Source organism: Eleutherodactylus coqui, chromosome 2, assembly GCF_035609145.1.
Source record: "Eleutherodactylus coqui strain aEleCoq1 chromosome 2, aEleCoq1.hap1, whole genome shotgun sequence".
Taxonomy (NCBI): domain Eukaryota; kingdom Metazoa; phylum Chordata; class Amphibia; order Anura; family Eleutherodactylidae; genus Eleutherodactylus; species Eleutherodactylus coqui.
Window position 1 is genome coordinate 333,489,635 of NC_089838.1, and position 72,089 is coordinate 333,561,723.

The 72,089-nt window shown below is 46.0% G+C and overlaps 1 protein-coding gene across 1 annotated transcript; it reads left to right on the forward strand.

Annotated features, from left to right (window-relative positions):
• Positions 1 to 1,315: 1,315 nt before the first annotated feature.
• Positions 1,316 to 36,722, forward strand: LOC136610363 (olfactory receptor 5G3-like). Its single transcript, XM_066589594.1, has 4 exons — positions 1,316 to 1,693; positions 1,838 to 2,030; positions 32,618 to 32,727; positions 35,781 to 36,722. The coding sequence occupies exons 1-4, from the start codon at positions 1,316 to 1,318 to the stop codon at positions 36,720 to 36,722; spliced, it is 1,623 nt and encodes a 540-aa protein (XP_066445691.1).
• The last annotated feature ends 35,367 nt before the right edge of the window (positions 36,723 to 72,089 follow it).

Sequence of the window (72,089 nt, forward strand, 5' to 3'; positions counted from 1 at the left end):
AAAAAATTATAAAAGAAGAATTCCCATTCTCATGGGAAACAAAGGAAATCCCGTACCTGGGACTCGAAATAACACTCCCCCTGAGTAATATGCCAACAGTAAACCTAAACTCTTTATTAAACTCCCTCCAAAAAGACCTAGACAGATTCGAAAAAACAGAACCCTCATGGCTGGGGAGAATGGTACTATATAAAATGATGGTACTGCCAAAAATTTTGTATATATTTAGAACCATGATACTACCTATCCCTCAAAAATTCCTCAAACTTCTACAAAACCAAATGTTAGCTTTCATTTGGAGGAAAAAGAAACCAAGAATAGCAGCCTCTATATTATTCTCCTCTAGAGGAAGGGGGGGCATGGCAGTTCCCAACATAACAGCATATTATAGAGCCACTATAACCCAACAACTAAACGCATGGTGTGCTCCACAAAATAATGTTAGCTAGCCAGCAATCGAAAAGCACCTAGGAGGAGGAGGAAACCTCTGTACAATATTACTGGCAACCTCAATCGACCCAAACATTAAAACCCCTAACTATCCAACCATCAAGGCCACAATAGAAACATGGTTGACTATACTCGCAATATCCGGCACCCACCTCCCGAGGAAAAATTTACCATTACCTATAGATATACTTGAATTGCTAATCCCTAACCTAACACTAAAAAGCTGGAAACAAAAAGGAATCAACCTATTATCAGACATTCAAAGTAACTCCAAAATTAAACCGTTTAACACACTTTGTGAAGAAAGAAAGCTTTCTAATTCAGACCTACTAAAATATATGCAAATAAAAAGCTACATGTCACAAGGAAAAAACCTAACAATAACACTACCCATGTACCAGTACAACCTACTCTACACAAAGAATACAATTAAGAGTAAACTAAAACATTGGTACGAGATATTCAATGGAGAAGCCTCAGAAGACCCCAACAAACAGAAAAAAGCCCACATACTTAATTGGGAAAAGGACCTGAGAATTTCATATGAAATAAATTACTGGGCCAAAACCTGTAAATAGGCCCATAAATGTACCCTAAGCGCTAACGTATTAGAGGTACATCAAAAAACTCTCACGAGGAGGGGCGGAGCCTGCCGCGGAGCAAGATGGCCGCTTAAGCCGGGAGCTCCCTCCACATGGCGCCCTAGAGGGTCTATTTAACCTGCTAATAGACGCAAATAATGAGGAGAGCAACGAAGGAGAGGACCGGAGACCTAACCTGCACACCCCGATCGGCGAAAAACCAAACAGGCATGCAGCGCTTCCTGAAGGAGCGCGGCTCCCGCTCCCCACACCCGTCTGTCAAGATGGCGCCGGCGGCAGAAGCTGCTGCATCTAACAGTAAGGCGGGAGGAGGAGAGATCTCCTCAGATGAAGAGGATGATAGTGGGGTCTCGAGGGGATTCATGAGGGAGCTGCTGGCTAATGCTTTGAACCCCATAGTCGCTGACCTTGCCGAAATCAAGGAAGATCTTAAGCTGATGGGGCGCAGAGTGGAGGAGCTGGAGTCTGTGACGGCCACCGTTTCCACACATGCGATCGCATTAGAGAAAGTTTTAAGGGAACATCACGATAGCATAAACCGAGCTCTCATATCACAAGAGGACCTTGAGAACCGGAACAGGAGGTGCAACCTAAGGTTCAAGGGCCTGCCTGAGTCCTGGGCTACCGATTCACTTACAAAGGTAGTCTCTGAAATCTTTTAACAGCTATTAGGCTCTGAGAGAGCCGCATCAATAAAAATAGAGAGAATACATAGGTCTCTAAGACCGGCACCCGCGCCCACTGAGCCCCCCCGTGACGTCATATGCAAATTGCTTGCTTTCCAGGACACTGCTCTGATTCTTAAAACAGCAAGAGCTTGCAAGGAACTTAAATACGGGGGAACGCACTTTCAAATCTTCCAAGATCTCTTGCCTACTACTCTGGCGAAGCGCCGGGTACTTCGCCCGCTCCTTGAAGCATTAAGAGCAAAGAACATTCGCTATTCTTGGTTGTTCCCTTTCGGCATCAATATAGCGGGTAAGGGGAGGAGGTTGCTAGTTCGCTCCCCAGAGGATTTACAGAGCTGCTGGGAACATCTGGAACTCGAGCCGATAGATTTGCCCTCCTGGATGCCTCTCCCTGAATTTCCTACATTACCGCGATTAACACTACCTGAGCCGTGGCAGGTGGCAAGCAACCCTAAATCGCCGAAAACAAAAAAGAAAAGGGCGAAAGAACCCACTGCTACTCTGGACACCTGATAACTAGAGATGAGCGAACGCGTTCGTCCGAGCTTGATATTCGTGCGAATATTAGGGTGTTCGGGATGTTCGTTATTCGTGACGAACACCATGCGGTGTTCTGGTTACTTTCACTTCCTTCCCTGAGACGTTAGCGCGCTTTTCTGGCCAATTGAAAGACAGGGAAGGCATTACAACTTCCCCCTGCAACGTTTAAGCCCTATACCACCCCCCTGCTGTGAGTGGCTGGCGAGATCAGGTGTTCGCCTAATATAAAAGTCGGCCCCTCCCGCGGCTCGCCTCAGATGCGGTGTGAGTTAGATGAGGGACAGTGCTGTTTATACCGGAGCTGCTGTAGGGAAAGAATTGGTAGTTAGTGTAGGCTTCAAGACCCCCCAAAGGTCCTTATTAGGGCCACTGATAGCTGTGTGTTGGCTGCTGTTAGCAGTGGGATTTTTTTTTTTTCTCAAAATCGCCTCTGCAGACCGTTGCACCTGGCATTAGGGACAGAAGTGCTGCATAGGCAGGGAGAGTGTTAGGAGTGAGTGTAGCCTTCAAGAACCTCAACGGTCCTTTCTAGGGCCATATTTATCCGTGTGCAGTACTGTCCAGGCTGCTGTTGGCTGTGCTGCATTTTTTTTGGGCTTCTCAAAATCGCCTCTGCAGAGCATTGCACCCTCCATTGATACTGCAGGGAAAGAATTGTATAGGCAGGGCCACAACACAGTTATTATTCATAGAATATACGCAGTGCTGCCTGTTGGTGGGAAAAAACTGAAAACAAATCTATTTGTCCAGCCTGTGTCCGTCCTTACGCCTGTGTAGACGTGTGAGCTGCGTGAAAAACATTGCTAAATCATACGCAGCCAGCTACGCTTTACTGCTGGGTTCGCCATTTGCTTTCCTTAATTGGGAAAAAAAAATACCTGCTCTCCAAGAGTTATAATAACTCTGCTACCCTCACGTTCTGTGACACATAAGCAGGGACACAGCGCAGTTATTAAACTTCGCAGGTTCATTGAATATACGCAGTGCTGCCTGTTGGTGGGAAAAAACTGAAAACAAATCTATTTGTCCAGCCTGTGTCCGTCCTTACGCCTGTGTAGACGTGTGAGCTGCGTGAAAAACATTGCTAAATCATACGCACCCAGCTACGCTTTACTGCTGGGTTCGCCATTTGCTTTCCTTAATTGGGAAAAAAAAATACCTGCTCTCCAAGAGTTATAATAACTCTGCTACCCTCACGTTCTGTGACACATAAGCAGGGACACAGCGCAGTTATTAAACTTCGCAGGTTCATTGAATATACGCAGTGCTGCCTGTTGGTGGGAAAAAACTGAAAACAAATCTATTTGTCCAGCCTGTGTCCGTCCTTACGCCTGTGTAGACGTGTGAGCTGCGTGAAAAACATTGCTAAATCATACGCACCCAGCTACGCTTTACTGCTGGGTTCGCCATTTGCTTTCCTTAATTGGGAAAAAAAATACCTGCTCTCCAAGAGTTATAATAACTCTGCTACCCTCACGTTCTGTGACACATAAGCAGGGACACAGCGCAGTTATTAAACTTCGCAGGTTCATTGAATATACGCAGTGCTGCCTGTTGGTGGGAAAAAACTGAAAACAAATCTATTTGTCCAGCCTGTGTCCGTCCTTACGCCTGTGTAGACGTGTGAGCTGCGTGAAAAACATTGCTAAATCATACGCAGCCAGCTACGCTTTACTGCTGGGTTCGCCATTTGCTTTCCTTAATTGGGAAAAAAAAATACCTGCTCTCCAAGAGTTATAATAACTCTGCTACCCTCACGTTCTGTGACACATAAGCAGGGACACAGCGCAGTTATTAAACTTCGCAGGTTCATTGAATATACGCAGTGCTGCCTGTTGGTGGGAAAAAACTGAAAACAAATCTATTTGTCCAGCCTGTGTCCGTCCTTACGCCTGTGTAGACGTGTGAGCTGCGTGAAAAACATTGCTAAATCATACGCAGCCAGCTACGCTTTACTGCTGGGTTCGCCATTTGCTTTCCTTAATTGGGAAAAAAAAATACCTGCTCTCCAAGAGTTATAATAACTCTGCTACCCTCACGTTCTGTGACACATAAGCAGGGACACAGCGCAGTTATTAAACTTCGCAGGTTCATTGAATATACGCAGTGCTGCCTGTTGGTGGGAAAAAACTGAAAACAAATCTATTTGTCCAGCCTGTGTCCGTCCTTACGCCTGTGTAGACGTGTGAGCTGCGTGAAAAACATTGCTAAATCATACGCACCCAGCTACGCTTTACTGCTGGGTTCGCCATTTGCTTTCCTTAATTGGGAAAAAAAATACCTGCTCTCCAAGAGTTATAATAACTCTGCTACCCTCACGTTCTGTGACACATAAGCAGGGACACAGCACAGTTATTAAACTTAGATAATTCATTCACTAGAGGCAGTGGGGCCTTTCGTTTTCCAAAAAGGGCAAAAATTATATTTGGCCTGCAGTCTTGCGCCAATTTATTTCCTGCCTGGGAAATCTAATCACTGGTAATACAGCATGCTGAGGGGTAGGGGTAAGCCTAGAGGACGTGGACGTGGACGTGGCCGAGGACGCGGAGGGCCAAGTGAGGGTGTGGGCACAGGCCAAGCTCCTGATCCAGGTGTGTCGCAGCTGTCTGCTGCGCGATTAGGAGAGAGGCACGTTTCTGGCGTCCCCACATTCATCGCCCAATTAATGGGTCCACGCGGGAGACGGTTATTAGAAAATGAGCAGTGTGAGCAGGTCCTGTCCTGGATGGCAGAAAGTGCTTCGAGCAACCTATCGTCTACCCGCAGTTCTGCGCCGTCCACTGCTGCCAATCCGAATCCTCTGTCTGCTGCTCCTCCTTCCTCCCAGCCTCCTCAGTCCACTACAATGACACCTGCTCAGGAGCGGGAACACTCCCAGGAACTGTTCTCGGGCCCCTGCTTAGATTGGGCAGCAGCGGTTCCTCTCCCACCAGAGGAGTTTATCGTCACTGATGCCCAACCATTCGAAAGTTCCCGGGGTCCGGGGGAAGAGGCTGGGGACTTCCGCCAACTGTCTCAACAACTTTCTGTGGGTGAGGAGGACGATGACGATCAGACACAGTTGTCTTGCAGTGAGGTAGTAGTAAGGGCAGTAAGTCCCAGGGAGCAGCGCACAGAGGATTCGGAGGAAGAGCAGCAGGACGATGAGGTGACTGACCCCACCTGGTGTGCAACGCTTACTCAGGAGGACAGGTCTTCAGAGGGGGAGTCAAGGGCATCAGCAGGGCAGGTTGCAAGAGGCAGTGCGGTGGCCAGGGGTAGAGGCAGGGCCAGACCGAATAATCCACCAAGTGTTTCCCAAAGCGCCCCCTCGCGCCATGCCACCCTGCGTAGGCCGAGGTGCTCTAAGGTCTGGCAGTTTTTCACAGAGACGCCTGACGACCGACGAACAGTGGTGTGCAACCTTTGTCGCGCAAAGCTCAGCCGGGGAGCCAACACCAACAGCCTCACCACCACCACCATGCGCAGACATATGATGGCCAAGCACCCCGCAAGGTGGGACAAAGGCCGTTCACCGTCTCCGGTTTGCACCCCTGCCTCTCCCCCTGTGCCCCAACCTGCCACTGAGATGCAACCCCCCTCTCAGGACACAGGCACTACCGCCTCATGGCCTGCACCCACACCCTCATCTCCGCTGTCCTCGGCCCCATCCAGCAGTGTAGTTCAGCGCACCGTTCAGCCGTCGCTTGCGCAAGTGTTCGAGCGCAAGCGCAAGTACGCCGCCACGCACCCGCACGCTCAAACGTTAACCGTCCGCATCGCAAAATTCATCAGCCTTGAGATGCTGCCGTATAGGGTTGTGGAAACGGAGTCCTTCAAAAGTATCATGGAGGCGGCGGCCCCGCGCTACTCAGTTCCCAGTCGCCACTACTTTTCCCGATGTGCCGTCCCAGCCCTGCACGACCACGTCTCCCGCAACATTGTGCGCGCCCTCACCAACGCGGTTACTGCCACGGTCCACTTAACTACGGACACGTGGACAAGCACAGGCGGGCAGGGCCACTACATCTCCCTGACGGCACATTGGGTGAATTTAGTGGAGGCTGGGACAGAGTCAGAGCCTGGGACCGCTCACGTCCTACCCACCCCCAGAATTGCGGGCCCCAGCTCGGTGCTGGTATCTGCGGAGGTGTATGCTTCCTCCACTAAAGCACCCTCCTCCTCCTCCTCCTCCTCTGTCTCACAATCAAGATGTGTTAGCAGCAGCATGTCGCCAGCAGTCGGTGTCGCGCGGTGTGGCATCACAGCGGTGGGCAAGCGTCAGCAGGCCGTGCTGAAACTACTCAGCTTAGGCGATAAGAGGCACACGGCCCACGAACTGCTGCAGGGTCTGACACAGCAGACCGACCGCTGGCTTGCGCCGCTGAGCCTCCAACCGGGCATGGTCGTGTGTGACAACGGCCGTAACCTGGTGGCGGCTCTGCAGCTTGGCAGCCTCACGCACGTGCCATGCCTGGCCCACGTCTTTAATTTGGTGGTTCAGCGGTTTCTGAAAAGCTACCCACGCTTGTCAGACCTGCTCGTAAAGGCGCGCCGGCTCTGCGCACATTTCCGCAAGTCCCACACGGACGCTGCCACCCTGCGCACCCTGCAACATCACTTTAAGCTGCCAGTGCACCGACTGCTGTGCGACGTGCCCACACGGTGGAACTCTACGCTCCACATGTTGGCCAGGCTCTATGAACAACGGAGAGCTATAGTCGAATACCAACTCCAACATGGGCGGCGCAGTGGGAGTCAGCCTCCTCAATTCCTTTCAGAAGAGTGGGCCTGGTTGGCAGACATCTGCCATGTCCTTGGTAATTTTGAGGAGTCTACCCAGGTGGTGAGCGGCGATGCTACAATCATTAGCGTCACCATTCCTCTGCTATGCATCTTGAGAAATTCCCTGCAAACCATAAAGGCAGCTGCTTTGCGCTCGGAAACGGGGGCGGGGGAAGACAGTATGCCGCTGGATAGTCAGGGCACCCTCCTGTCTATTTCTCAGCGCGTACAGGAGGAGGAGGAGGAGCATGAGGAGGATGAGGAGGAGGGGGAAGAGACAGCTTGGCCCGCTGCTGACGGTACACCGGCTGATTGCCTGTCATCCTTTCAGCGTGTATGGCCTGAGGAGGAGGAGGAGGAGGAGGAGGATCCTGAAAGTGATCTTCCTAGTGAAGACAGCCATGTGTTGCGTACAGGTACCCTGGCACACATGGCTGACTTCATGTTAGGATGCCTTTCTCGTGACCCTCGCGTTGCACGCATTCTGGCCACGACGGATTACTGGGTGTACACACTGCTCGATCCACGGTATAAGGAGAACCTGCCCACTCTGATTCCCGAAGAGGAAAGGGGTTCGAGAGTGTTGCTATACCACAGGACCCTTGCGGACAAGCTGATGGTAAAATTCCCAGCCGACAGCGCTAGTGGCAGAAGGCGCAGTTCCGAGGGCCATGTTGCAGGGGATGTGCGTAGATCGAGCAGCATGTACATCCCAGGCAGTGCAACAGTCTTTAAGGGCCTGGCCAGCTTTATGGCTCCCCACCAAGACTGTGTCACCGCTCCCCAGTCACGGCTGAGTCGGCGGGAGCACTGCAAAAGGATGGTGAGGGAGTACGTAGCGGATCGCACGACCATCCTTGGTGACGCCTCTGCCCCCTACAACTACTGGGTGTCGAAGCTGGACACGTGGCCTGAACTAGCCCTGTATGCCCTTGAGGTGCTTGCTTGTCCTGCGGCTAGCGTGTTGTCGGAGAGGGTGTTTAGTGCGGCTGGGGGAATCATCACAGATAAGCGTAGCCGCTTGTCAACCGACAGTGCCGACAGGCTAACACTCATCAAGATGAACAAAGGCTGGATTTCCCCAGACTTCTGTTCTCCACCAGCGGACAGCAGCGATACGTAAGCAATACGTAGGCTGCACCCGCGGATGGAAGCTACGTTCTCTCTCACCATCCAAAACGGGGACATTTCTGCTTCATCAATCTGTGTCTAATATTCCTCCTCCTCCTCCTCCTGCTCCACCTCCTGAAACCTCACGTAATCACGCTGAACGGGCAATTTTTCTTAGGGCCACAAGGCTCACTCAAATAATTTTTCAGAACAATTTTTATAAGTTTCAATGCGCTTAAAAGCATTGGAACTTTAACTTGAACCAATTTTTCGTTACACTGGGCTGCCTCCAGGCCTAGTTACCACTTAAGCCACATTAACCAAAGCGATTAATGGGTTTCACCTGCCCTCTTGGCTGGCCATGGCCAATTTTTGGGATGTACATTAGTACTGTTGATATAGCAATTTTTGTGGGCCCTCGCCTACAGTGTAATCAAATTAATTTTTAGCCCACCTGCATTACAGCTGACGTTACCTCAGCTGTGTTGGGCAATGCAATGGGATATTTTTGTGTACCGCCGGTGGGTTCCAGGGAGCCACCCATGCTGTAGGTGCACACTGAGTTTTTAATACTTCTGTACACTTCTAAAGAACCCGTCTGACTGGGGCATGCAGTGTGGGCCGAAGCCCACCTGTATTACGCACGACATTACTACCTCAGCTGTGTTGGGCAATGCAATGGGATATTTCTATGTACCGCCGGTGGCTTCCTGGCACCCACCCAGGCAGTGGGTCCACAGGGAGTTAAACCTACATGTGTCCACTTGTAAAGAACCCCAGTCTGACTGGGGCATGCAGTGTGGGCCGAAGCCCACCTGCATTACGCACGACATTACTACCTCAGCTGTGTTGGGCAATGCAATGGGATATTTTTGTGTACCGCCGGTGGGTTCCAGGGAGCCACCCATGCTGTAGGTGCACACTGAGTTTTTAATACTTCTGTACACTTCTAAAGAACCCGTCTGACTGGGGCATGCAGTGTGGGCCGAAGCCCACCTGTATTACGCACGACATTACTACCTCAGCTGTGTTGGGCAATGCAATGGGATATTTCTATGTACCGCCGGTGGCTTCCTGGCACCCACCCAGGCAGTGGGTCCACAGGGAGTTAAACCTACATGTGTCCACTTGTAAAGAACCCCAGTCTGACTGGGGCATGCAGTGTGGGCCGAAGCCCACCTGCATTAACCCTTTCCAGTCCACTGTGTGACCTGTGAAGACATTAGGGTTTAAGGCTGTACAGCTCCGTTGTTGGTAGACGTCCGTCGGGGTTCTCTTACTGTATATTGCCAGCCTCTCTGCTGTCGGAGCCTATCCTACGTGTCAGCTCATGCAGTACTGGCTTTAGCCAGCATATAGCGCCGTTGTATAACAGCAGAAAAAGAGTAAGCCCCCTAGGAAAACCATATACAAATTGGATTGGAAAGGGTTAAGCACAACATTACTACCTCAGCTGTGTTGGGCAATGCAATGGGATATTTCTATGTACCGCCGGTGGCTTCCTGGCACCCACCCATGCTGTAGGTGCACACGGAGTTTTTACTACATCTGTACACTTATAAAGAACCCCAGTCAGACTGGGGCATGCAGTGTGGGCCGAAGCCCACCTGCATTAAGCACGACATTACTACCTCAGCTGTGTTGGGCAATGCAATGGGATATTTCTGTGTACCGCCAGTGGGTTCCAGGGAGCCACCCATGCTGTGGGTCGACAGGGACTTCACAATAGGGAGTTGTACCTGCCTGTGTCTATGAATTAAAAAGCCCGGTCTGACTGGGGCATGCAGACACCTTGACAGAATGAATAGTGTGTGGCACATAGGTTCCCCATTGCTATGCCCACGTGTGCAGCTCCTGATGGCGGTGGCACAGGATTCTATTTCTCATTGCTTCTGTACAGCATTGTGGGCTATCGCTCCGCCACTTTTAAAGAGGGTCGCTGCCTAGCCGTGCCAACCTCTGCAGTGTGTGCCTGCGGTCCCTCGTCATGGCAGACGCAATTCTAAATAGACATGAGCGTGGTGTGGCATGAGGGCAGCTGAAGGCTGCGCAGGGACACTTTGGTGTGCGCTGTGGGGGGGAGGGGGGGCGGTTGGGCAGCATGTAACCCAGGAGAAGTGTCAGTGGAGTGTCATGCAGGCAGTGATTGTGCTTTGTTGGAGGTAGTGTGGTGCTTAGCAAAGGTATGCCATGCTAATGAGGGCTTTTCAGAAGTAAAAGTTGTTGGGAGGGGGGGGGCCCACTCTTGCCGGTATTGTGGCTTAATAGTGGGACCTGGGAACTTGAGATGCAGCCCAACATGTAGCCCCTCGCCTGCCCTATCCGTCACTGTGTCATTCCCATCACTTTCCTGAATTGCCCAGATTTTCACACATGAAAACCTTAGCGAGCATCGGCGAAATACAAAAATGTTCTGGTCGCCCATTGACTTCAATGGGGTTCGTTGTTCGAAACGAACCCTCGAGCATCACGGGAAGTTCGTTACGAATAACGAACACCCGAACATTTTGGTGTTCGCTCATCTCTACTGATAACATAAGACGGTGCAGTATTTTTTTTTTTTTTTTTCTCTTTATGGTGGTCCAGCGGACCTAGTTTTAGAACGATCCCGAGAGGATGCTGGAGGACTTTCCCACTGGATGCTTCCTCCTTGGCGACGTTAGTTGTTTCCACAGTCGGGACTCTTCTTTTTCCTTTTTCACCTTCTCTGTGGTTTTTGCAGACGGGTGATGCAATTCTGTGTTATGTTTGATATGTATTACCTTAGAGTGATTTGAGTAATCATATGCTATGCTGTACTCCGGCCTATAAACTGATTCTCCTCTAAAAGTTAAAGACGTGTACTGATCTAAGTTATAAGTTTTGATTTTTAGACCCAAGGGGCGCCTGACGGATCAGGCTGATTTCATTGTTGCCTACGCCTCAGTGTTGGAGGCCTAAACAACTCGCCCCCCCCTCCTATCTTGCCCCCAGTCTCCCGGGGTTGGTTTGATCCGGGGTCTGAGGCCAGGACCGCCGACCCGGGCGATAGTTTTACAACACATCTACGTATCTCCCTGATACGTATTTATTGTTATTATTGTTGTCTGTCTTATCCCTCTTGTCTTTCCCTCCGTCTCTTTCCCTACCCCCCCCCCCATTTCACTATCCATCACCTGATACTGCTACGCCGACAATCTAATAAACTTAAGGATTCGTATAGGATATTAGAGATTAACGTTTCTCTCGCTGTCTTTCCCCTTTCACGCTGGAACAGAGAAAGAGAAATAATCGACTCTCCGGCGGGGGTCCGGTGGATGAGGTAACCCGAATCACCACACTAAATGTGAACGGCCTTAATTCCCCGGCTAAAAGACACCACATTGCGGTACTTCTGAAAAGTTATGGATCGGGGGTTGTTTTCTTGCAGGAGACCCACTTCAGGAGAGATAGGTGCCTGTCCTTACCGGGCAAACAGTTCCCACTTGTATATCACAATACGCACCCATCGTCTGCTTCAAAGAGTGTTACCATCTTGCTACACAAATCTCTTACCTTCACCTGTGAGGGACGCTACGCGGACGAGGAAGGCAGGGTTCTGTTTCTGAGGGGTGTCCTTAATAATAATAAAGTCACTCTAGCAAATATTTACGCCCCAAACACTAACCAGGTACCATGGCTGGTGAAACAGATGGAGGCTTTAAGACAGTTTGCCAGCGGCCAGGTAATACTGGGAGGAGATCTTAACCTCACGATGTGCCCCCTATTAGACTCTTCGGAGGGCAAATCTCGAATTTCTCAAAGAAAGCTGAACAAATTGAAACGCGCTATGGTAGAGGCCGATGTAGTGGACGGATGGAGAAGCTTTAATCCAGATATTAAAGACTACACATTTTTCTCGTGGGTTCACTCCTCCTTCCAGCGCCTGGATTATATCTTGATATCTTCCTCCCTGTTACAGCATGTAGCAAGCGCGACTATTGACCCTATCTTGATTACGGATCATGCGCCGGTCCATTTAAACCTACGCCTACCTCCCCTATCCCCCAGAGAGTGGCAGTGGAGGCTCAACCCCTCCCTCTTAGATAATGAGGAGGAGAGGAGACAGTTGAAGATTGCATTAGAGGAATATTTCCAGATAAACAAATCAGAGGAACTGTCAGCTCCTCTGGTATGGGAGGCCCATAAGGCATTCGTTAGAGGTCTTCTAATCGCTGCGGGATCCAGAGCAAAAAAGAGACAGCAAAAGGAAATAGACGATAAACTCCGGCAAATCGCTAAATTAGAGCGAGTTTCTAAGCTCTCGATCAGCAAGACCTCTCTGGAGGAATTAACTGTGCTCCGAAAGGAACTTAAGCTCATATTGGAGTCTAAATTTAATAAAAAAACATCTATATTTAAAACACATCACGTACGCTCAGGGCAACAGAGGGAGTAGATACACGTCTAATCTCATCAAAAAGGCTAAGTCCAGGAATCACATAAAGTGCATCAAAACCTCTTGCGGCCAACTGGTATCTTCCACAACCGAAATAGCGAACGAATTCCGCAGCTTTTACTCCTCCCTCTACAATCTCAGAGAACCCCTAACTCCAGACGGTTCTATAAATGTTAAGGAGCAGATTAATAACTTCCTTAGAGACTTAGATCTCCCAAAAATAGAAGAGGAGGACTTAGAGGCATTCATGGCTCCGGTTACGGACCAAGAAATAGAGGACCTTATAAACACTTCCCCACCCGGAAAAAGCCCAGGTCCTGATGGTCTGTCACTCACTTATTTTAAAACATTCAAAAGTACTCTCCTCCCCCATTTAACGGGACTCTTTAATGCACTACTGCAAGGTACCCCTCTCCCGAGACAGGCGCAGGAAGCGCACATTACTTTAGTATACAAAGAAAATAAGGACCCCGAATCCTGCGGCAGCTACCGCCCAATCTCTCTGATAAACCTCGATATGAAATTATGGGCGAAAACCCTAACGAAAAGAATAGAAAAAGTTATCGCTAAACTGATTAACTTTGAACAGTCGCGGTTCGTCAGGGGTAGAGAGGGAAGGGACGGCTGCCTCCGCCTGCTCCACGCTGCTAGATATGCCCAAAGAAATAACATCCCCTTAGCTTTTGTGGGTACAGATGCGGAAAAAGCGTTTGACCGCATAAACTGGGTCTACATGGAACAGGTCCTACTGCACTTCAACTTTCCTCCTAAGTTCGTCACAGCGATCTTCTCCCTCTACGCCTCGCCGCATGCCAGGCTTAAAATTAATGAATCCCTCTCCTCCCCATTCAACATAAATAATGGTACGAGACAGGGATGTCCCCTGTCCCCCTCGCTTTTCATACTTGCCCTCGAACCCTTCCTCCAAAAAATTAGAATGGACCCCCTGATACAGGGCCTGAGAGTAGGAGGAAGAACCCTCTCTGCGTCCGCATACGCAGACGATATAACATTTCTAATAACGAACCCCGAGACAGGCCTTCCTCACCTAGTACGGATACTGGAGGATTTGGGGGAGATATCTAATTTCAAGATCAACCTGTCCAAATCGACGGCACTAAATATTTCCATCCCACCCAATAGATTTAAAGCGATTAAGATTAACTCTCCCTTTACCTGGGCCGACTCGTCTATTGATTACTTGGGTATCAAAATAACTAAAAAAGCAGAAGATTTATATGCAACAAATTTCGCTCCCTTGTTAGGAAATATTAAGAACCTAGTGAGATCCTATGACGTCCCCTTCATATCCTGGTTAGGCAGAAAAAATGTATTAAAAGCCTACATCATTCCCATTATACTTTATAAAATCAGATTACTCCCAGTGTTTATTCATTCGAGCTTTTTCAAATCTCTGCGTACCAATTTCACAAGATATCTGTGGAGAGGAGGACGGCCGAGGCTGGTGCATTGTCTATTAGTTAAGAGGCGCTCGGAGGGGGGAGTGGACCTTCCATGCCCCAAACAGTTTTATATGGCCGCACAACTGAACCATTGGCTGGAACTGACAAGCCCAATTAGGGACCCCCTGCTCCAGTCCTTAGCTATAGGAGCTCATGGCCCCCACCTGTTGGAGGAACTATGGGCCCCATGCGGGAAACACAAGAGGAAACAAAAAGTTAATCCCCTTACAAAGGGATTACTGGAGACATGGGCTACCTTGGGGGCAAAGTTAGCCCCAGACCCTTCCCCATGTGCACCCCTATCTGCATTACACAGGTATATGGGTCTTTCTTTGGACCCATATACAGCAAGAATATGGAAGCCGTTGGCAGGCAAAAGAATCCAAGACGTAGTAGACCTAGCACACAAATTCCCTCTTTCATCACTGGAGGACCTACTACCTGGTCATCCTCTATCCTTCCTTACCTCGACACACTTATTGAAAGTTATTAATAACTTTCTAAAAGACCACAAAACCACCAGACCTCTAACAGAGCTGGAGAAAACTTTAGCGGGAAGCAATGCCCAAACCAGAAAGGTTTCTTACATTCGGAACCACTTCGTCTCCCCCCCAGTGGAGACAAGACCTGCCTTCCTTGTTTCATGGGAAAGGGAACTTCACATCTCCTTAACCCCAAGTGAGACCAGACTCATTCTGAAGACCGCTTTTGGTCTGTCACCATGCGTTACCTCACAGGAATCTCACTACAAGCTGTTAGCAAGATGGTATAGAATCCTGCAGTGGCTGCACGATCATAAACTAACCACACATGATTTATGCTGGAGGTGCGAGAATGCTACTGGGTCCTTCCTCCATATTTGGTGGGAGTGCTCGGTTTTGACTAAATTTTGGAGAGAGGTGGAGGAGGTGTTGAGGCAGATCTCTCCGGGACTTATTCTCTCCCCTGAGGTGGTTCTCCTGTGGAGACCGACTCCCGCATTCCACCCACTGCAGGATTAAATTGACCACCTTGCTGTTAGACTCTGCAAAAGCCCTGATACCGTTAAAATGGAAACAGAGATACCCACCTACACTAACTCAATGGCGTGATAGAGTCGATACCCTAGCGAATTTAGAGGAGCTCTCGGCTTGGTCTAGAGGGACACATGACAAATTTATAGATACGTGGATTCCCTGGAAAGCGATTGTCTGGCAGCGGAACCTTCAGGTGATCGGGTAATCTCATCTACAGAGCTATGATCCATAAACTAAGTACAATGCGCAAACATCATCATAGCCGACGCTGTATAGGAATCTTTTCCGCGCAGTTCCCTTAGGGGAGAGCCTTATATTTATATATATATATACATCGGGCTCCATCGCCTCCCATATACTTATGCCCTGGACCAGTTTGATCGAAGAGACGTGAAGGATGCTTAAGATATCCCCCTCCCGGCCTCCCCCCCCCCCAAGACCTCTTACCTATGTCCCCCCCCCCCGTTCCCCATCGTTGTCACTCCCCCATCCCTCATGTTTAGTTGTAGAGATGTTTTAAAAGCCCTGTTGGTGGCGAGATGGGAAAAGTACATTACTCTATACGTATATAGAACTCCCTTGCATGTTGCCAGGGAAGTTTGGAGTGGTCCCAGTGACTGGGAGGATTATCACCACAGCTTACCTTAAGCGAATTTTCGTAAGTCATTGGTGGGGTCTCCTAAGCCGCGAGGGCTATATTAAAGTTATTTAGTATGGATTCAAGACAAAGATTGTAACCCATCTCAATGACTGATGTGTTATTGTTATTGTTGTTATATATTTAAAATGTAATAAAATCTGATTTACAAAAAAAAAAAAAAACTCTCACAAGATGGTACTACTCCCCCCTAAGACTAGCCCTGGAGGTGTGGGATCTTTCCTTCACATTTGGCGGGACTGCCCGATTTTGACACCCTTTTGGCAGGAGGTGGAGGAGATACTGAGGAGGCTCTCCCTTGATTTGTCTATCTCCCCAGAGATGGTGTTTTTGTGGAGACCTTCAGCAGTGTTTCATCCTGGGAAGAACAAACTCGTAGCCTTCCTACTAGATGCTGCAAAGGCCTTGATTCCCTTACTGCGGCTTCAACTCCCCCCCCCCCCTCACAGGCACAGTGGATAGAAAAAGTTGATTCCATCGCCAATCTGGAGGAGCTATCCAGCCGGTCCAGAGGCTCCCATGACAAATTCTTGCAGACGTGGGGCCCTTGGAGGAACCTGAGGCTATTGCCAAGTTGAGTTGGAAGAGTTGGGGCTCCTTATGGGCGGCATCCCTCCCGTAGCTCTCTCACGAGCAGATATTCACCGAACCCTAACCTCTACTCAGTGCCCATGGATGCTACCTGATTGCAGCAGCTAATCAGAGGCTTCAGTGCTGAGGTACCACTCTCCTGGCATCACCACTCAGATGCTGGGAGCCATGATGCCAGGAGAACAGCTTATGCCTCTGATTGGCTGCATTGGTCTGGTGGTGTCCATACCACAATAAGAATGGGGCGAACCACTAAGCAGCAGTGCTGGATCATCGGGGCACAGGATAAGTAAATACCTCTGCTTTTGTTATGTTAACACATTTGAGGCTATACTGAAAAAAAGTCTGGCAATCGGGCAACTGTTTATAGTCAGGGCTTATGATCCTGACTTTATGAATCCTTGAGGATCGAACCTGTAATCCAGCTTGCAGAGATTTATATGGAAACTTGCTGTATCTCTGTGTGCATCTGATGCTATATGAGAAAGAAAGAGATACGTGTCATGTTAAGGCGAATGCTTTTATGTTCAGCATTTTGCATCCGTTTTTGTAAGCCAAAACCAAAAGTTGAACCAAAACATGGCAGTGGTTCAAATGTAACCTTTATACTTTATCAGTATTCAGATTTGACTCCTGGTTTTGATTTACAAATGCTGACCAAGTGTAAAAGTGTACAGTGGCTGATCTAGAAGCATCTAGAACCTCATGAAACAATATGGTGCTTATGTGGCTGGACAAAGAGCCCTAAAGCAACTTTTATTATTTATCAATAGGTCACCGTGCTTTGTTTGCTTATTTATTATGTCTTTCAAACTGTTAGATTTACAACGATGTAATGAGAGTCAAAATGCCTTTTGGCACCTTGGGGGACAATTAGCTAACTACCTACAACGTAGCTTTGTTTTCCCAGTGGAGTGAGGGACATGCAGAAGATACTGTCTAAAAATACCTATAATTGGTGGTAACATCTCGGTGTATATATAAAGGTGATGATGTGACATAAAATGTAATTGTGTCTGGTAATCTCATGTTATCTTTGACACTTTGATTCTACTGGAGAGATTTGGTTCCACATCAGATTTTTCTTTGAGAGTAACTCGGAGGATGCACCTTTATTCTCACCAATAGGAAAGCATGGAAGTACCTGCTGTAAGTTCTTTCACATTCTAGAGCTATGAGTACATTGATTGCACAAACACTACTAGTCAAATGTTTTACAACACCCCAATGTTTCTACTTTTTATTTATATTTACAAAGTTTATTGTGTGAAATGCACTTAGAAATAAAAGCATATAACAAATTAACAATTTTAAGATGAATATAAATAATAGATTGACTTTGTTTCACCAAATTACATTTAGATTTTTGACTCTTCGAAGTTTCCACCTATAGCTGATATAACAGCTTTTTACCATTGAGGCATTCTTTCGACAATTGCATTCAGTTAATGTTTATAGCTTTCTTCCCAACATTTTCAGAAGTTTTCACAAATGTGCTACACTTGTAGGTTGCTTTGCTTACAACCTTCTGCTAAGTCATCCCAAACAAGCTCAATGGGGCTTAGGTTTGGAGACTGTGTTTTCTTAAGTATTTGTGACACAACCTAAAAAAGTATCTTTTGGATCATTGTCTTGTAGTATTAACCCCGGACCAACTAGTATGTCAGTCAGTCACCCTGTGCAAATTGCCAACTCTGGACCCAGCAAAAAAACCTTAGACCGTCACACTCTTTCCTCCATGTTTGACAATTGTTGTCACACGCGCAGGAACCATCCTTTGACCTACTGAACTATGTACAAAAACCCTGTGTGTTGTACCCAAGATGTCAAATTCTTCAATCCAAAATACCTTTTTCTACTTCAGAAGTTCACTATAGGCGCTGGTCCATGCTATTTTTATTTATTTTTTTTAATTTTGCAGTCTTAGCAGTGGCGTTTTTACTGATACTCTACCGTAAGGTGCTAATCATGCAAACTGTTGACTCTCAAAAAAGTGTCATCTGATTTAGCAGTGGCCTTTGGTCTGCCAGACCTCTTCAGTTCAGAGTTTCCAAGTGCCTTTTGATGGCATAGGGAACTGTACTGATTGCCACCACGGCAATTTCTCTGTAGCACAGACCAACACTTCTAATGGTTGTGATCATCTATCTGTTTTCTCTGGTCAATTGCCTTGTCATTATGACAGCAATGTGTTCTGTCCTGAGGAGCAAAACTGTCCAGATCCTGCCCTAGAGGGTGTTGAAATGCAGTCTGCTCCAACATTGGCTATATAGAATCAGAAGGTTTGAAAGTAATCTACAAAAGTTGAGACACCCATAGAAATAGTTTGCATCCAATTTGAAACCAAAATTTGCTTACTGTGCTGGCAGGTGTACTTGAATTGTTCCTAGAAAAAAAACCTTTGGTTAAAATCCTAAATTCAAATTATTATTGAGTTTCAGGTAAAACTTTCATAATATTTTTTTATATCTTTAACTTACCTTTAAACTACTCTTAATGTTATTTCCTGGACTTGTACTGTGTTAATGCAAAAAATAACTGTGAAAGTTGAGGTACTCTAAAACTTTTGACCAGTAGTGTACTACATGATTTATAATTTACATAACATTAGGAAATATGGCTATCAGAAAAAAACCAAAACTTTATTGGTAGTTATATTGGTAGGTATTATCTCTAAGTTAAACTTGTTAAACTTTATATGTCAATTAGTCAGGAGATACAAGGGGACTTTAATAGTGCAGGAATGATGAAAAGTTGATTTCTCTCTTATCAGTAGGGAAACTTGAAGCTTTTGGGCCACAACAGAAAATCTGTAATTGATTCCCCCACCTACTGTGTGCCATTTACTGTTTTCTTACGGGGGAATTTTGAGCCCTCACTAGTCCTAAGTGTGTTTTGCCCCTATAACCCCAGTGCCCCCGACTGTAATTCATGAGCAAATACAGAATTTTTTAATATAGTCAAATTTTAATATTTGTATTACCATTGAAACATGTGGAACAGTAAAACTGTGGAAGTTTGAGTGCTATTCTCACACTATGAATCTTAAAGTGAGGTCAGATTATCCCATGAAAACAACCATTTTCCATATTGCCTATTAGGGAATGTCTTCAGGAGACAATTTTAGATAATAGTAATAGGTAAACTGACCATTCAAATCTCGTTCTCAGCTCTAGCCAGGGGTCCCATCAGGGTATACGTTTAAATTCTCAAAAATAGCACCACTGTATTGGACCTCTCAGACATTAGAGAGAACTTCTGAAATGGAGACAAATAGATATCCTGTTTGGCAGGTTTCTGTTCATTTATGGCATTCTGCACAGGAAAGCAAACCACAGTGCACAATGCTTTTTTCAGCACAGATGATGCCAGAAAAGAACAGAAACCTGCCGAAATGGAGATCTCTTGTTTTCTGTTTTAAAAATTTTCTATAATGGCCAAGATAGATTCTGTCTAGGTCCCAACCAGTAGTGTTGCTTTTGAGATTTTAAATGAACATCCTGATGGGACCCTTTGATGGAGCCAAAAACAGGATGTGAATGGAGTCTAGCAGGGCAATACATGTTCACATTTGAATGGTTGGTGTGTAATGCTACATGTATTGCCGAGTTCAGTTTCTTTTGGCAATCTGCTAGTATTAGTGAATCTGGCTTTAGAAACCTCCAGTGATAAAATGATTACCAAGTCAGCTTTAATGCAAATTGTTGAAGGCTAGACAAATTTTTTTCTCCTAGAAATGAAGAATGCTTTGATTCTTCCTCTTTTTGTATTCCAGTGGTTAAAACTTATTTCATAGTTAAAAACTTGTATGAGGTTTTGCTTTTTTGCAGGATGAGTTATATTTTATTTAAGTGTCATTTTTGAATTTTAATTTATAATAAATTTAACTTTTGGAAAAATTCTGGAAAAAGCACAAACAGTGTCAGATTTCACCGTTTCAAGCCAAAGAGGTCTCGGGTGATCTTTCCCCCTTATATGTGCATGAAATGGCTGAAGTACGAAAATTTCTGCTTGGTGATCTTGGCTTCTAGCAAGGTCTTTGACTTGATGCAATACAGGACTTCTTTGTTGATGATTCTCACTGTCCACATGTGTAACAGTCTCCTCCAACACCACAACAGAAAGGCATTAATAACTTCTTTCATGATTATATAAATCTCATAGCTGTAGGTAGCTATGGGCAAGACACTTACACTGACTATACTGGCTTGGCCAACTAGATGTCACCAGGAACTGATGACATGCCAGTAGAGCTCCTAAAAACAGTACCAACTGCAGCACTGATGGCACTATATCAATGCATTTAAACAAAGCGTAAGGCCAAAGGAGTTGAGGAGGTCCATGTTTATGCCAATACTGAAAAAAAGCTGACACAAAGGACTGCTCCTACTATCGTGTCATTGCCTTGAATGCCACAAGCTAGCGAGGTCTTTATGAAAATTATCCAATAATGCCTGAATGCAACAATTGATAGCGAAATGCTATATGTACAGAATCATTCATTTAAGGGAAGAGGCACTGGAAGTCTAGGAATATGTCTTGGTAAATATTACAAAAATATATGAAGTAAACTCAGATTTTAATCCCTTTTACACCTATTTTATTGCACAGTAGGATGTTTTATGTAATGTAATAAAGTAAACAAACATTGTATAAGGGATGTTAGGAGTTCTGATGATCAGTTTGGGTATCAGCCTACACATGTAGCAGAATTTAACTTGACTCTTAACTCATTATGATAACCTTTTGTCCACAGTTTTTTGTCCTTTCAATTCCTTTACAGTTGTTTGTAGTGTAATATGTTTTATGCTTGAAAAAGGCCTATTTGTGGACCGAAACGCGTTGCAATAAATCCATAATTTTTTATCATCAAGAGGAATATTCTTCCCCAGTGAGCGCTGGGGTCACTTTTTCTTTTATTTTGGTGCTGCTCAATTCCTTTACAAAGCATTTGTTATAACAATGATTTTTTAACATTTATTTTTATTTGATAATTTTTCAATAAAATAGAACAATCTACAGTTCTGTACTGGCAACAGGATACAAAAATTGAAAGTACAGAATACCATAAAGGTATATTATACAATGAAAATAAATGGCATCTGTCATTCATAGCTCACAAAAATACAATTGTCTCATTATGTAAGAAATATGGAATGCAGTAGAACAAACGGTATGATCTGGGTACAAGCCCAAATGCCTTAATGGAAAAATACAAATCCCAACCAGGCCCAAGGTCTGGAACTGGTAAACTAAAATTAAAGAGGAATAAGAGAGAATTATAGATAGGAATAAGAGAAATAGAAACTTGTCACCCTAGTATAAACAGAAATAAAAGGTTGATGTGAGATGTTATTATAAAGATGGGAACTGTTGTATCCAGGGAGTCCATGCACAAGTACATTTACCTATTCAAACATTTGATGAGCGATCATCTTTTTATGTAGACAAGTAAAAACATCTATTAAGTTCATTTCAGTTAAATATGGTATAATGGGAGACTTCCACTCTCTAGCAATTGTATGCCTAGTGCATGGAGTTTTGGGGAGGCGAGTATCTATTAATTGCAATTATTTTGTCTATTGTGACCAATAGTAAAGCAAGTTCTGGACTTTTAGGCTAAGGAACTTGTGCAACTTAGCAATTAGCACTTGAATACTTGCCCTCAAGTGTCTTAAGAGATAGCAGGTCCAAAATATATGAAATAACAATATATTTTGAATGACTTATTGCAAAAAGTTTTACACTCAAGTTAAACTTTGCTAAATCTGCAGAGTAACCACATTCTCATTTTTATTGAGCTTTGACTAGTAGGAACATCTTTCCTAATGCGTTGTTGCTTACAAATAAAGTTACTACTTATTCATTTTCAGATGAAGAACCTGTCTGTCACAACAGAATTCCATTTATTAGGATTCCAAGGCAACTCAAATCACAGATATTCCCTGTTCTGTCTCCTCCTGATGGTTTACTGTGGGACAATATGTGGGAACCTCCTGATTATCACCCTGGTGTCCACTAGCAATACCCTCCACACTCCAATGTACTTCTTTATATCACAGCTGTCCATCAGTGACATCTTGTTAACAACTAATATTCTCCCCAACTTGCTCCTCTTACTACTAAATAATGGGGGGACCATTACTTTTATCAGTTGCATTAGTCAGTTATATTTCTTCTGTGCCTTTGAAGCCGTTCAATGTTTCCTCCTCACAGTGATGTCCTATGACAGATATGCGGCCATCTGTAATCCCCTTCATTATGCTTCTATAATGACAAGGGTCTGTTGTGCGAAATTAACCACTTTCTGTTGGTTGGTCGGCTTTTCTATTACTTTGACTGACACCTTAACAACATCAATGCTGACTTTTTGTGGACCAAATATAATTGATCATTTTTTCTGTGATCTTATCCCTTTGCTAGAAATATCCTGCTCTGACACCTTCATAGTTAAATTGATTGTCTATCTAATAAGCATACCAGTAGTTATAATTCCATGTGTAATAATAGTAACATCTTATATCAATATTATCGCCACCATCTTAAAGATTCCTTCCAGAATTAGCAGACACAAAACTTTCTCCACCTGTGGCTCCCACCTCACTGTGGTTTCCATATTCTACTGGACTCTATTTTGTGTATATGTCTTCCCAATGAAAGGGAAAACATTGAATATCGGTAAATTCATGTCACTCCTATATACTGTATTCACCCCTTTGGTCAACCCCATCATATATAGTTTAAGAAATAAAGACATTAGGAAAGCTTTAGAGCTAAAATTAAAAAATACATAAATATAGTAAGTGTTCTCTGAAGAGAATTTGGTGCTGCAACTTTTATACCGAGTTGAGAAAGATTCTTATGACCACTAGCTAATATCTAGAGTAAGTGCAGCCAAACAGGTTGTCTAAGGTATCTGGAGCCATGCTAACTGCAGTGTCACAGTTGCTGGAAGGTGGGTGTGGGAGGATCCATAGAGTGAGAATGACAGTTGAGGTAGTCAAACAGATGTTTAATTGGGTTCAAGTTTGGGGAATTAGAGGACCAGGGAAGTATTTGGAAGTCTTGGCCACGCTTTTCAAACTCGGACATTTCTAGCCATTGTCTGGCAGGAAGACCCCATCTCTCCCAGAGAAGAAAAACAGTATGTATAGGTGTACATAATCTTTGGATAAATAATGTGTTATTTATATATATATATATATATATATATATATATATATATATATCTCGGAACTCTATAAATGTGGCGATACCAAATATGCTTTTATTTTTATGGGACTTTTTTTTTTACTTTCGCCTCGTTGATTTTTTCTAAGAATGAAAAAAAGCTAATTATTAGAGATGAGTGAGCACCAAAATGCTCGGGTACTCGTTACTCGAGATGAATTTTTCGTGATGCTCGAGGGTTCGTTTCGAGTAACGAACCCCATTGAAGTCAATGGGCGACTCGAGCATTTTTGTATATCACTGATGCTCGCTAAGGTTTTCATTTGTGAAAATCTGGGCAATTCAAGAAAGTGATGGGAACGACACAGAAACGGATAGGGCAGGCGAGGGGCTACATGTTGGGCTGCATGTCAAGTTCTCAGGTCCCACTATTAAGCCACAATAGCGGCAAGAGTGCCCCCCCCCCAACAACTTTAACATCTGAAAAGCCCTCATTAGCAATGCATACCTTAGCTAAGCACCACACTACCTCCAACAAAGCACAATCACTGCCTGCATGACACTCCGCTGCCACTTCTCCTGGGTTACATGCTGCCCAACCCCCCCTGCACGACCCAGTGTCCACAGCACACACCAAACTCTCCCTGCCCAGCCTTTAGCTGCCCTCATGCCATGCCACCCTCATGTCTATTTATAAGTGCGTCTGCCACAGGAAAAGCAGGCACACACTGCAGAGGGTTGGCACGGCTAGGCAGCGACCCTCTTTAAAAGGGGCGGGGCGATAGTCCACAATGCTGTACAGAAGCAATGAGAAATCCAATCCTGTGCCACCTCCATCTGGAGCTGCACACGTGGGCATAGCAATGGGGAACCTATGTGCCACACACTATTCATTCTGTCAAGGTGTCTGCATGCCCCAGTCAGACCGCGTTTTTTTATATATAGTCACAGGCAGGTACAACTCCGCAATGGGAATTCCGTGTGCACCCACAGCATGGGTGGCTCCCTGGAACCACCGGCGGTACATAAAAATATCCCATTGCAGTGCCCAACACAGCTGAGGTAGTAATGTCATGTTTAATGCAGGTGGGCTTCGGCCCACACTGCATGCCCCAGTCAGACTGGGGTTCTTTAGAAGAGGACACATGTAGTTACAACTCCCTGTGGACCCACAGCATGGGTGGGTGCCAGGAAGCCACTGGCGGTACATAAATATATCCCATTGCAGTGCCCAACACAGCTGAGGTAGTAATGTCGTGTTTTATGCAGGTGGGCTTCGGCCCACACTGCATGCCCCAGTCAGACTGGGGTTCTTTTGAAGTGGAAACAGTTGCATTTACAACTCCCTGTGGACCCACAGCATCGGTGGGTGCCAGGAAACCACCGGCGGTACATAAAAATATCCCATTGCATTGCCCAACACAGCCGATGTAACGTCAGCTGTAATGCAGGTGGGCTAAAAATTCATTTGATTACAGTGTAGGCGAGGGCCCACAAAAATTGCTGTATCAACAGTACTAATGTACATCAGAAAAATTGGCCATGGCCAACCAAGAGGGCAGGTGAAACCCATTAATCGCTTTAGTTAATGTGGCTTAATTGGTAACTAGGCCAGGAGGCAACCCAGTTAAAATAAAAATTGGTGGAGGTGAAAGTTTCAACGCTTTAATGAGCATTCAAAACTTTTAAAAATTGTTTAGAAAAATTATATGACTGAGCCTTGTGGGCCTAAGAAAAATTGCCCGTTCGGCATCATTATGTGAGGTTTCAGGAGGAGGAGCAGAAGGAGGAGGAGGAATATTATACACAGATTGATGAAGCGAAAAGGTCCCCGTTTTTGATGGGGAAACAGAACGATGCTTCCATCCGCGGGTGCAGCCTACGTATTGCTTAGGTATCGCTGCTGTCCGCTGGTGGAGAAGAGAAGTCTGGGGAAATCCAGGCTTTGTTAATCTTGATGAGTGTTAGCCTGTCGGCACTGTCGGTTGACAAGCGGGTACGCTTATCTGTGATGATTCCCCCAGGCGCACTAATCACCCTCTCTGACAAGACGCTAGCCGCAGGAAAAGCAAGCACCTCCAGGGCATACAGCGCGAGTTCAGGCCACGTGTCCAGCTTCGACACCCAGTAGTTGTAGGGGGCAGAGGCGTCACGGAGGACGGTCGTGTGATGGGCTACGTACTCCCTCACCATCCTTTTACAGTGCTCCCGCCGACTCAGCCGTGACTGGGGAGCGGTGACACAGTCTTGCTGGGGAGCCATAAAGCTGTCAAGGTCCTTAAAGAGTGTTGGCCTGCCTGTGCTGTACATGCTGCCTGATCTCCGCGCCTCCCCTGCTACCTGGCCCTCGGAACTGCGCCTTCGGCCACTAGCGCTGTCGGATGGGAATTTTACCATCAGTTTGTCCGCCAGGTTCCTGTGGTATAGCAACACTCTCGAACCCCTTTCCTCTTCGGGTATGAGAGTGGAAAGGTTCTCCTTATACCGTGGGTCGAGCAGTGTGTACACCCAGTAATCCGTAGTGGCCAGAATGCGTGTAACGCGAGGGTCACGAGAAAGGCATCCTAACATGAAGTCAGCCATGTGTGCCAGGGTACCTGTACGCAACACATGGCTGTCCTCACTAGGAAGATCACTTTCAGGATCCTCCTCCTCCTCCTCCTCCTCAGGCCATACACGCTGAAAGGATGACAGGCAAGCAGCATGTGTACCCTCAGCAGTGGGCCAAGCTGTCTCTTCCCCCTCCTCCTCATCCTCCTCATGCTCCTCATGCTCCTCCTCCTCCTCCTCAACGCGCTGAGATATAGACAGGAGGGTGCTCTGACTATCCAGCGACATACTGTCTTCCCCCGCCTCTGTTTCCGAGCGCAAAGCGTCTGCCTTTATGCTTTGCAGGAAACTTCTCAAGAGGCATAGCAGAGGAATGGTGACGCTAATGATTGCAGCATCGCCGCTCACCATCTGGGTAGACTCCTCAAAGTTTCCAAGGACCTGGCAGATGTCTGCCAACCAGGCCCACTCTTCTGTAAAGAATTGAGGAGGCTGACTCCCACTGCGCCGCCCATGTTGGAGTTGGCATTCCACTATAGCTCTACGCTGCTCATAGAGCCTGGCCAACATGTGGAGCGTAGAGTTCCACCGTGTGGGCACGTCACACAGCAGTCGGTGCACTGGCAGATGAAACCGATGTTGCAGGGTGCGCAGGGTGGCAGCGTTCGTGTGGGACTTGCGGAAATGTGCGCAGAGCCGGCGCACCTTTACGAGCAGGTCTGACAAGCGTGGGTAGCTTTTCAGAAAGCGCTGAACCACCAAATTAAAGACGTGGGCCAGGCATGGCACGTGCGTGAGGCTGCCGAGCTGCAGATCCGCCACCAGGTTACGGCCGTTGTCACACACGACCATGCCCGGTTGGAGGCTCAGCGGCGCAAGCCAGCGGTCGGTCTGCTCTGTCAGACCCTGCAGCAGTTCGTGGGCCGTGTGCCTCTTATCTCCTAAGCTGAGTAGTTTCAGCACGGCCTGCTGACGCTTGCCCACCGCTGTGCTGCCGTGCCGCGCGACACCGACTGCTGGCGACGTGCTGCTGCTGCTGACACATCTTGATTGTGAGACAGAGGTTGCGTAGGAGGAGAAGGAGGAGGGTGGTTTAGTAGAGGAAGCATACACCGCCGCAGATACCACCACCAAGCTGGGGCCCGCAATTCTGGGGGTGGGTAGAACGTGAGCGGTCCCAGGCTCTGACTCTATTCCAGCCTCCACTAAATTCACCCAATGTGCCGTCAGGGAGATGTAGTGGCCCTGCCCGCCTGTGCTTGTCCACGTGTCCGTTGTTAAGTGGACCTTGCCAGTAACCGCGTTGGTGAGGGCGCGTACAATGTTTCGGGAGACGTGGTCGTGCAGGGCTGGGACAGCACATCGGGAAAAGTAGTGGCGACTGGGAACCGAGTAGCGCGGGGCCGCCGCCGCCATCATGCTTTTGAAAGCCTCCGTTTCCACAAGCCTATACGGCAGCATCTCCAGGCTGATCAATTTGGCAATGTGTACGTTTAGCGCTTGAGCGTGCGGGTGCGTGGCGGCGTACTTGCGCTTGCGCTCCAACACTTGCGCTAGCGACGGCTGGACGGTGCGCTGACAGACATTGGTGGATGGGGCCAAGGACAGCGGAGGTGAGGGTGTGGGTGCAGGCCAGAAGACGGTAGTGCCTGTGTCCTGAGAGGGGGGTTGGATCTCAGTGGCAGGTTGGGGCACAGGGGGAGAGGCACCGCCGCAGATACCACCACCGAGCTGGCGCCCGCAATTCTGGGGGTGGGTAGGACGTGAGCGGTCCCAGGCTCTGACTCTGTCCCAGCCTCCACTAAATTCACCCAATGTGCCGTCAGGGAGATATAGTGGCCCTGCCCGCCTGTGCTTGTCCACGTGTCTGTTGTTAAGTGGACCTTGCCACTAACCGCATTGGTGAGGGCGCGTACAATGTTGCGGGAGACGTGGTCGTGCAGGGCTGGGACGGCACATCGGAAAAGTAGTGGCGACTGGGAACCGAGTAGCGCGGGGCCGCCGCCGCCATCATGCTTTTGAAAGCCTCCGTTTCCACAAGCCTATACGGCAGCATCTCCAGGCTGATCAATTTGGCAATGTGTACGTTTAGCGCTTGAGCGTGCGGGTGCGTGGCGGTGTACTTGCGCTTGCGCTCCAACACTTGCGCTAGCGACGGCTGGACTGTGCGGTGCGAGACATTGCTGGATGGGGCCGAGGACAGCGGAGGTGAGGGTGTGGGTGCAGGCCATGAGACGGTAGTGCCTGTGTCCTGAGAGGGGGGTTGTATCTCAGTGGCAGGTTGGGGCACAGGGGGAGAGGCAGCGGTGCAAACCGGAGGCGGTGAACGGCCTTCGTCCCACCTTGTGGGGTGCTTGGCCATCATATGTCTGCGCATGCTGGTGGTGGTGAGGCTGTTGGTGGTGGCTCCCCGGCGGATCTTGGCGCGAAAAAGGTTGCACACCACTGTTCGTCGGTCGTCAGGCGTCTCTGTGAAAAACTGCCAGACCTTAGAGCACCTCGGCCTCTGCAGGGTGGCATGGCGAGAGGGTGCGCTTTGGGAAACAGTTGGTGGATTATTCGGTCTGGCCCTGCCTCATCCCCTGGACACCGCACTGCCTCTTGCAACCTGCCCTGTTGCTGCCCGTGCCTCCCCCTCTGAAGGCCTGTCCTCAGTAGGCGTAGCAAACCAGGTGGGGCCAGTCACCTCATCGTCCTGCTGCTGTTCCTCCAAATCCTCTGTGCGCTCCTCCCTCGGACTTACTGCCCTTACTACTACCTCACTGCAAGACAACTGTGTCTCATCGTCATCGTCCTCCTCACCCACAGAAAGTTCTTGAGACAGTTGGCGGAAGTCCCCAGCCTCATCCCCCGGACCCCGGGAACTTTCCAATGGTTGTGCATCAGTGACGATAAACTCCTCTGGTGGGAGAGGAACCACTGCTGCCCAATCTGAGCAGGGGCCCGAGAATAGTTCCTGGGAGTCTTCCCGCTCCTGAGCATGTGTCATTGTAGTGGAGTGAGGAGGCTGGGAGGAAGGAGGAGCAGCAGACAGAGGATTCGGATTTGCAGCAGTGGACAGCGCAGAACTGTGGCTGGACGATAGGTTGCTCGAAGCACTTTCTGCCATCCAGGACAGGACCTGCTCACACTGCTCATTTTCTAATAAAGGTCTCCCGCGTGGACCCATTAATTGGGCGATGAATGTGGGGACGCCAGAAACGTGCCTCTCTCCTAATCGCGCAGCAGTCGGCTGCGACACACCTGGATCAGGAGCTCGGCCTGTGCCCACACCCTCACTTGGGCCTACGCGTCCTCGGCCGCGTCCACGTCCTCTAGGCCTACCCCTACCCCTCAGCATGCTGTATTACCAGTGATTTGATTTCCCAGGCAGGAAAGAAATTGGCGCAAGGCTGCACTCAACAGTAGCTGGTTGCATCTGATTTTTTTACGTTCTCCACGCAGCACACACGTACCCAGAGCCCTTAGGACTGACAGAGGCAGGGCAAATATACTTTTTTCCCTTTTGTTTAAAAGGAAAGGCACACTGCGTCTATTCACTGAATAATAAGTTTAATAACTGACACTGTGTTGCGTCCCTGCAAAAGTGTCACAGAACTTTACTGTTGCAGAGTTATTAACTGTGGCAGAGCAGGTATTTCCCAGGCAGGAAAGAAATTGGCGCAAGGCTGCACTCAACCGTAGCTGGTTGCGTCTGATTTTTTAACGTTCTCCACGCAGCACACATGTACACAGAGCCCTTAGGACTGACAGAGGCAGGGCAAATATACTTTTTTCCCTTTTGTTTAAAAGGATAGGCCCACTGTGCCTATTCAATGACTAATAACTGTGTTGTGGCCCTGCCTACACAATTCTGTGCCTGTAGTATCAATGCAGGGTGCAATGCTCTGCACCGCCGATTTTGAGAAAAAAAAAAAGCAACACAGCTAACAGCAGCCTACACAGTACTCCACACAGTTAAATGTGGCCCTAGAAAGGACCGTTGAGGTTCTTGAAGGCTACACTCACTCCTAACACTCTCCCTGCCTAAGCACCACTTCTGTCCCTAATGCCGGCTGCAATGCTCTGCACTGCCGATTTTGAGAAAAGAAAAAAAAATTCTCCACTGCTAACAGCAGCCTGCACACACGTAGATGTGGCCCTAAGAAGGACCGTTGGGGTTCTTGAAGCCTACACTCACTACAAATACTCTCCCTACAGCAACTCCAATAGAACAGCACTTTCCCTCAGCTAACTCACACGGCATCTGAGGCGAGCCGCGGGAGGGGCCGACTTTTATACTCGGGTGACATCTGATCTCCCCAGCCACTCACAGCAGGGGGGTGGTATAGGGCTTGAACGTCACAGGGGGAAGTTGTAATGCCTTCCCTGTCTTTCAATTGGCCAGAAAAGCGCGCTAACGTCTCAGAGAGGAAAGTGAAAGTAACCCGAACACCGCGTGGTGCTCGTTACGAGTAACGAGCATCCCGAACACGCTAATATTCGCCCGAGCATCAAGCTCGGACGAGTACGTTCGCTCATCTCTACCAACAACCTTTTGTCCAAGCTCTGCCATTGTACGTCAGAGACACTACTGATGTCATGAAATGCCTTGAAAACGTATCTGTATCTACCAATGTCTTTCTGCAAGTCTTGAAGTTGAGTCTCTTTTTACCTCCATCTCTCATTCTGGAGGAGTTGAAGTGGTTAGGTATTTTCTGCGTCAGAGAGGTTTCAATACCCATAATGACCTTCTCATCCAACTACTTCTATATGTCCTAGAGCACAATTGTTTTCTTATTTGAAGGTAAGTACTTGCACCAGCTCAGGGGTATGACCATGGAGAGCCCATGTGCCCCCATATATGCCAGCTTATACCTTTGTTGGTGGGAAGAAAAATCTGTGTTCAAAAACTCCAATGACCCCATGACATCCAAAATAGAACTTGGGATCAAATATATTGATGATATCTTCATACTATGGTCTGGCATTTATAGAATCATAGAATGGTAGAGTTGGAGGGGGCCTCCAGGGTCATCTGGTCCAACCCCCTGTTCAGTGCAGTGTTCACTAAATCATCCCAGACAGATATTTGTCCAGACTTTGTTTTTTTTTTTTAAACAATCTCTTTTATTTATTTTACAAATGAGAAGATCCGCAATGCAATATAATGCAAGCATGAATAATTATGCAGTTGCAAGGTAATTCAGATAGGCCACGCAGGGCTTCTGAAACATGTCAAATAAGCGGTTACATATACGGGTCAAAACAATATAAAAAGACAATGCACTGTTACAGAACATCTATGTAGCTGTGTGTCTGATGCCAACCAGGCATACAGAGCACCTAACTGTGGGTATTGTAGATGTTGCGCAGCAGTTGTATAATTCGGTTTACAAGTAACAGTTGGATGAAAGATTGTAAACTTAAACATTAAGAAATAATGAAAAGTCGAATAGAAAAGCGACGAGATGTTAGGTTTTGTATTAAGAGAGGTAGCGGTGAACTCAGATGAGGTTTAGTGGTGGATTAGTTTTGGAGAGTGCAACCGGATCTTTATTGGATTGTTGCGAAATAGTGAATCCAGGGGATGCAGACTGTCAGGAAGCTTTCTCTATTTGCTGTCTCCCACGCTATTAGTTCCTCAAATCTGAAGATCTGGGAAATGCCATGATAATAATCCAATTGTTGTTAGGTTCCATAGGCTGCAACAAAAGGAAAGCGGTTGGATTTACCACATGGAATCGTGCACTCCCAAAAGAATGAATAAATGCCTTTCCTTCTTTGCTTTTAGTTAAGCAGGTTGGGTGATTCCTCCTGAGTGGGAGAACACGTACCCAGTATCCATTGGCTAGATTATTGAAATATCTTTTAAAACATACATAACATCAACTACATGAGTATTGTATCTCTCTAATAACATCTATAAAATATATCTAAGATCTATAAGAATATAACATTTATAATACACCTAAATATGAGCATTCCCATGGATACTATAATTTGAGCAAGCAAGTAGTATGGGATGTCATTAGAGATAGATATAGATGCTTCTTTTCTATTATTAAAGTTTTTCTATTTGGGACGTGCATTCCAATATCTTTTTTCCACCACATTCCCTTAATCAGCCCTGGATATTTTCCCCTTCCCCTTGAACAAGGTAATCTGACCCTTGGATGACGCAACTCTCTAAAGAAATAATGATAGTCTCCTTTATATCTGTCGAATCATTGTGAGATATTAACTGTTTTTGGTCTTAGTATATCACCCTCAATGGAGATTATCTATCAGAGTTTTCTTGGGGACGGTCCCCTGTTAGTGGGATCCCCGTGCCAGTACTGCACATCACTAATTGCCGATTCGCGCTTCCTGATGGTTGCACTGAATGGCACTGGCTGCTTGCTTGTCATTGGCTCCCTGGTTCGGGCCTGTTGCCATGGTTAGGCATCGTTATTGATGTCACTACGCAGGTCAAACTGACATGTTCCAAGCTGTTCACATGTGTTCACAAACATTCTATGTAAAAAAAAAATATTGTTTTTAATTATTGTATTTCCGTATTCTGAGAAGTTATGTTTGACTCTTCTACGCTTGAGTGGTTTTTGCCTTTACTTTTAGATGTTAAATGTTTTATCTGCAAGAACAACTGCAATCAATATACATCCTGCTCTTGCCCAAATGTTGATCAAAGTGGCGAGGGCTTATGTGAACAGGTACGGAATCAGCAAGTAAGTTTGATGGGATTGTGTTAAGGTTCTGGAACAGGGGCCTACCTTGTGTGCCCAGCCTTTCTTACGGGCATGTCTGGACATCTTCTAGCTAGCATAGAACCCAAAACACTTGAAAGGTTAGAGGAAATTAAAGAGAGAACCCACTGATTTCAGGTTTGAGCACATTGCCACCCCTGTGGAACTCTACAATCAGCTCCCAATTCTCCATAGTATTCCTCAGTATTTACTCAAGCAGTCATGCAGCTTACAAAGCATTTTGGCGCGCTGCAAAATTAGAAGACTGAAAGGTCTGGAGATATTTCCCTTGTCTCAATCCTCATTGAGGAGACAATCTTAGCTCAGTAGCTTCCAGGCAGAGCTGAATTACAGCAGTCGTTGCTTCTTGAGACTGGAAACCACCCTCAATTTATATACGCTTGTCGCTAGGCAATGAGGGACACTCAGCAACACCTTGCACCAGGACAGAGTTTCATCCCAAAGCCTTGAAGTCATAATCCATGTTAATTAATGCACACTACTCATTGCCTATTGGGTTTAATTATTTGCATGAATCTAATAATGTTTGACTTTCATCAGACACAATAAACATCTATTTTCACTGCAAATCTCATTGTTACAAGTTTTGGTTTGCTTTTTCTTAGAATACTCTGCGGATTATCACCTCCTGCTCCTTAGTGGATGACCACAGGAGACCATGGCACCAATCCCTATAGATGTATCTGGCACCTTCAGTCTATATATATCAGCAGACCCTTTATACTTCTTGATTATATAGATCAGTGACGACTAATTTTCACAGATTTTTTTACCAGTAACAAGCAAAACATTGTTTTGCAAATCCATGCAAACAATATATCATCAATAGGATAGCCGTAATCCAGGACCATGGGGACATTTTATGTAAGTACGGAGGGAAACATTGAGTATTTATTGTGTTTAGAATTTTTTTTTCAAGACAGTTGCTACTCTTAGGAATCAGGTCAAAACATCCAGTAAAGGTGCAAAACACAAAACAAACATACAATTGTGCTCATATCTGTTAATGAATCTGGGCAAAATAGTGATTTTTTTTCTGACTCTAGGCGGATACTCTAGGATATCTGATATTCATGCTTTAAGTAAAACAAATGTGGAGCTTATTCCAGTAACTAGGCTTTAAATGAACAATCCTGCATTGGTCCTGTGTAATGTGTGGGGTGTTATAGACAACTTTGTGCCTTCTAAGGTTGATCTTCTCCCAAAGCAGATGGACAATGCTTATATTTCCTGTTTCCAGTTTATCCCATAGATGTTCAGACATCAGTAGAAAGTATGCCATGGAGAGTATCTGAAAGTATCCAATGTCATTAGGGCCAAAGAAGCCCTACTAAGTATTACATATTTAAATAAATACTACTTTTGATTCTTGCTAAGGTTTCCAATTACTTTTGGAAGAATAGTATACATATTGAAAAATGTCCGGCACAGTGCAAATGGATTTAAAAGGTTCTTCTTTTATTTGGCAAGCTTAAAACATTGTAACTGGTAAGAGGACCGGAGTATTAACTCTTACATTTTTCGACTATAAACAAACTGTTGTTAGTCACAGAATAATGTACACAATTGTTTAGGAAAGAAAATAAATTCAAGCCTTGTATCGTCCATGTGAAAAGATATCTGCCCCCTAAGAATGGGTGCACACAGGGCTACATGATCCTCATGCCAGCAGATTAACGCTTTCATTTCAGTGCAGGAAGCCAACATAGATACTTTTCTTCTGGTATGTGGATTGAATGCTTGGATGGGAGTGTGTTTCCTAGCAGTCAATGAGCTCTAGTTTGTACCCACTTATCCTCGCTCCTCTTCTCAAAGGTTGCTGGTTATTCTTTTATCTGAATGTGTTACTGATCCAGTGAGTGTGTTTTGTCATGACCTATGTCTCACTTAAAGGTAAGTCAACTAGGTACTCATTTACTAATTTGAGGTGATTTCTATCTTGTCCTCTGTACCTGTAGTGGTTCATTATTTCCTGTCTGTTATATTTCCTGGCCAAAATTTCCTGTCACCATCTAGAGAGAGTGAGGTATGCCCCAAATTCCTGACATGGAGCCACTCTCATAAGGCCAAACACTCTGCTTGTAGGTAAGGTCTTCACTTATTAGTGGGTTTAGGGCCAGATTCTTAATTTCCCTGCTTTGTTTTTCTTATGCAATTTCTCTTCATTCACATTTATATTAAGTCTGAATATTCATACTATGAGGACACAACTGTTAAGAAAACTTATTTAGGGTCCACATTGCATGACTGCAAAGTATAGTGGCTCAGTGGTTAGTCGCCACCACCGCTGATCACAGGGGCTGACCAAGGAGAATTGCTGCCTGGAGTTTATATGTTTTTTCCCATGTCTGCTTTTCTTTCCTCTAAAACTCAAAAAAATCACATTGATTAGTTTATTTAGAATTTAGATTGTGAGCCCCAATAGGGAGAGGGGCCTTCTTGGTCATTATTGCCTCAGGTTTAATGTATAGTATATAAGTTCATTATTATCATGATGGTGTCAGTTTCAATGTACAGTGAAATATTAACTTATAGGAAGTGTTACTGTAGGTTCAAGTTTCCACTGACAGAGATACTATCAGTTATTCAGTGCCACAGATTATTCTGACTGCCATAATGGAGTCGGGAAGGAATTTTTCTCCCAGGGTGGGGTAAATAGGCTTCTGCATCGTTGGTTTATTTGTGACTTCCTCTGGATCACCATGGGGTTGGGGAGGTTGGCGGAGACAGGCTGAACTGGATGGATATTTGGCTTTTTACAACCTAGCATACCATATTGCTATGTTACTATTTTGTACGGGGCAATGAGTTACTGAATGAATTCCTCACACTTAAGTTCCAGGATCAGTAGAGAACCCAGACCCAACTCAAATTCATGGGAAATATGTGGTTCAGTCCATTATTTCTCTAAGAATCATATAATCATTTGGCTCTGTGGCTCTTTACATTATTATTATATTTTTCTAATAAATGGACTATTGGACATAATATATTTTATTTTTTTTAATTTTAAGCAGGAGAACAATCTGACTGCTGTCACAGAATTTTTTCTTCTTGGATTCCAATGCAGCAAAAATGTAAGAGTTTTATTGTTCTTTTTTTTCCTGGTGGTTTACTGTGGGACAATATGTGGGAACCTCCTGATCATCACCCTGGTGACCACCAGCAAGACTCTCCACACTCCAATGTACTTCTTCATCTCACAACTGTCCATCAGTGACATCTTACTAACAACTGATATTGTCCCCAATATGCTCTACATCCTACTGAATAATGGGGGGACCATTACTTTTATTGGTTGTATCACTCAGCATTATTTTTTTGCTGCTGTAGAAACTTCAGGATGTCTGCTTCTAGCTCTGATGTCGTATGACAGATATGTGGCCATCTGTAATCCCTTACGTTACACTTCTATCATGACAAGTGAATTTTGTTTGAAATTATCCATCATCTGCTGGATAGTCGGTTTTTTCGCTACATTGATTGACACCATAGCAACTTCTATGATGACGTTCTGTGGGCCAAATGTCATTGACCATTTCTTCTGTGACATTTTTTACTTACTCGATATTGCCTGCTCTGGTACATCAATTGTTCAACTAGAGGTGAATGTACTTAGCACCCCCATAGTAATGATCCCAACCATAATTATCATAGTGTCTTATACTTACATTATTGGCACCATCTTAAGGATTTCATCTAATACCGGTAGACAGAAAGCCTTCTCCACTTGTAGCTCTCATCTCATTGTGGTCTCCATATTTTATGGCACATTGTTCAGTGTTTTTGTTGTTCCAACAAAAAGTGAAACATCGACCATCAGTAAGATCCTATCACTGCTATATACTGTGTTTACTCCTTTGGTCAATCCCATAATATACAGTCTGAGAAATAAAGACATTTGGAAAGCTGTAAGGGAAAATCTTAGATATATTCTTGCTCATAACCATCCATAAAAATGATTCTTGGATCTGGACTTAGATTCAGATGGATGCCAATAATGTCTAATATATGGTAGCATATAAAACCAATGTGTTATACACTCAAACCTTACAACAACAAAAAAAAAACACCTATGTGAGAGGACCTACCCCCTCAACTAGACTAGATTTTTTAATGAAGAATTTGCAATTCTCCGATATTTCATAGGTATCACCCTCTTCTTTAACCCCTTAGTGACCAAGCCTGTTTGCACCAGGTTAAATTTTGCAAATCTGACATGTCACTTTAACAGAATAACTCCATAAAAGTTTTGCATATCCAAGTAATTCTGACATTGTTTTTTCACCACATATTGTACTTTATTTAGGTGGTAAAGAAACACTGATATAATTTCTCTATATTTATTAAAAGTGCAAGCATTGGGAAATTTTTGAAAACATTGTTATTTTTTCACATTTTCAACTGCAATATGTCAAATATGTGGAAATGTACTGTACAATTGTTTGATGAGATATATATTTCCATCTGTTTACTTTATTCTGGACACACATTTGAAAAACATTTGTTTTTTAAGCATTTAAATGACAAGAGATGCAGGGGAACAAAAAGATGAACCCCCGGCTGAGTATTGAATGCCTAACAAAGGAGGAAGTGCAGAGCCAGATAGAAAGGATTAAAATCTATAAATCACGCGGCCCAGATGGAATGCACCCAAGGGTTCTAAGTGAACTAGGTAACGTGATAGATATACCACTATTTCTTATATTTAGGAACACCATTGAGACTGGGGTTTTACCACTATGGTGCATTGCCACTGTGGTCCCAATATACAAAAAGGAGTCTAAAAGAGAACCAGGTAACTACAGACCGGTAAGTCTCACTTTAACAATTGAAAAAAATATTTGGGGGGTTTCTGAGAGATGCCTTCCTAGAATACCTCAAGGATAACACTGGTATAACTCCTAATAAGCATGGGCTCATGAGGGGTCGACCAATCTAATCATCTTCTAAAATGAAGTAAGTTTTAGGCTGGACCTGGGAGAGTCTATTGATCTTGTATAATTGGATTTCTCTCATTTGACACCGTGCCGCATAATAGGCTGATATATAAAATAAGACAGCTTGGTCTGGGCGAAAACGTGTGTATCTGGGAAAATAACTGGCTCGGTGATAGAAAGCTGATGGTGGTAATAAATGGTTTATACTCAGATTGGACCACCATTGCTAGTTGGGTGCCACAGGGCTCAGTATTAGGGCCCATTCTGTTCAATACATTTGTCAATGTCCTGAAAGAGGGACTACATAGTAAAATATCAATATTTGCAGACAATATGAAATTTAACAAGGTAATTAATATAGGGAGGACAATATGCAGCTAGAAACAGACCTAGATAAGTTGGGGGCTTGGGTTGAAAAATGGTAAATGAAGTTCAATATTGATAAATGTAAGATTATGCACATGAACAGAAGAAACAGATGCCACCAATATACACTAAATGGGGTACTGCTAGGGAAAAGTGAGCTGGAAAAGGACAGGGGGGTACTAGTTGACTGTAGACTAAACTGGAGAAATCAATGCCAGTCAGCTGCTGCAAAAGCAAATAAAGTCTTGAGGTGCATTAAAAGAGGTATAGGGATTAGAACATTATCCTCCCACTATATAAGGCACTTGTCAGGCCTCACATGGAATACTGAGTACAGTTCTGGTCACCGGTGCTCAGGAATGATGTTACAGTGCTTGAGGGGGTTCAAAGAAGGACAACAAAATTTATAAATGGAATGAGAGGACTGGATTTTTGAGAGGATGGTGTTTTGAAGGCAAAGGGCGGTCGCACCAAATATTGGTGTGATTTAGATTCCTCTTTTGTTCAGTTGCTTTTCATTTTGTTATTTGACAAAAATAAACTATTAACACTTCTATTTTTGAAAACATTCTTACAGATGTAGCAATCATTAATATGACTGGTGCACTGTGATGCACTATTGTAGTTAAATTATCCTAATGTGTTAAATCAAGGTAACCTTTGCTAGATCTGTACCATGCAGCATTGTTTCAACACCTAAAACTTTTGCACTGTACATTAAATGTCTTTGCGTAATATAATTTATGTCTTTGATGTCTCTTATGGGTTACATAAACCGATATTGATGTTTCACCTGTGTTGTATTTTACTGTCTCCTTTTAATTATTATATACAGTCCCTTTAACTTTATTACATTCTTTTCATCAGAGTCGATCACTTATGTGTGTCATTTGTTCCCCTACTGTATTGATGAATGCTTTATCACAGTGGAATAACCAAGTTCGTATCTTGTTGTATACTCGGGTTCAAACACTAAACTTGGAATATATGATGATTATGCTATTCCTTTGATATATTATCCAATTTGTGCAGACCCTTAATATTGTGGTACACTCTGATGGATGTAATATGTATCAGGCTATCTGTACATTCACTTCAGACAGATACCAGAGGAACATATATATTAAGTAATGGTATGGCTAGATACTCCTGTATCTTGCTCTAATAATATTGCTGTCTCCGATAGATAGCCACTCTATTATGTGGTGCTTGACCATTAGTGGCTATTTGCTAGCGGGTTTTAAAGAGCAAACTAGTTTTTTTTGTTTTAATATTGTTTGCCCCTTTCTATGTATGAAACCTCCTTTAAATTCCTGTCACCATCAACGCGTTTCTGCAACACTGATTACACAGGTCTGCGATGAAAAAATTGTAGCATATTTAATTAGTGGGTTTAACAGTATTTTTTGTGCTGATTACGGTAAAAATAGTGAAAAAATTCCATCACCCCTAGATAAGTCACAAATTTCACCTGAAATTTTCTTATTTTCAGGGTTTTTCAGGTTCGGTATGCGTACGACAACGAATCTAAACTGTCTGCTAGGCGTGACCTTGACTGCAGTCAGTGACTCAGTGTGGAGCTAGCCACTGCGGTGTATGCATCAAACAGTTTTGTGATACGGTATTTAGAAGAAATGGCTACTAGAAGATGTGTCAACTCTCCTAACTGTTTCTGTTATATTTGTGGGTCTTATACCATCAAGAAGCAACAAAGGAACATTTCTAATTTTGCTCAGAAGATGTATTTTGCATACTTTGGTATTAAATTAGAACCAAATCACAGTGGTATAGAGAGCTATATAAATTTAACTGAAACCCTTCACAGATATAGATTAAAATATAATGACATTTATTGAAAATTTCTAAAATTGTGGGCTCACATATAACACTTATAGACAATACGTAAGAAGGACAGGTAACATATAAGCAAAGAATAGGCCCTTATGGATATATGTAAGACAACATATCTCTCGGATAGATTTTTAGAGATAGCTGCCGCTCATACAAATGAGAGAGGATAGAACTCCAGAAGGTGAAAGAGTGATATCCACATCTAAGAGTTATTTGCACTTAGATGTTGATATGGTACAGGAATTGGTACCTGTACTAGGGCACAGTATTCTTATGTGTACTCTTGTTGCTAGAACACTTTTTTAATAACTTCCCATTGGTAGCACAGTTATTGTGTATACAGGTGTTAAACACCTGGGCTCATTGTGTGTCAGTGATGCTGACCAGAACGTTTCGGAAAGCTCGCTCGACGCGTTTCCCTACCCATGTAGGGGGCAGTTCCTCAGGAGCGCGGGTAATTATTGCCTGAAAAGTACGTAAAGACAATAGAGCAACAGGATTAGTGCGTCAGGACATAGTCCTGCTGCAGTTTGATACTGCTAAGGTGATGCCACCTGTTCGAACAGGTGGCATCACCCCTACATGGGTAGGGAAACGCGTCGAGCGAGCTTTCCGAAACGTTCTGGTCAGCATCACTGACACACAATGAGCCCATGTGTTGAGCACCTGTATACACAATAACTGTGCTACCAATGGGAAGTCATTAAAAAAGTGTTCTAGCAACAAGAGTACACATAAGAATACTGTGCCCTAGTACAGGCACCAATTCCTGTACCATATCAACATCTAAGTGCAAATAACTCTTAGACGTGGATATCACTCTTTCACCTTCTGGAGTTCTATCCTCTCTCATTTGTATGAGCGGCAGCTATCTCTAAAAATCTATCCGAGAGATACGTTGTCTTACATATATCCATAAGGGCCTATTCTTTGCTTATATGTTACCTGTCCTTCTTACGTATTGTCTATAAGTGTTATATGTGAGCCCACAATTTTAGAAATTTTCAATAAATGTCATTATATTATAATCTATATCTGTGAAGGGTTTGGTATTAAATTAGGGGACCAAGATAAATCTTGGGCTCCCCATATAGTGTGTTCTGTGTGTGTTGAAGAACTGAGACAATGGTTTCAAGGTAAGAATAAATCATTTCGTTTTGGAGTACCCATGGTTTGGAGAGAGCCTAAAAATCACAGTGATGACGGTTATTTTTGTTCTTGTTCAGTGCAAGGTTTCAATTTAAAAAGCAGGAAGGACATTTCATACCCAACCAACATACGTTCGGCTATTCGCCCTGTTCCTCATGGACCTGACTTGCCTATTCCTTCACCTCCGGATACCCGGGACAATATTTTAGACGATTTAGACCAAATGTCACATAGTAGCAGCGATAATGATGACAGCTATGATCCAGGTACCAATGACCCTGAACTTTTCTCTCAATCAGACTTGAACGATTAAGTACGAGATCTGGGCCTACCAAAGGATTCAGCGGAAGTGTTAGGGGCTAGACTTAAAGAAAGACATATGTTAGCCTCTGGTGTTTCATTTTCATGGTACCGACTTAGAGAAAAGGAATTTGTCCCTTTTTTTACACAAGAGGGTGAACTAGTTTTCTGCAACAATGTACCTGGAATCATGGAAATGTTCAACATAACGTATGACCCAGAGGAATGGAGACTTTTCATAGATTCGTCAAAAAGGAGTTTGAAAGCCGTACTTCTTCACAGTGGTAACCAATATGCTTCTGTGCCTGTTGGACACTCAGTCCATTTGAAAGAATGCTACGCAAATCTTGGGTTTGTTCTTAATAAGCTTAGCTACTTTGACCATAAATGGACCATTTGTGGGGATTTGAAAGTTATTTCCATGTTACAAGGTCAACAAAGTGGTTACACAAAGTTTCCATGCTTCCTCTGTGAATGGGATAGCCGTGACAGGAAACAACACTATGTCAAGCAGACCTGGCCAATCAGAAAGGTTCTTATTCCTGGAGTTAAAAATGTTGAAAGACAAAGTTTAGTGGATCCTAAAAAGATCTTACTTCCACCACTTCATATCAAATTGGGACTAATGAAACAGTTTGTGAAAGCATTACACAAAGGAGAGTGTTTCAAGTATCTTTGTGAACAGTTTCCTGGTCTATCAGATGCTAAGCTGAAGGAGGGAGTCTTTGTTGGGCCTGACATAAGAAAACGTTTAAAAGATGAAATCTTTGTCGCTAAAATGGAAATGGAAGAAAAAAATGCCTGGAATTCATTTAAACTTGTTGTAACAGGCTTCCCTGGAAATAAAAAAGACCCAAACTACAAAACTTTGGTTGCTGAATTGTTACAAAACTACAAAATCTTGGGCTGCAACATGAGTGTCAAAGTCCATTTCCTTCACTCACATCTGGACTACTTTCCAGAAAATCTTGGGGCTGTAAGTGAGGTACAAGGAGAACGTTTCCATCAAGATCTAAAAGAAATGGAGCGCAGATACCAAGGTCGATGGAATGTCAACATGATGGCAGACTACGGTTGGATGTTAAAAAGGGAAAATTCACAAGAACACAGCCGAAAAAGTACCAAAAGAAGCTTTGATGGAAAAAGAAAACGTTTTTACAAAGACTTATAATAACTTTGCAACACGTGTGTATCACTATCATGCTTATTTTAGCTAGGCATTGTTGGGGTTTTTTTGCTTTTACTTCATGTTAAAATAATAAAAACAAATAAAAAAATTTCAGTTTTTTGCATTTTTTCCAAATACTTCAACTTTATTTTGTAGGCAAGCCTTACGTGATAGCCAAAAACCCATGTCATTTTTAAAATCTGTGCAAAAAACTACATAAAGTTGATTTAACAAAATCAAAACAATTTTTAAAAAAGTTTTTTTTTGCAGACCTGGGTTATTAGTGTTGCGTCATCAGGATGGTATAGACAGGTCTGACCAGCTCTGGCGCTGTATAAATCAGCATAGATGGTCAGTTACCCATTCTTAAGGGCTTAAATACCCTAGTCCACGCCTCCCTGAGCTGGGGGATCCTCTTAGCTGCTCCAATGAGCACACCCCACTGCTCGCACCTTCCTGCCGACATCTCGCGATAGAACGGCAATCCCGCGCATGCACACTGCTGCCCAGGGTCTGTGCCGCCAACCACTGCCATCCGACGTTTTGCGGGGATAGGACTTAAATTACCCCAGATGGGATGATGCTTACATAACTTTGAAGGCGTCTAATTCTAAATCTGTATAGATGTTTGCATTCTCCTTTTGGTTTTTGGTCTTTGATAGCCTCACACCCATTCATGAATTCATGAATGACAGCTGAGAGCTGCCCCTGGCTCAGGCTGTGACAAATCAGAGGCAGTTCATTCAGCAGGCGGGGATTTTAAATCCCCGGCTGCTGAATACTACAGAAAGCAGTTCAGGAGAACTGAAGCCGGCCGCGGCTGAACTCCGTCTGCCGGGACCAGGTGAGTATATATATATATATATATATATATATATATATATATATATATATATATATTTATTTATTTATTATTTTTACACAATTCTGGATGAATTGCATGGAAGGGCTTATATATTTAAGCCCTTCCCGAAAATTCATCGTGAGATCGCCGGCAGACCATTGCTTTCAATGGAGCCGGCTGTATTGCCGGCTCCATTTAATTCAATGCGCTGGACAGCTCCGGCCCGCTTCTATTTTTTTTTTTTTTTTTTTACACATTTTAGGATGATTTTCAGGTAAGGGCTTATATTTTTAAGCCCTTCCCGAAAATTCATCCCTCGCTCGCCGGCAGCCCATTGCTTTCAATGGAGCCGGCTGTATTGTCGGCTCCATTGAATTCAATCGGCTAACATTATTCTTCTCTACCACAGCTGTTACAGCTGTGGCAGAGGAGAACGATCTTTATGCTGACAGTGCAGGGGTGGGTCTCACTCTTGCCACTATTGTGGCTTAATAGTGAGACCTCGGAGCCCGAAATGCAGCCCTGCATGTTGCTCCTCGCCTGCCCTACCCATTTCTGTGTTTTTTACATGACTTTGGTGATTTGCTAAGATTTTCACAAATGAAAACCTTAGCGGAGCACCAGTCATATACAAAAATGCTTGATTCGCCCATTGACTTCAATGGGGTTCGTTACTCGAAACGAACTCTCGAGCATCACTGAAAGTTCGACTCGAGTAACGAGAACTCGAGCATTTTGGTGCTCGCTCACCTCTACCTATTATGCAACACAGTGTCAAATGCTTTGGAGAAATCCAGATATACAAGACTAATAGACTCTCCCAGGTCCAGCCTAGAACTTACTTCATCGTAGAAGCTGATCAAATTGGTCTGACATGATCGACCCTACATGAACCCATGCTGATGAAGAGTTATGCCGTTGTTTTCCTTGAGGTATTCTAGGATGGCATTTCTCAGAAACCCCTCAAATATTTTTCCAATTATTGAAGTGAGACTTACCGGTCTGTAGTTACTAGGCTTTTTTTAGACCCCTTTTTGTATATTGGAACCACATTGGCAATGCACCAATTCAGTGGTACAACCCCAGTCTCAATAGTGTCCATAAATATAAGAAATAGCAGTCTAGCTATCACGTCACTTAGTTCCCTTAGAACCCTTGGATGTATTCCATCTGGGCCTGGCGATTTGTCTATTTTAATCCTTCTTAACTGGCTCTGCACTTCCTTCTGTGTTAGGCATGCAAGATTTAGCAGGGAGTTCATTTTATTCCCCTGCATTTGTTGTGACATTTCTTTTTTATTTGTGAATACACTTGAAAAAAAACAAAAACTATTTAATAGATTTGCCCTCCCCCTATCGTCTTCTATGGTTTCTACTGCATTATTTTTTAGAGGGCCAGTGCTTTCAGTGCAAATCCTTTGTCTTAAGTGAAAGAAAAAAAGTGCTCCCAGTACTGACCCGAATAATAGTAGTGACCCCCAAATGGCGCCAGTAGTAACAGTGACCCCTTTACTGACCCTAGTAATAAATATTAAAGGGGTTGTCTCGCGAAATCAAGTGGGGTTATACACTTCTGTATGGCCATATTAATGCACTTTGTAATATACATCGTGCATTAAATATGAGCCATACAGAAGTTATTCCACTTACCTGCTCCGTTGCTAGCGTCCTCGTCTCCATGGTTCCGTCTAAATTCGCTGGCAGCTTGCTTTTTTAGACGCGCTTGCGCAGTCCGGTCTTCTCCTTTCAGCAAGAGCCGCTTAAGTGTGCTCCCCGCTACAGCTCTTCTGCGCATGCGCAGATGAGCTGTCACTGCTCGGGAGCGCGCTGGAGCGGCCATTCTGTACCATCCTCTGTTAGAGGAAGGTGCAGAGCTGCCGAGCTGTCCGGAGAAGCCGCCCAGCAGTCCTGCCGTCCTGGTGTCCTGGTAAGTGATGGGCCGGGGGGGCTGCCGCTGCGCCGGGGGGGGGGGCTGTCGTCGCTGTGCCGGGGGGGCTGTCGCTGCGATGGGGGGGCTGCCGCTGCGCCGGGGGGGGGGCTGCCGCTGCGATGGGGGGGCTGTCGCTGCGATGGGGGGGCTGTCGCTGCGATGGGGGGGCTGCCGCTGCGCCGGGAGGGGCTGCCGCTGCGATGGGGGGGCTGTCGCTGCGATGGGGGGGCTGTCGCTAGGCCGGGGGAACTAGTGCTGGGCCGGGGGGGGGGCTGTCGCTAGGCCGGGGGGGGGCTGTCGCTAGGCCGGGGGAACTAGCGCTGGGCCGGGGGGGGGGCTGCCGCTGTGATGGGGGGGGCGCTGCGCCGGTTACATGCTGCCTGGCGGTGGGTGACTGTGTGCCGTGGTTGGCCGTGTTCACTCCAGGGGTCCGGTCGGCGGCTGTGGGGCGTCTGGTTGCCATGGAGACACAGCTGGTAGCGTCTCGGGAGCGCGCACGTCGGGCTGCAGCGAGCGAAGGGAAAAGAGCTGGCGGCCATCTTGGCAAAATTTTTATAAGTTGCTGAAACGCTGGAACGGTAAGTAGAAACCAGCTAGAAAAGTCATTTACAGGGGTAATTAGTAATGTTTGCTTAATTAGGGGGACTGGGCAAAAAAAAAAATTCCTCGAGACATCTCCTTTAATAATAATCTTGATTTGTATTGTACCAACTTATTCCGCAGCACTTTCAAGCAAGTGATACAAGAGGTACAAGGATAGAGGAAAAAAGGTGGTATGGTAATTACATATGGAAATCAGTTATTAGGAAGCAAACGAGGTAAAGGGGTAAGGAGGTGCAGGGGTAGAGGTCATATGCAATAAGCAGGGTGGAAGGTGTGCAGAGCCATAGGGAGGGGCAGGGGGACTAGGTCAGGAGATTTGGTATGCCTCCCTGAAGAGGTACGTTTTTAAAAAGCACCTGAAATATCGTGCATCGGGAATTGGCCGGATGTAGAGATGACCGAATGTACTCGTCCGAGCTTGATGCTCGCTTGAGTATTAGGGTAATCGAGAGGCTTGTTACTCGAGACGAGCACCATGCGGTACTCGAGTTAATTCCATTTCCTTCCCTGCATGTTTTGCACCATTTTTTGGCCAATAGACATGCAGGGAAGGCATTAAAACTTCCTCCTGTGACGTTCCAGCCCTATCCCACCCCCCTGCAGTGAGTGGCTGGTGAGATCAAGTGACCGCCGAGTACTTAAAGTGGTCCCACCCACGGCTCGCTTCAGACACACGCTGGCAGAAATTAGGGAGAGTGCTGTTCCTGCTATAGGGAGAGTGTTGGCGTCCTCAAGAACCCCAATGGTCCTTCTTAGGGCCACATCTGACTGTGTGCATTACTGTTGTGGCTGCTGGGAGCAGTTTTGCACATTTTTTTTTTTGTCATCTCGGGCTGTGCAGACTATTGCATTCTCAGTCTGCAGTCACTAATACAGAGTATAGGGGCAGTACTGGTGAGGCAGGGACAGTGGTAGTGTAGAATCCTGTCAACAATTACCCCCAAAAAACTCTTTCTTAGGGCTACCTGTGACTGTGTGGCTGCTGGGAGTTGCCTCACTATTACCCAGCTAGGACTTTTTGCAGCCTTGCAGATAATTGTTATGGGACTGCAGTGTGCATTACATAACCGCTGTGAGCCTCCAACTGCAGGCCAATACTTGCATATTTTTTTACACCCCTCTCTGTGTGCCTGCAAATTCACGCACAGCATGCGGCGACAGCCCCTGATAGAGGGAAAGACATATACGCTCTCTAGGCTGTTAGCTTTTTCAAAAAAATTTGAAAAAACGCTCCTTCGTAGGGCTACCTGTGACCGTGTGCATTATACTGCGTGGCTGCTGGGAGTTGCCTCACTATTACCCAGCTAGGCCTTTTTTGCAGCCTTGTATATTATTTTTTTGGGACTGCAGTGTGCGTTACATAACCGATGTCAGCCTTAAACTGCACGCCAATAATTGCATAATTATTCAGACCGCTCTGTGTCTGCTCTATTCGTAATCCACCATGCTGAGGGGTAAGGGTAGGCCTAGAGGACGTGGACGCGGGCGAGGACGCGGCAGTCCAAGTGAGGGTTTGGGCACAGGCCGAGTTCGTGGTCCAGGAGAATACCTTTCTTATAAACAGAGCAGTGTGAGCAGGTCCTGTTGTGGATGGCAGAAAATGCATCCAGCAATGCATCGACCACCCAGTCTTCTACGCCGTCCACAGCTGCAACTCTGAATCCTCTGGCTGCTGCTCCTCCTTCCTCCCAGCCTCCTCACTCCATGAAATGACACATTCTGATGAGCAGACAGACTCCCCGGAACTGTTCTCGGGCCCCTGCCTTGATTGGGAAAAAGTGGTTCCTCTCCCACCTGAGGAGTTTGTCATGACCGATGCCCAACCTTTGGAAAGTTTCTGGGGTCCGTGTGATAAGGCTGGGGACTTCCGGCAACGGTCTCAAGAGCTTTCAGTGGGTGAGGAGGTCGATGATGATGAGACACAGTTGTCTATCAGTGAGGTAGTAGTAAGGGCAGTAAGTCCGAGGGAGGAGCGCACAGAGTATTCGGAGGAAGAGCCGCTGGACGATGAGGTGACTGACCTCACCTGGTTCGCTAAGCCAACTGATGAGAGGTCTTCAGAGGGGGAGGCAAGTGCAGCAGCAGGACAGGTTGGAAGAGGCAGTGGGGTGGCTAGGAATAGAGGCAGGGCCAGAGCGAAAACTCCCCCAACTGTTTCCCAAAGCACCCCCTCGCACCAAGCCACCCTGCAGAGGCCTAGGTCTTCCAAAGTGTGGATGTTTTTCAGTGAGAGCGCGGACGACCGACGAACAGTAGTGTGCAACCAGTGTCACGCCAAGATCAGCCAGGGAGCCACCAGTACCAGCCTCACCACCACCAGCATTCGCAGGCATATGATGGCCAAGCACCCCACAAGGTGGGACGAAGGCCGTTCACAGCCTCCAGGTCCCACCACTGCTTCTCCCCCTGTGCCCCAACCTGCCACTCAGATCCAACCCCCCTCTCAGGACACAGGCACGACCGCCTCCCGGCCTGCACCCACACCCTCACCTCCGCTGTCCTCGGCCCCATCCAGCAATTTCTCTCAGTGCAACATTCAGCTGTCGTTAGCGCAAGCCTTGGAGCGCAAACGCAAATAAGCCGCCACACACTCAAGCTTTAAACATGCACATTGCCAAATTGATCAGCCTGGAGATGCTGCCATACAGGTTTGTGGAAACGGAGGCTTTCAAAAACATGATGGCGGCGGCGGTCCCACGCTACTCGGTCCCCGGTCGCCACTATTTTTCCCAGTGTGCCGTCCCAGACCTACACCAGCACGTCTCCCGCAACATCAATCTTGCCCTCACCAACGCGGTTAATGGGAAGGTCCACTTAACCACGGACACGTGGACAAGTACTGGTGGGCAGGGCCACTATATCTCCCTGACGGCACATTGGGTGAATTTGGTGGAGGCTGGGACCGAGTCAGAAACTGGGACCGCACACGTCCTACCCACAACCAGAATTGCGGATCCTTCCTCGTCGCTGGTATCTGCGGCTGTCTATGTCACCTCCTCTAAACCCTACCCCTCCTCCTCCTCCTACGCAGCCTCTACCTCTCAATTAAGAAATGTGAGCAGCACGTCGCCAGCAGTCGGTGTGGCGCGGCAACACAGCGGTGGGCAAGCGTCAGTAGGCCATGCTGAAACTACTCAGCCTAGGTGACAAGCAGCACACGGCCCCCGATCTGTTGCAGGGTCTGTCTTTCGCCGCTGAGCCTCCAACCGGGCATGGTCGTGTGTGCAGCTCGGCAGCCTCACATACGTGCCATGCCTGGCCCACGTCTTCAATCTGGTGGTTCAGCGGTTTCTGAGAAACTACCCGCACTTGTCAGACCTGCTCGGCAAGGTGCGCCGCGTTTGGCTGACTTCATGTTAGGCTGCCTTTCTCGTGACCCTCGCGTTAGACGCATTCTGGCCACTATGGATTACTGAGTGTACACCCTTCTCGACCCCGATAGAAGGAGAACCTTTCCACTCTCATTTCCAAAGAGGAAAGGGATTCGAGAGTGATGCAATACCACAGGGCCCTGGTGGACAAACTGATGGTAAACTTCCCATCTGACAGCGCTATTGGCAGAAAGCGCAGTTCCGAGGGCCAAGTAGCAGGGGAGGCGCGGAGATCAGGTAGCATGTTCAGCGCAGGCAGGGAAACACTCTCCAAGGCCTTTGCCAGCTTTGTGGCTCCCCAGCAAGACTGCGTCACCACTCCCCAGTCAAGGCTGAGTCGGAGGGAGCACTGTAAAAAGATGATGAGGGAGTACGTAGCCGTTGTACCACCATCCTCCGTGATGCCTCCATACAACTATTGGGTGTCAAAGCTGAACATGTGGTACAAACTTGCGCTGTATGCCCTGGAGGCGTTAGTGTCTTGTCAGAGAGGGTGTCAGAGGAGAGCAGTGGAACGTAAAGAATATTTTCGCTGCAACCGCAGATAAAAGCACTCTTCTTCATCACCGGGAAAACGGGGCATTTCTCTTTGTCAGTCTGTCTCTGACATTAGTCCTCCTCCTGCTACTCCTCCTGCAGTAACAACATGTCATTTCGCTGAACGGCCAATTTTTCTGCGCCCCACAAGGCTAATCTACATCTACCAATGTTTTTACAATTTTTCTAAGTTATAAAAGTATTGAGACTGTTACATGAAGCAATTTTTTTCAACAGGGCTGCCTCCAGGTTCTGTTAAAAAAAAAAGCAACAGTTTCACCTGCTCTCTCGGTTGATAAATTTTTCAGAGGTACACTTGTACTCTTGGTACACTAATTTTTCGGGCCCACGTCTACACTCTTATCCAACTAATTTTTCCAGCCTTCGCCTAAGCTCATGGTATCCCAATGTTTCAGAGGTTGGCCCATACTATTACTACAGAAATTTTACTGGGGTCTGCATGCCTGCCTATACTTCTGCTACGAGAAAGTTACAGGGGTCTGCCTATACTGCTGCCACTTGAATGTTACAGGGGTCTGCCTATACTGCTGCTACAGAAATGTTACTGGGGTCTGCCTATACTGTTACTACAGAAATGTTACTCAGCTTTGTCTATACTGTTACAACAGAAATGTTACTGGGGTCTGCCTATACTTCTGCTAATGAAATGTTACTGGGGTCTGTCTATACTGTTACTACAGAAATGTTACTGGGGTCTCCCTAGACTTCTGCAACATAACTGTTACTGGGGTCAGCTTATACCTTTGCTACAGGAATATTACAGGGGTCTGTGTATACTATGGGTGCACTAAGTCTTCCCATTGCGGTGTTCTACCTATCTGGCCCGAAAAAAAAAAAACAGACTGACTAGGGCATGGCGTATGGGCCGCAACTAACATGTATTTCCTCTGCCCTAACCTCAGCTATCCGGAGCACTGCAACGGGATTTCTTTCTGTACCATCTGTGTGTTCCTGCTAGCCACCCATGCTGCGGCTGCACACAGACTTGCCATAGCAGAGTTGTACCTGCCTGGCACTTTGAAATAAAACCCAGAATGTCTAGGGCATGGCGTCTGAGCCGCAGCCAACATGTATTTCCTCTCACCTAACCTCAGCTATACGGGGCACTACAATGGGATTACTTTATGTACCGTCTGTGGGTTCCTGGGGGCCACCCATGCTGTGGGTGCACACAAACTTCCCATTGAGGTGTTTTACCTGTCTGTCCCCAAAACACTGACAGACTTGGGTAGGGTGCAGAGTGCAGATGGCTTACTCCTTGTGTTGTCGATGAGGTATCCGACACCCAAACAGAATGAGTAGTGTGTGGACACATGGAGTCCCCATTGGACGCGGGGTCGTGCGGGGGGGGGGGGGGGGGGGGTTGGGCAGCATGTAACCCAGGAGAAGAGGCAGCGGTGTGTCCTACAGGCAGTGATTGTGCTTGGTTGGAGGTAGTGTGGTGCTTAGCTAAGGTGTGCCCTGCTAATGAGGGTTTGTCCGAAGTAAAAATTGTTGGGGGGGGGGGCACTCTTGCCGCTATTGTGGCTTAATAGTGATACCTGGGAACCTGAGATGCAGCCCTGCATGTTCCCCCTCACCTGCCCTATCCATTTCTGTGTTGTTTACATCACTGTCGTAGGTTTTGCAGATTTGCACAAATGAAAACCTTAGCGAGCATCGGTTATATACAAAGATGCTCAAGTCGCCCACTTAAATGGGGTTCGTTACTCGAAACGAACTCTCGAGCATCACGGAAAGCTCAACTCGAGCAACGAGCAACCGAGCATTTTGATACTCGCTCATCTCTAGCCGGATGCCATCCAGAGGATGTGTGCTGCTATGATGAAGTTCTGATGAAGTTAGGGGGTTTTTAGTGTGAGTGTGTTAGTGGTTCGGAGTGTGTGGGCTGGGTGGTGTACAGACAGGAGGGAGGTGATGTACTTTGGTGCGGCACCATGGAGACCTTTGTGGGTTAGGGTGAGGAGTTTAAATTTAGTTCTGCAGTGGATGGGCAGCCAATGCAGTGACTGGCATAGTGCAGAGGCATCTGAGAAATGGCTGGATAGAAAAATGAGCCTGATGTGGGGAAGGCCAATGAAGAGGAAGTTGCAGTAGTCAAGTCGGGAGTAGATTAGGGTGACAACAAGTGTCTTTAATGTGTCCATGTTGAGTAACGGACAAATTTTAGCAATATTTCTGAGATGTAGGTGGCATGTTTGGGCCAGAGATTGGATGTGGGGCGTAAATGTGAGGTCACAGTCCAGTGTGACCCGAAGGCAGCAGGCATGTTGTCTGGGGGTTATGGTGGTGCCAGACACTGGAATGGAGATGTTGAGGGGAGGTGGGTTGGAAGGCGGAAAGATGGAAAGGTCAGTTTTAGAGGGTTAAGTTTGAGAAAAAGGGAGGACATAGTATTAGAGACAGCGGACAGACAGTCTCTGATATTTTAGAGGAATGGTTCAGAGATGTCATGGGAGGAGGTGTATAGTTGGGTGTCATCAGTGTAGAGATGGTATTGGAGGTCGAATTTGCGGATGGTTTGTCCAACAGGGTCTGTGTAGATAGAGAAGAAAAGGGGACAAAGGACTGAACCCTGGGGGACCGCAACAATGAGAGGGAGTGGAGAGGAGATAGAGTCAGCAAATGAAATGCTGAAAGAGGGGTCAGAGAGGTAGAAGCAGAACCAGGAGAGAGCAGTGTCCTTTAGGCTGATAGAGTGGAGCATAGTGAAGAGGAGGATATGGTCGACAGTGCCAAATGCAGCAGACAGGTCGAGGAGGATTAGTAGTCGCCTTTATACTTTGCCATCATCAGGTCATTTGATACTTTTGTGAGGGCGGTTTCAGTCGAATGTAGAGGGCGGAAACCAGACTGGAGGAGGTTGATGAGAGAGTTGTCAGAGAAAAAACATGTGAGGCAGGAGTAGACCAAGCATTCTAGTAATTTAGAGATGAAGGGGAGGTTTGAAACTGGTCGGTAGTTGGCAGCTTCGTTCGGGTCAAGGGTTGCTTTTTTAGCAGAGGGGATATGATGGAGTGCTTGAATGAGGAGAGGAAGGTGACAGAGTAGAGACAAAGGAACATTAAATTGAGAGTGTTGCTGTCTCTGTGAGTGGGGGAGTCTAAGAGCTGTGATAGGCCGAAGGAGGAGGTGAGAGTTAAAAGCTGGGAGGAAGATGAGAAGCTGGAGTCATTAGTAGGGATATTGAAATCACGAAGAATGAAGGTTGGGATTTCACATGATAGGAAGTGGGGGAGCCAGATGGTGAAGTGGTCTAGGAATAGGCAGTGGGACCTGGCGGCCGGTAGATAACTGCAACGCACAGGACCAGTAGGTGGAAGAGTCATAGAGTGTGGACTTCGAATGACTGGAAGGTGAGCGAGGGAGCCGAGAGAATAACTTGGAAGGTACAGTTCGGTGAGAGGAGGACAGCTACTCCTCCTCCTTGCCTGTTGTCCAATCAGGACGTGTGGGAGAACTGCAGGTCATCATAGGACAATGCAGCATGGGAGGTGGCATCGGACTGCGGTATCCAGGTTTTGGTGAGGGCCAGCAGGTTAAAGTGTTTGATGGTGAAAAGGTCGTGGATAATTGGGAGTTTGTTGCACGTGGGTCGGGAGTTCCATAGTTTGTATTTGACTGGAGCAGGAGGGGCGCATGGGATAGTACGGTGGTTTCGTATGATTGGGGGAGGTTTTCGGTAGAGAGCAGAACAGGGTGGGCCAGGGCTGGGGAATATGTCCCTGTGGCTAGGAGTAGTAGGGTAGCGAGGGTGAGTAGGTGGTTGGGGGATTTGTGAGGGTGGCTGAGATGTTTCTTGGCAGTATGGGGAGGATGGAGGCGTCCAAGAAAGGAGAAAAATGCATGGGAGCTGTTCATAGGTGAGGAAAGCAGGGAGGGGCTGATATGAATGGAGTGTGTTGGGGCTTGGCAGAGGAAGAAAGTGTTGAGGCTTGCAGTGAGGATAGCGGTGGATGTTAGTGTGAATATGAGGATATTAGTATGCAGAGTGTGAGTTGGCATGAAGTTTAACTGTCTCCTACTCTGTCGATCTGCGATGTTAAACTGCATTGTTTGACTGCTGAAGACACTTTTTTCCAGACACTTAGTCCTAGACACCCATACATGTCATAGAGACTACTACTGATATTTAAAGTTCCAACTAAAAGACTTTAGCTAGGAGTCGCTGGTTGAGACTAATGAGGCTAATGAACAGGATGTGTGTGTGTGTGTGTGGAGGGGGGGTGTTATTGCCCTCTCTGAATAAACAAATTGTGCCCCGCAACACTAGGTGAAACAGAAGTAGGGAGAAATGCATATAGTAACAAATGGAGCCAAAAAACAGGGCAATATGGAGACATACTATTCACAGCTAAAAAATGAAATGTGCATGGGGCAGCAATACAGCAGATAGCAGAGGAGTCAAATCCGTCAGTTCAGATCACAGCTTGAATGGAATCAATGCTGGACAATATGGAGACATACCTGCTGATGAGTGAGAGAAGGTAGATAAATATTAATAACTGTGTTGTTAAACTGCATTGTTTGACTGATGAAGACAGTTGTTTCCAGACACTTAGTCCTAGACACCCATGCTTGCCAACCACATGCATGCCATAGGGACTACCACTACCTAGTAATAATATTGTCTCTATTAGGGGCCCCAGTAGTAGTAGTGACCCCCATAGTTGTCCCACTCATAAACGTGCTCCTATTAGTGGTCCCAGCAGTAATATTGTTCACTATAGTGACCTGTGTAGTAATTGTGCCCCTGTTTGTGGCTCTAGTAGTAATAGTGTTCAAGTTAGTGGCCCCAGCATTAATAGTGTCAACGAGCTGGTCAGCAACTCGACAGGCATTTAACTTACTTGCACTGTAGTTCTAGTCCATCAGTCAGAGTGTGCCAACTGACCTCTCTGCCTGGTGTCTGTATGGAGCAATGCATACAACAGGCTGAGAAAAACCAGGGGTCACACAATGATTACAACAATGGTGGACCCCATTGTCAGACTAGAACTGCAGTGCAAGTGAGTTAAATAAGGGTTGGTTGAATGGGGCCCTAGTCAGAAGAACTGAGATTATAGGAGAGAATGGGATGGAAGAAAATTTGAATCTAAAAAAATGGTATTGCAGAACTGCACTGTCTAGTGGAATCCACAGTCAAAACTTCCTTGACAAGAAGCCTTTAGGCGTAAGTCCCACAAAATAAGTCATTTCTAATAACAAACCAAAAAATTAGCCTAACACGTTGCTGAATGTCCACACAATCATAAATCCTGCAATTTGCTGAAGTTTGACAAAAGGTGAATTTTTTGGTCAAACATAACATTGTGACATGCAATGAAAAAGGGTTTCAATACAAAGAATAACACTGAATTGTGGTGGATGATCAATGACGCTTTAGAGTGCGTTCACATATGGAGGATTTGGTGCATAATTACACCAAATCTACAGCAGGTTTTGCACTGTCAATTTTGGTGTGGATCTGCACTAAAGTTTGTATTAAAATATGCACCATTTGGGGTGAATTTTGATACAGATATGCAGCAAAATAACCCTTTCACCATGTTAAGGTTCAGGGACAGGGGCTCCTTGTGTGGTCAGTTTTTTCTCTGGGCTTGTCTGGCCACGTTCTGGTCGGCGTAGAACCAGCAACACTAGAATGATTAGGGGAAACCAGCCAGTGGACCGACCGATCACAACTTTGAGCCTGTTGCCGTAACCTCTGTCACCCACCACAAAGCTCCATATTGCTCATCAGCTCAAAGGACTTCATTCAAAGAGTCACAAAGCTTATAAAATCTTATGGTGCACTTGGGATTAGATGACTGAGGTGACAATCTTTACTCAGTAGCTTCCAGGCAGAGCCAAATTACAGCGGTCACTTACTTCTCACTACACAGTCGTTGCTTCTTGAGACAGAAAACCACCCTCAATTTATGTATGCTTGATGTCAGGCAATGAGTACAAGGGCATAATGCTAGACCGCAGGAAGCCTTTCTGCAAGCACTGAGGGCAAACTTTGCATATTCAGCAGTGCACGTCTGTTACATCACAGCATGTTACTCAACAACACCTTACACAAGGACAGAGATTTGTCTCAAAATCGTAGGGTCGCCTTAAATCATAATTCATGTTAATTAATGCACACTACTGATTGGATGTTGGGTTTAATTATGTGCATGAATTTAAAAATTGTTGACTTTCATCAGACTCTGTGATCTGCCTATTTCACTGCAAATCTCATTGTTACAAGATTGTTTTTTCTTAGAATACTCTGCGGATTATCACCTACTGCTCCTTAGTGGATGATCACAGGAGACCATGGCCCAAATCTCTATAGATGTAGCTGGCACAGTGCATTGCCTTCAGTCTATATATACCGGCAGACCCTTTATGTTTCCTTATGTATAGACCGATGATGGTTGATTTTCACAGTTTTTTTTCCCAGTAACAAGCACAACATTACTTTGTAAATCCATGCAAATAATATATCATTAATAGGATAGAATTAATCCAGGACCATGGGGACATTTTATGTAAGTATGGAGGGAAAAATTGATTATTTATAGTGTTTATTTGGGTTTTTTTTCAGCCAGTCGTTACTCTTAGGAATCAGGTCAAAACAACAGTAAAAGGGCAAAACACAAAAGATATGGAGAATTGTGTTAATTTCTGTCATTGAACATCCTGGCTAGATTTGTGGTTCACAAGACCTCACCACTCAACCTACTGGGAGCCGACCTTCTATCAAGACTTCAAGCTACAATTGCCTACACTGAAGACGGTGGCATAACGGTTACCTCCCCGCTATCTGAAGATGACCATATGACACTTGCCTCAGAACCATTCCTCATGACCTGTCAGGAAGTTCGAAAGATAATACCAGATGAAGTGAAAGCAAGAATCCCTGATACACTGTGGTCGAAAGGACCTGAGGACATTGGTCGTCTGAGAGTTCCACCAGTGATGGTGAGGATGAAGCCTGGAATGCCATTCCCAAGAAGACCACAATACCCACTGAAGCACTCAGTGTCGCTAGCCATCGACGAACAGATTAAGATGCTGATCCAGAAGGGAGCCCTCGTGCCATGTGAGTCGCCATGCAACACCCCGTTGTTCCCGGTGAAAAAGAAGACACCGAAGGGCGAACCAACCAAATACCGTATGGTTCAAGATCTACGGGCAGTGAACCAGGCAACCATATTGGAAACTCCTTTGGTGCCGAATCCACACACGCTACTGTCTGGAATTCCACCAACAGCGAAGTACTTCACAGCGATAGATATGACAAGCGCTTTTTTCAGCGTCCCATTAGACGCATCATGCCAATATTTATTCGCCTTCACGCACAACGGAGGCCAACTTACGTGGACTGTAATGCCTCAGGGTGCACAGAATTCACCCAGCCAATTTGCCAAAGCAATGTCTCTGATTCTAAACCCATGGATAGAGGGACACCCCACAGTGGTCTTACTCCAATATGTGGACGACCTGTTACTTTGCGCAGACGATCTGGACACGGCCTCCTCCTCCTCTGAAAATCTTCTGTGCTATCTGGCATATCAGGGATGTAAAGTGTCAGAATCCAAGTTACAGTGGTGCTGCACAACCGTCATCTTCCTTGGCCACTGCATTTCCCAAGGAGTACGACACTTGACAGAAGACCGGATCGCCGCCATTCAACAAGTGCCGCTCCCCAGATCTGAAAAGGCCCTTCAAGCTTTCCTGGGACTGATCTCGTACTGCAGAGCCTGGATTCCAGAGGCCTCTTTGCTGATGCAACCCCTGTACGAAGATGTCAGAAGGATCGGTGAAGAAGGAGGAAAGGCCAAGGCCCCGTGTACACTCTCTGAAGACTCGACAAGAAATTTCAGCACACTTAAGGACCTGATCTCTAAAGCACCTGCATTGGGACTACCAGACTACGACAAACCATTTGCTCTGTTTGTGTCCGAGAATCAAGGACATGCATCAGGTGTCCTTACTCAGAAACATGCTGGAAAATCGCGACCCATCGGCTACTTCTCAGCCAGACTCGACCCAGTGGCAAGAGCAGGACCTTCCTGCCTGCGGGCAGTCTTTGCAGCCCAGGTCTTGCTGGACAAGACCTCAGATCTCGTGCTGGGTTACCCTCTGACTGTCCTGGCTCCGCATGACATTGCCGCCGTACTCAACCAGACACAGCCGAAGCATCTATCAGCAGCAAGGCATCTACGCTTGCAATGCTCACTGTTGATTCCGGAGAATGTCACCCTACAGCGTTGTAATGTCCTCAACCCTTCCACCCTCCTTCCAATTTACTGGAAACAGATGCAAATAACATGGGCGGTCTATGCAATTACTAATTCATTAAATAGTCTCCAATCATATCGGTTTTGACACACGTGGAGCGAGACAGCCCATTCCACTCTCCAGAGTGCCACCACGTGACAGGCAATACCAGAAGACCGGATGAAGGAAGACGCTTATCCAATAATCAATCAACACATTGTGTCTATGTAATTCTTGCCTGCCCCAAAAGGGCTGTGTTTGATGTGCCTTATAAGCTGTTACGCGCCAAGAATAAATAAGGAAGTTACTTTTTCTTGAACTTGGGTCAGACTAAGTGATTTCTGGGAGACAGTGCACTGTCCGATACCTTAATCAATCAATCTGGAAGGGTGTGATCATTCCTAATTGAGTAAGCCGTGATTCCGCAAAGGAATGCTACGACAGTTGGTGGAGAATGCGGGCAGCGTGATCGATTAGGATCCAAAGAAGCCCGGACACAAGACGCGGACAGACAACCTTGGATTTGGTGGGCCCACCTATCTACTCAACACGGTAAGATAAATTGATTATCTATACCTGTGTGCCAAGTTCAGGTTTGCCTGTGTTGTGTCAAGGCCGGGCACTTTGGAGCCATACAACAGGTACTTCTTTAAGTCTCGATCACGTGAAAAGAACCTGTTATAAAATATAGAGGAATGATTACATGCCTGTCGTTTTGAGAGTACTGGTCGGTTGGCAAGGTCAGTGAATTGCTTTAAGGGAGAGGAAGTCCCCGCAGGGGCCCCCTGCTCGGGTCAGGTTTGGAGATAAAGCCTCAGAGTCAGGGGGGCCTGTCGGGGTAGTTTGACTAGGTGGTCCTGCTCTAGTCAGGTTTGGAGTCTACAGCCTTAGAGTCAGGAAACGGTCAAACGTCTGGACAGGCAACGCTGCTCCGTTAGAGTCTGGTAATAGACCTAGGAGGGGGGCCTGCCAGACAGTATCCCGAGGGGTAGTTTAGACCAAACCAGCCGTACTGGTGCTCCGTCTATTTGTCTGTTTGTCTATGGTATGAGAATACCACACATGTCTTGCCCGAATTGCAAAAAAGGATTGTTATTGACAATAAGTACACTTGGATGGGAGATCTGTAATCAGAGCGATCCGTACCCCCCCCACCGTTGTGGTTACGGGCCACTGCTTGAGGGTGATGGACCACAAATATTTGTTTATCGTTTAAACGTGCATGAGTGGATCCCTCTGGCTGAAGGTAGATTGTTGAACTGTGTAGCAGTAGAACTCTGTTAGGTTCTAGGACGGGACATACTGTGTCCGGCATCTAGCGTTACTCCTAGAATTTTAGACCTGACTGCCGTATTTGAGATTGGAATGCAACACCTGTTGTATCAAGGACAGTTTTTGCATCCCCCTCTGAGATGTGGAAATCCAAATAATCACAGCTACCACTGACTCTCTGATGTGTCCAAAACTGTAATGGACAGTACTAACAATTGCTATTGCTAAATTATGTAACAGTAGAGTATAAGTAATTACAATCTGAATGGTTCTGCTCATCCATTGCATAAGATAAGCCTTGCATAGAATTAAGAGTGTTTATATATCGTGTAGAGTTAATCCTGCTTACATCTCATATAGAAATAGTCTGTCTGTATATTGCATAGAATTAAAGTTAGGTCTGTGATATAGGGTTAAACTGTAGTCTGTTATAATAAGAAGGGGGTAAGCGGGGGATCAGTGCTGCAGGAAAGAGGAAGTCACTTTGACACTCAGCTCCTGAATTAAACATTTCACTTAGGAAAAAAAAAAAAAAAAAAAAAGAAAAGGCCCCTAGAAGCTAGAAACTAGAGATATTCTTGACCATCACTGTTCCGGATCAGTGACCTAAGGACGGGATATTTATAGTACCTGCAGCCGCACCGCTTGTCTGGACTACGGCACTATCCCAGCCGGCACAGTTAGCGCTAACTACGCACGCTGCTGGCATACACCCGCTCCATCCCACCTGCTCCGTAGTCATATCAGCCAATTAACCTCCCGTTCGCCTAGGGAAAGTGTAGGCGGCCATAGGAACGAGCGGGGGGACGCTTTACGAAGTGCCACCCCGTACAGGTGAGGGGTGTGGACTTCTCGGGAAAAAACACACGAGACGCCCATGCCCCCCTCCTGAGATAGGTAGGGATTCCACCTCCTCGTTGTAGGGTATTGTGGGCGACGGAGGTTAATGGACGTGGGAAGCAGGTTAGGTGTAGTGTCGCTGAAATAGAAAATATCCTCCTGCTAGAGAGAGAGGGGGGGGGAAGCCCTGCAGAGGGGGAGAAAAGAGGAAGTGCTAGTTTAGAATCTATTAGTACTACAGGTCCCAGCCAGACGCCTAAAAATACGGACTTAAGAATGGGGAATAAATCAAGCAATAATAACGGGCGGCTGGCACGGGATTTAGTAGCCGAAAGAGAAGGCAAGCACTGCTCAAATAAGTGGCCGCAGATACGGAAGATTGCATGCTGGGATGCAGATGCAAATGGGCGACTTCAGCCGGAAGCCTGGCGAGCTTTGTTAAAAGATAGGCGTGGCTTGTTGCAGGATAAAAATTTGCTCACAGCTGCAGAAGGATGGTATCGGGTCTCGAAGACGTTAAATAGAGACGGGTGGAGCGAAACGGAGCAGGGAGGGGGGGGGGGGAAATACAAACGTTATGTGTATCATACAAATGCTGTGAACCCACTTCTTACACATCCGTCAGCACCTCCCATGCATTCAGGTAACTTACCATATTGGATGTGCCTAGTCTGTGGAGTGCAAAACCCCAGGCAGAGAGAGACCTGTCTGGGATGTGGCTCCCCGCGCCCAGACGGAAGTGTAAATGAGCCCACACTTCCTGTATTCAACGCTGAGCAGGCGGTTCCTGTATCCGGAGCTGCCGTGCGTTTCAACACTGCAGTTTCCTGTGATGATGTCGCAGGAAACACTAGGCATTCCAATATGCGTTCCACAGCCACTTCCTCAATGACCACTTCCTCTGGCAGCCATCTTAAGACACCTCAGAGGCCTAGGGCACTGCCACCCACTCCATACGGTGGCCATCTTGGTACACCCCAGAGGCCTAGTACCCAGCTGTCCACCCATGAAGGCAGCCATATTGCTACACTTCAGAGATGCAAAACACCTGCCATGTCTCCACTATATCCAGTGATAGATCCTCAAGCATTGCAAGCACAAAGACAAGCTGTCCCTCTGTTCCCAGACCAGCCAATTACAGAGGAGCAGCTGAACGCAGGACCTGTTACAAGGGAAGGTGGAGCTCAGGGAGGCTTTGATCCACCCCCACTCCTTCCCTTGCAACCCAGGGAGGAAGATGGAGATCAATGGACAGAAAGTGAGGAGGATGGGGAAATAGGAGTCACCAGGTCTGGAGAGAAGTTCCGAGGCCGACCCCCCCCTGTGAAGATGGTGCGCCGCCGGGACGGCATATTGGCAAACAAGGAATATGGTGCAAGGCCAAAACATCGCTCAGCGACGGCGACTTCAGGGGGAGCAGAAGAACAATTCTCGCTAACGAAACCCAGCTTACTCAAAAGCCCAGCAGCTCGCACGAGTATACAAGAACAACTTAACTTTGCACCCCCCAATACATCTACTCCTAAGGTCCATTTCATGTCTCCACAAGGAGATGACCCTTATGGATCGCAAGACTCCCTCACACAAGATGAACATCAATCACTGGCACCACAGATCACGCCTCAGCTGGCACCCCACAGGATGCCCTTCGTACCGGCAGACGCCCCGCTCCTATACGTCAGCTTCACTCCAAGCCAGGCCACTACCCTCCAGGCGGGATTACCAGATCCAGAAAAGCAACCCATGCCTTTCTTCAGGAAGTTGGTCCAGTACCAACGTAATTATTCAGCCACCTGGAAGGATCTACAGGCCTTGACGGAGGTGAAGGCCGGAGATACGTATTGGCCGGTCATCCAGAAATCCCTTGATCCGACAAGTGAGAATGCTACTCCAGAGACAACATATGTTTCCGGAAGGGAATTCTGCAAGCAAGTGAAGGCCTGGGCGCAAGACAGGTTGGCGGATCAAGCTATCACACTGCAGGACGTGACCCAAGATAAAGGGGAATCTGTGGACAAGTTTTATGGTCGCCTCATTCAACTCTTTGACGATCTCGGATTTTCATCACAAATCAGAACACACCAATTGATGCTTTCCGCTGCTTTTGTTTCTGGTTTACGGGACCCAGTAAGGAAAGGACTGATGGCGGCAAAGCCAGAATACAAGATCCTGGCTATCGATGTCCTACTACCAGTCGCAAAGGGAGTAGCAGGAAATGGACCTACCCCTGTGATGGTGGCGATGGGAGCTCCGCACAATCGTAGTCAGGATGGGCAAAGAAGATGTTATAGATGTGGCAAAGCGGGGCATTTCAGGAGAGACTGCCGCGTACCACCAGGACAACATGGACAAACAAATCAGGCCAGAAGACAGGCTGGACCAACATCTTCTGATGACTTACCACCACCACCACCACCGGTATCCTACCATGGCCCGTCCCAATAGGACACAGGCAAGCCAGTCTCCAGTATGGCCTCTTTCCAGAACCCTGCAGTGGATAATACCGGACCCCAAGCCCAAATGACTCTCTCTATTGCAGGGAATCCAATTACCTTCCTACTGGACACTGGTGCAGCCAGGAGCATCATTCGTGCTGACGATTTCCCCTTCAAGCACCTGCTGGATGACAAGACCATATTGACCGTAGGAGTAGGGGGAAGGCCGTCTGAAAACCCACTAAGCAAGCCACTTCCTGTCGGCATACAGAACATCCTGGCTAGATTTGTGGTTCACAAGACCTCACCACTCAACCTACTGGGAGCCGACCTTCTATCAAGACTTCAAGCTACAATTGCCTACACTGAAGACGGTGGCATAACGGTTACCTCCCCGCTATCTGAAGATGACCATATGACACTTGCCTCAGAACCATTCCTCATGACCTGTCAGGAAGTTCGAAAGACAATACCAGATGAAGTGAAAGCAAGAATCCCTGATACACTGTGGTCGAAAGGACCTGAGGACATTGGTCGTCTGAGAGTTCCACCAGTGATGGTGAGGATGAAGCCTGGAATGCCATTCCCAAGAAGACCACAATACCCACTGAAGCACTCAGTGTCGCTAGCCATCGACGAACAGATTAAGATGCTGATCCAGAAGGGAGCCCTCGTGCCATGTGAGTCGCCATGCAACACCCCGTTGTTCCCGGTGAAAAAGAAGACACCGAAGGGCGAACCAACCAAATACCGTATGGTTCAAGATCTACGGGCAGTGAACCAGGCGACCATATTGGAAACTCCTTTGGTGCCGAATCCACACACGCTACTGTCTGGAATTCCGCCAACAGCGAAGTACTTCACAGCGATAGATATGACAAGCGCTTTTTTCAGCGTCCCATTAGACGCATCATGCCAATATTTATTCGCCTTCACGCACAACGGAGGCCAACTTACGTGGACTGTAATGCCTCAGGGTGCACAGAATTCACCCAGCCAATTTGCCAAAGCAATGTCTCTGATTCTAAACCCATGGATAGAGGGACACCCCACAGTGGTCTTACTCCAATATGTGGACGACCTGTTACTTTGCGCAGACGATCTGGACACGGCCTCCTCCTCCTCTGAAAATCTTCTGTGCTATCTGGCATATCAGGGATGTAAAGTGTCAGAATCCAAGTTACAGTGGTGCTGCACAACCGTCATCTTCCTTGGCCACTGCATTTCCCAAGGAGTACGACACTTGACAGAAGACCGGATCGCCGCCATTCAACAAGTGCCGCTCCCCAGATCTGAAAAGGCCCTTCAAGCTTTCCTGGGACTGATCTCGTACTGCAGAGCCTGGATTCCAGAGGCCTCTTTGCTGATGCAACCCCTGTACGAAGATGTCAGAAGGATCGGTGAAGAAGGAGGAAAGGCCAAGGCCCCGTGTACACTCTCTGAAGACTCAACAAGAAATTTCAGCACACTTAAGGACCTGATCTCTAAAGCACCTGCATTGGGACTACCAGACTACGACAAACCATTTGCTCTGTTTGTGTCCGAGAATCAAGGACATGCATCAGGTGTCCTTACTCAGAAACATGCTGGAAAATCGCGACCCATCGGCTACTTCTCAGCCAGACTCGACCCAGTGGCAAGAGCAGGACCTTCCTGCCTGCGGGCAGTCTTTGCAGCCCAGGTCTTGCTGGACAAGACCTCAGATCTCGTGCTGGGTTACCCTCTGACTGTCCTGGCTCCGCATGACATTGCCGCCGTACTCAACCAGACACAGCCGAAGCATCTATCAGCAGCAAGGCATCTACGCTTGCAATGCTCACTGTTGATTCCGGAGAATGTCACCCTACAGCGTTGTAATGTCCTCAACCCTTCCACCCTCCTTCCAATTCTTCAGGGGGAAGGCGAAGAGGAGAATGGAAACGATGGAGAGGAAAAACCGAATGGTTCCGTCTCCTACTACGACATTCCACGCCCTTCACATGACAGCGTCAAGATGATGCAACAGGAAATCTCTCATCTACCATCAGTCTATGACAAACCACTGGAACCCGTAGACTACACACTCTTCGTGGACGGCTCCAGATTCGCCGATGAGATGGGTCGGTACCATACCGGTTACGCAGTTACCACCTCCACGAAAATAATCCAAGCTCAACAACTCCCTCCTACTGTATCAGCACAGGAAGCCGAACTACAGGCCCTCACACGGGCGTGTGAGGTGGCCCAGGATCATACAGCCAACATCTACACAGATTCACGGTACGCTCATGGAGTGGCACACGACTTCGGGATGATCTGGAAAGTTAGAGGATTCCTCACAGCTGCAGGCACCCCAGTCAAGTATCATCAAGCCATCAGGCACCTGCTGGATGCCCTCCAACTGCCACGGAAGGTGGCCGTACTGAAAGTGAAAGCTCACAGCAAGAAGAACACTGAAGAGGCCGTTGGTAATCATACAGCGGATCAAGCAGCAAAAAGAGCTGCAAGGGGGGAGTTTGGAAGAATTGGAATTCAGGTGGAAGCCCTACCGGTTGGGGTGGAATCAATGGAGGAACCAGACCCGTCCATGATGGTCAGTGTGGATGAGAAAATACGACCGGACTACCTTACAGAAGCACAAAAGAGAGCAAGCAAGGAAGAAAAAGAAGAATGGACGAAGAAGGGAGCGAAAAAGGACGAACAGGGACTGTTTGCGCTGGCAGGCCGCCCATGCTTGCCTAGAAGCTTCTACCCAGCAGTGGTACAGTGGGCACATGGCCCAACCCATTTGTCCAAGATGCTCATGAACGCATTGATCCAGAAATATTACCTGGCGCCTGGCATCACAACGTTGGTGGACAAGTATTGCAAATCTTGCACCATTTGCGCCCAATGTAATCCAGGAAAAATGGAGGAGACACCAAGAAAACACCTGGCCAAGCCACTGTATCCATTCCAACGGATCCAGATTGACCACATCCAGATGCCGAAATCAGGATGCTTTGAATACGCCCTAATAGTGGTGGATGTTTTCTCTGGGTGGGCAGAGGGATACCCAAGTACAAATATGACTGCCAAAAGTACGGCTAAGAAACTCATGACTGAATTAATTTGCCGTTTCGGAATACCTGAAGTCATCGAAAGTGATCAAGGTCCAGCGTTTACCGCCAACGTCACCAAGGAGATATGGCAGGCGTTGGGCAGCAGTCTTTTGTTTCACACACCCTATCACCCCCAGAGTAGTGGTAAGGTAGAGAGACTGAACGGTACCTTGAAAACAAAAATACTTAAAATGTCACGAGAAACTGGCATGCCCTGGCCAGAAATCCTCCCCATAGCACTATATAGCGTGAGGTACACACCAAGGGGAAAACATAAGTTATCACGTTATGAAATTCTTTTTGGGACCGTCCCCAGACTAGGGTGTTATTTCCCCCAGCAGTTACAATTGCACTCTGATGTTCTGACTAAGTATGTTATATCACTCGCCAAAGAAATAACTAAAGTCCATGCACGAGTTTTCTCTTCCATTCCAGACCCAGACCAGGACACAGGCACCCATTCCATACAGCCCGGAGATTGGGTGTACGTAAAGAAGTTTCTGAGGAAAAACTCTCTTGAGCCAAGATTCGACGGTCCATTCCAGGTGTTGTTGACCACTGCCACCTCGGTGAAACTAGAGGGGAAGCCTACCTGGATCCACGCAAGCCACTGCAAGAAAGCTCCATCTCAGAAGGACGACTCATCATGAAATATTTAGGTCAAGTTATCATAATACTTCTCCTATGTGGGGTTCTGGTAATGTGGGACGGAAAGGGTACCTCAGTGAAGAACCAGAAGCAGCAGGCTAAACTAGTGAGGGAAAGCCATATCAATATGTGGGAGTATTTAGCCAGAGATGTTATCAATATAACTAATATGTGCATGCCTAAATTAAGGAGCGGAGAAGATATTCTACAAGCTTGCCTACTGGCCGTTCCCACTCCAGTAAATGTATTGAGATCAATTTATGCAATGGTACATGATGATGATGATGTGGGGGGAGGCGATGTGATACAAGATAACACCTTCATTAACATATATGAGTATTGTCCCTACTGTGAGGCTATAGAACACGCTGACTGGTCCAATATGACTGAGTTCCAGGTCAGAAATGTCTCACAGGCTGATGTATGTTATAACTTTACATGTAATCCACGGTACATTGGGAAATGTGAGAGGGGCCAAGTGGTCACTAGTGATTCCCGAATACTTTGCTCCCGTACTGAAGAACAATGTCAAAAGATAGTGACTACCATGTCTTGTGGAAAAGTAGTTCGAAGTCCCAGCCACACCAGACATGTCAAACTACCAGTAGGATGGGTCCTGTCCTGTGGCAATTTAACATACACCTATATCCCCGCCAACATTATAGGAGGACCGTGTGCATTGTCCCGTCTAAGTATCCTTATGTATCAGAAGCCAGACCCCCCGGCACCCACACCCTCACTTAGGGATCGGAGGGACATCCACGGCCTGGCCGATAACTGTGTAGGACCACCTACCCTACTGAGTTTCTCAGAGCACACTGCACTAGCTCTCAGCATTCTAGGCACCCCCGCATTAGCCCAGCATAACACAAGAGTAATTAACGGTTTAGCTTGTGACATGGTAAAGGGCCTAAATGCCACATCCCAGGCACTGGACCTACTACTCCTAGATGTACAAAACATACGAAGAGCCGCCCTACAGAACAGAGCCACCATTGATTACATCCTTATGACCATGAACCATGGGTGCGAAGAGTTTGAAGGGATGTGTTGTTTTAACCTCTCTGACAACTCTGCGTCAATCCATCAACAGATCAACCGCCTGAGAGATCTAGCCACCAGTATCAAACAAGGAACGGATCAAGGATGGTTTGACTGGTTGACAGGGTCCTGGTTTGGGTTTACTCTGATGAAGAAAATACTAACTGTTTTTGTTGCCATTGTAATGGTTCTAATTTCTGTTTGTTGTTGCATACAGTGTATCCCGGCCCTGGTGTCTACCTGGTCCACCTGTTTCTCTATGATGTCCGGCAGTAGGCCCACTGTCAATGCCAATGTCGTCATCACAGATCCAGAATACGATGATGTTGACCCATCCTACACCCCCATGAGAGCAATGGCTCCAGTCTACAACACCTTACAAGTCTAGAGTCAGCAGTGGGGGTGGGATGGAGCAGGGCGAGTTTGGTGAAACAGATAGTTTCAAGGGGGGTCTGTGATGGCAATCCCAGTATATAAATCTTTGTGTATTGGGATTTGGGGGGCCTTACGGGGAAATTGTTAATTCAAATGCTTTAACTCTGTTTTGATTCAGCTATAGAAGTGTACGTACACAATACACAGTTACACAATAGTATGAGGCAATGCTTATATGAAATATCTGTTTTTCATAACTCTGCTGACAAAGATGGAATTTAGCAATTTAGCCGTAACCAACATGTATAAATATATTTGACTGTCCAGCTGCATGCACTAATACGGAACTAGGAATCAGACAATCAACCGCATCCGAGACGGACTACCGTTTTTTTGATTACCGCGAAAATCCCCCAGCGATTTTACTGGAAACAGATGCAAATAACATGGGCGGTCTATGCAATTACTAATTCATGAAATAGTCTCCAATCATATCGGTTTTGACACACGTGGGGCGAGACAGCCCATTCCACTCTCCAGAGTGCCACCACGTGACAGGCAATACCAGATGACCGGATGAAGGAAGACGCTTATCCAATAATCAATCAACACATTGTGTCTATGTAATTCTTGCCTGCCCCAAAAGGGCTGTGTTTGATGTGCCTTATAAGCTGTTACGCGCCAAGAATAAATAAGGAAGTTACTTTTTCTTGAACTTGGGTCAGACTAAGTGATTTCTGGGAGACAGTGCACTGTCCGATACCTTAATCAATCAATCTGGAAGGGTGTGATCATTCCTAATTGAGTAAGCCGTGATTCCGCAAAGGAATGCTACGACAGTAGCTAGGCAAAATAGTGATTCTTTTCTGCCTCTGACTCTAGCCTAATGATATTCATGCATCAAGGAAAACAAATGCAAGGTCACCTCAGTAACTGCGGCTCACCTCCGCTGCCGCCCCCCCCCCCCCAAGCACGCTCGTAAGCAGTTACTCGAGATGAGCGATGCTCGCTCGAGTAACTGCTGTATCCGAGCGTGCTAGCTCATCTCTAATCAGGACAGATCCTAGTGGTATCCCACTTGAGACATACTTCCAGTTGGATGTCGAGCCATTTATAACTACTCTTTGAGTACGACCACCAGCCAATTGTGAATCACCTAACAGCTGTCTTGTCGATCCCATATTTGGTTACTTTTTAAATAAGCATGGTATGAGATACTTTGTAAAAAGCTTTACTAAAGTCAAGATATACTATATATACTGCATTTCTTTGATCAACGCAGTTGTAGATTCTGTCATAGAAGGAAATTGGATAAGTCTGGCATGACTTGTTTGTTACAAACCCATGCTGGCTCTGGTTAAATACTCAATTTTCATTTAAATACTTGCATACATGCTGTTTAATAATTTGTTGAAAGATTTTTTTCTGGTATAGAAGTTAGGCTCACAGGCCTGTAATTTCCTGCCTCCACCTTACTTCCTTTTTTAAAGATAGCGACAACATTTGCCCTTCTCCAATATTCTGGGACTTCTCCTGTACTCCACGAATGTTCAAAGATTTTGGCGAGTGGTTCTGCAATTACCTCTGCTGCTTCCTTCAGTAACCTAGGATGTAATTCATCTGGGCCTAGAGACTTGAATTAATTTATGTTAGCTAAGTGTTCCCTCTCCATCTCTCTACTTAAAGGTAGCCTACAATCTTTTATTCCTTCAATAGCACAGGAAAGATCAGTTAATGTTACATTTACTTTCTGAGATGAAACAGATATGAAATAGGAATTTAAAAGTTCAGCTTTCTCAATATCATTTTTAATCAATTCACCATTTTCATCTTGTAAAAGTCCTATAGAATCCTTGACTTTTCTTTTGCTTTTGGCATACCCCCAAAATCCTTTTTATTGCTTTTGGCCACTGTTGCAAGCCTTGATTCAATTTCAGCTTTAGCTTTTCTGACACTTGCCCTACAGTTTCTGCAGACTGCATTATATTCTTCTTAGATATATCCCCCTCTTTCCATTTGATAAACATATTTGTTTTCCTTTTTAACATGTGTTTAAGTTCTTTATTCATCCATCTGGGGCTCTTTAAGTGCTTCCAATTCTTCCTTCTTTAAGGGATTGTTAACGATTGTGCTTTGAGAATCTAATTTTGCAATTTTTAGCATCCTTCTTGAACATTTCTGTCCTTAGAACATCCCTTCATTAAAATCGGCCTTTCTGAAATCCAACCTTGAAGTCTGAGTCCTTTCAGGTCTTCCTTCCCTTGTTATCCAAAATTCAAGGATAGCATGATCACTGCTTCCTAAGGTTCCAGCCACCCTTACTTCCTCAACCATTCCCTCCCTGTTAATAGGAATAAGGTCCAGGATAGCTGGTCCCCTTGTTTTCTTTTCTATTACATTGTCATCAGCACAAGGTTGCCTAGATTGTCAGTGTACACACTTATGCTTATGGTTCTTGCCACTACAATCAACAGACAGAGACTATGATGCGTGAAACATCCCCAGATCATAAAGGAACTTCTAGTAGAAGCAGCAACCAAAAATGGCAACAGCACGCAAAATAAATTTACTATCAGAGGTATACATACCTATAATCAATACTCTAACCACATTAAATAATGCAAGGTTTTTGGTATATAATTTGATCGAATTACATTGGGCCATCTACCAATGTCCAGGTAACCAAGCTCATATGCATCCTAATGCTAATACCAGGTGGTAAATCTCAACCTGGGAAAGTTGGATGCCTACCTCTCAGACTGCTTCTCTCTTGGGACTAAGCCTACAAATAAAACCACAGGTCTTCCAAAAAGTTGTTATTTTTATTTAATCCATAAAAATAGGGCAGCAACGTTTCAACTCATACACAATCTTTTTCAAGCTTGAATAAGACTCTGTATGAGTTGAAACGTTTCTGCCCCATTTTTATGGAATAAATAAAAACAACAGCTTTTTGGAAGACCTGTGGTGCTGCTCCATTTTTCTACAATCGCTTGCTACTGGGGTCCCAGGAGTGGGGACCAGTGGAGCCTGCATACAGGACCCGGCCTCGAACCAGATGGTGTTTTACGACTGAGTGCTGCTGCTTCTTTGTATTTTCTACAAATAAAACCAGGGAAGGTAGGATACCATTCATATGCATGTTATTTTGCGTGCTGTTGCCATTTTTGGTTTCTGCTTCTATTGTATGTTGCAGCCATGGTTTAACGTGCACCTATATATTTCTATTGAGATATATTTCCATTGGGTAGTGCTGTCCTATTTTACCTTTTTTTTGCAGAAAGGAATTTCTGGCATACTTAACTCTTAGCACAACACACTCAGGTAAATTGCTAGCATGCTTTATTTGTTTTATGCTTGAGAAAGGCTGACAGCTCGGCCGAAACGCGTCGCAAATAAAGATTTGACTACATCGTTTTGAATTCTACCTGCTTTCCTGCCCTTCACAGATATAGATAAAAATTAATGACGTTTATTAAGTTATTTAAAAGGACATGGGTTTACACTAACAAGAACACACACACAAATGAAAAACAAGAACAAGGAGAAACCAAAGAATAGGACCCTGGTTTATAGTAAACTGGGAGATTCAGCTCTTTGATGATAAAGAGGTAAGTATATTTATCCCTTTTGGTGTATGATTGAATAACCTTGCGGGATTAGTGTGGACATAGCTTGTTGAGGAGTGGATGATATCCAGTACGTCAGATCTAGATACACCGTTCGTGTTGGGATATCCTCAAACCAAGTATGTATATGTCCTTAAATGATTGAGAAAGAAATATCAATCTAGACCTCTATTTGTATACTGGATCCCCAGTGGTGCCACATTAGTTTGAAGGTTGTTTTACCCGGGGTCTGGTTATGGTGCACTTAGATAGTATTGACCAGATCCCACAAAAACACACTCTTTAAATACCAAGATTGGCTCTGGCGTATGGTAGGTGGAAATTTACCGATTAACCGTTCGCCAAAAGGTAATGTAGTGGCGTCTAAAAAGTAGACTTATGCTCGGAGATAGGCTCGACGCGTTTCCCTATCCAATTTATTGGATAGTTCCTCAGGAGCAAAAGGTACGTATACCATCAATACATCTTTAGTCCTTTTACTGTGGACCATTCAAGACCAGGGTTGGTAAAAGAGAGAATTTCTCAAAAATAAATTGATTTTTCGATGAATTATGTCACCGATTTCTTGTTAAAAGAATGCCAAAAATTATATAGTATGCATTCCAACTCTTTCTCTTCTGGCTAGGTGTACCCCTCAAATATTCACATTGGCTGTTAAGCCGATCGGT

Coding starts and splice junctions, on each gene's coding strand:
- LOC136610363 (XM_066589594.1), top strand. CDS start 1,316: ATGGCGCCGGCGGCAGAAGCTGCTGCATCTAACAGTAAGGCGGGAGGA. Junction 1,694..1,837: donor CTACCGATTCACTTACAAAG/GTAGTCTCTGAA, acceptor CTTGCTTTCCAG/GACACTGCTCTGATTCTTAA. Junction 2,031..32,617: donor TTTCGGCATCAATATAGCGG/GTAAGGGGAGGA, acceptor CTTTACTTTTAG/ATGTTAAATGTTTTATCTGC.